The sequence below is a fragment of the Vombatus ursinus genome, unplaced genomic scaffold (assembly GCF_900497805.2).
Source record: "Vombatus ursinus unplaced genomic scaffold, bare-nosed wombat genome assembly UNPS02008961.1, whole genome shotgun sequence".
NCBI lineage: Eukaryota > Metazoa > Chordata > Mammalia > Diprotodontia > Vombatidae > Vombatus > Vombatus ursinus.
Genome location: NW_020948739.1, coordinates 9,554,104 through 9,626,192, shown reverse-complemented (window position 1 = coordinate 9,626,192; position 72,089 = coordinate 9,554,104). Strand labels below are relative to the sequence as shown.

Genomic DNA, 72,089 nt, shown 5'->3' with positions numbered 1-72,089 from the left:
TTAATGTAACAAAAAAGTTGATACTGTAATACAAGTACAATGGTCACAAACACCAAATCACTGTCCTGATAGCCACATATTTATTTGTTTGTTCAGCCACCTTTTTTTAGTGGGAAAAAAAGTCTCATAATCCAAAAGGAAGTGAACAAGATTCCAAGTGGATTTGTAGACTTTTCCTGTATATCTAACCCCATTATTTAAGGTTGATTTGAAATATTTTAGTGATGAAATATTTCAATATATAGAAAAGACATTACCCATCTCCATAAAGCATGTCAAACCGTCCCCAACTAGTCAAAAAATATGAACAGGCAGTTTTCAGATGAAGAAATCAAAGGTGTCTATAGTCATATGAAAAAATATACTAAATCATTATTGATGAGAGAAATGCAAATTAAAACAACCAGAGGTACCAACTCACACATATCAGATTGGTTAATATAACAAAAAAGAAAAATGATCAATGTTGGAGGGGATATGGGGAAATTGAGACACTAATGCACTGTTGGTGGAATTGTATATTAATTCAACCATTCTGGAGAACAATTTGGAACTACGTCCAAAGGGCTATCTATAAAACCGTGCTTACCCTTTGACCCAACAATACCACTATAGGTCTGAATCCCAAAGAGAGCAAATAAAAGGGAAAAGGACCTATATGTAGAAAAATATTTATAGCAGCTCTTTCTGTGGTGGCAAAGAATTGGAAACTGAGGGGACATCCATCAATTAGGGAATGACTGAACAAGTTGTGGTATATGATTGTGATGGAATACTATTGTACTATTGGGCAGTTAGATGGTAAAGTGGATAGAGTGTCAGGCCAGGAGTCAGGAAGATTCATCTTCCTGGGACCTAGGGCAAGTCACTTAACCTTGTTTGCTTCAGTTTCCTCATCTATAAAATGAGTTGGAGAAGGAAATGGCAAACCACTCTAGTACCTTTGCCAAGAAAACCTCAAATGAGGTCATGAAGAGCCAAACAGGACTGAAAAATGACTGAACAACACTATTGTGCTATAAGAAATGAAGAGCAGAATACTTTCAGAAAAAGCTGGAAAGACTTACATGAACTGATGCAGAGTGAGGTGAACAGAAGCAGGAGAACACTGTACACAGTAATAGTAATACTGTACAATGATCAACTGGGAATGACTTATCTGTTCTCAGCAATACAACAATCCAAGACAATTCGAAAGGACTCATGATGAAAAATGCTATCCACCTCCAGGAAAAGAACTGGTGTAATCTAAGTGAATATTGAAATATATTATTTATAATATTTAATATATTATATAATTATATAATATTTATAATAATATAAATATGAAATATATTTATAATATATTTATAATCACTTTCTTAATTTTTTTCTTGTTTTCTGCCCTTTGATCTGTGTTTTCTTTCACAACATAACCAAAATGGAAATATGGTTGCATAAGTATAACCTAGATCATTTACTAGTTGTGTGACCCTGGGCAAATCATTTAAACCCTGTTTACCTCAGTTTCTTCACCTGTAAATGAGCTGAAGAAGGAAATGGCAAACCACTCCATTATCTTTGCCTAAAACAAACAACCAAACACCCAAATGGGGTCACAAAGAATAGAATATGATTGAAAATGACTGAACAACCTATATAAAATTGCTTACTATCTCAGAGAAGGGGGAGGAAAAGGAGGGTGGGAGAGAATTTCGAACTCAAAATTTAAAAAAAAAGTTTGTTAAAATTGTTTTTACATGAAATTGGGGGAAAATAAAATATTGTTTTTTAAAATGTCAAACCCTAAAGCATGGTAAATGTGAAGAAACAGGAGAATCATAGGATTTTTCTCTTCTTTACTTCAAATATATCTTTGTGAATCATAATTGCAAGTAGAACAGATATTTTTACTCTCTTTTAAGTATTGAACAGCTGGCTATTGGTAGTGAACAGCTGGCTAAGAATTCTGATGGTATCAAAGAATAGGATTCACTTAGGATCATGGCTTAGGATGCTGTGGGCTCTTGGCCAAAAACAGAGTACATTTCACAAGAACTAACAAAAGCAAGTTTTCCCTGAATTGCAGATCTAATCCAAAGAACTAGATGGAAAAACGGAGATGGGAAAATCATAGGAACATGGGATCATAGACTTTAAAGATAGAAATTACTTTAAAAACCATCTGGTCTAACTCTTTCATTTTACACATGAGAAAACTGAAGTCTGCAATGTTTAAATGACTTGCTTAAAGTCACAGAGATAGTAAATAGCAAAACTGGAGTTTAAACACGAGTCTCCTGACTCCAAATCTGGTGTTCTTTCTACCATGCCATGCTGGGAGAAAAATGGCTAAATAAAACTATTAAATTAGATACTATGGAATGTGAACAGGTGTGGCAAATGATAGCAATAAAGGTAGCAGCCAATAATTTACAAAAGAAAAGGTAAGAAATAAATAGATAGCCTCAGATATATCTATATGATGTACAGAGTATGGCTAATGAATAATGTAAGCCTGATATTTCAATGCAAGGAGATAACTCTCTTTATAGACATCACCAAGACTTAAAAGAATAAGATACACAGCTAGAACTTCGCAATAGAAGGGTATAACTTGTTCAAAAGAAACACCTAATAGGAATTTCGGTAGAGTAACACTATTTGTCCAAAAAGATATTAAATGGATGGAAATCCATAAATATGATGGGAGAAGTGTATTGAAGAGCATTTTGTTGAGTGTAAATGGTCAGATAAACAGGAAAGACTTTAGTGTGGGAGTAGAATATAGAGAGTTGAGCCAGATGGAAGGGTGTAGAGATTCTGGTACTTAGATATGTGATTTTGTATGGCCATGGGCCATGGGTCACAATATCTCTGAGCCTCACAGAGTTTTTATAAGAAAAGTGGTTCTTTTTTGGTTTGGTTTTTTTTGGGGTTTTTTTTGGTTAGGCAATGGGGTTAAGTGACTTGCCCAGGGTCACACAGCTAGTAAGTGTTATGTGTCTAAGGTCGGATTTGAACTCAGGTCCTCCTGAATCCAGGGCCGGTGCTCTATCCACTACGCCACCTAGCTGCCCCCAAGAAAAGTGCTTCTTAACAGTAAAGTGGTGTATGTATAATGTGAGTTATTACTATTATAGTTTTGTTTATAAGTACTTAAAAAAGGGAAGTAGTAATTACCAGGAGCTAGCTCAAGTAAATGAATTAAGGAATTTAAAAGCATTCATAAAGTCTTTATTATATGCAAAGCACAGTGCAAAGAGCTGGGGAAACAAATAGAAAAGTGAGATAGTCTTTGGTCTCAAGGAACTCACACTCTAATGGAGGAGAACTCATAAAAAAAGGTTCACCTACAGGAGAGATGGAAAGAACAAATCATATCAGACTAAGCCTCATTTCCTTTACTAACTAGAAAGTGTACGAGACTGGCAGACCAGAGAAATGCTGTAGATACAACTCAGCAAAATTCAATTGAACATTTATTAAACACATTATTTGTGAGCTTATTTGGATTTCAGCAAGGTATATGACAAAGGCTCTTACTATGTATCCTTGTGGACAAGATAAAGAAAATAGAAATTAGCTAATAGTCTGGCTAGGTAGATTCATAAGTGATTGTACTACCATTGATTAGTGGATCAATTCCAACTTAGGGGAAGTCTCTAGTAGCATACCTCATTCTGGTTAACATTTTTGTCAATAATGTTGATACAGACACTGAAAGCATGTTTATCAAGTTTGTAGGTGACACAAAACTGAAAGGGATATCTGATAAGCCAGATAACAGAATCAGGATACAAACAAATCTTATCAGGGTCAAAGGACTGAAACTAATGACCTGAAATTTAATAAGATAAATGTGAAATCTTTCACTTAGGTTAAAAATGTTAATTGCATAAATACAGGATAGTGATGTGCTGGTAAATTTTTAATAACTGGTTCTCAAAAAAATGTTCAGCACACATTTTTAAGTTTCATCTGCATTATGAACATTTTCTCTATCACTTTCCTAGACAATCAACAAAACAATAAACCAAATTTCCAAGGTATAAATGCTCATGCTGAAAATGTAACAATTTGCTAGCTCTGGCTCACCCATGGGACTCCTGGTATAACAGCACATTATGTGAAAAAGAATTGAAGATTTCACCAACTAAAACATCAATGTGAGTCAATAGTGGGTTATGATTGCCAACATTTATATGTACACAATAATAGTTCAGATTTAAATAATGTTTTAAGGTTTGCAAAGTGCTTTACATATACAAATATGTAGAGATCTATCATCCATCCATCCATCTATCTATCTATCTATCTATTATCTTTCCATCTATTTTTCTATCTACTTATCTGAGTGTGTTGGCTGCCTGGTTAATTAGAGCAGGGTGTCTCTGAAGGTTGACTATTCCCTGGACTCAGCAGCTGTGGCTACCAGCAGACTCTGCTACCAACTGCACTGCTAGACCTCTAATGGTTCATCTGATCTTTTGAAGCTTACAAGGTTATCCACTCCATCTCCACATATTCATTCACTCGCTATGATCACAAAAGAAACAGAAGAGCCATGGGTTCACAGACACATGGTGGCCCAGTGGAGAGAGAAGACAACCACAGCTGCTGTTACTGCCACTGCTCCTAATTATCGCAACAAAGGCTCACAACAATATTGATTTGCTTGCTGCTAGGAAGGCAAAGCTCAAAAACGGGTCAAGAGAAGGGCATATCAATTATTCTGTATGAAAACACAGTTCTGTCTCTGTTATTAGGCTTCTGGCTCTGAAACCAATTAAGAAACTCCTTGTCATCACACAGCACTAATGAGTCAGTCATTCATGACTGGAGCTAGGCTCATCAAGCCTCGTTGAATTAGATTGAAACCAGCAGTGAATTTGATAAATGTTCTATATCATCTACCAGGAAGAGTGTATTAATACATACTCTAAGGACAAGGCCCCTTCTTGAACACATGCCTATTACACAGTCATAGAAATCTGATGAGTGTCTTGGTAGGTTTGTACCCAGATGGTTGATGCTTTTTTTTATAGTTATTTTGAATGGAATTTTTTATTTAATATTTCTTTCTGGTGTTCGTTAGCATTAGATAAAAATATTAATGATTTTTATGACTTTATTTTGTAGCTATGAGAGGAAATATGGTGGTACATAGAGAGCTGGTCTTGGAGCCAGGAAGATCTGGGATCAGTTGTGGCCTCTGATACTCATTGGCCATGTGACCCCAGGCAAACACTTAACCTTTCAGTGTCCTAGGCAACTCTCTAAGACTTTAGCTGCAGAGAGGGTTCCTACCTACATTGGTAGAAGGAATTTCCTCATCTGAAAGTTCCCTATGCCAATGAAATCACCAGTCCAATCCCTAACCTAGTTCTTATTTTGTATTCTAAAAATGGGCTGTACCTTTCACAGCTATGGCTGGGGAAAGAATTCTCAATCAAACAAGGGATGGTGGATAAAATAGATAATTTTGACTCCATAAAATTTAAAAGCTTTTACATAAGTAAAATCAATGAAGACAATTAGAAGAGTGGGAAAAAATATTTGCATGAAGTATCACAGATAATAGTGTGATATCCAAAATACAGAGAGAAGTGACACAAATATATAACACCATGAGTCATTTCCCAGTAGCTAACTAGTCAAAGGATGTAGATAGCTTTCAAAAGAGGAATTGTAAATAAGTGACCACACACAAACCTCATGTTATGCAAACTGGCAAAGATGACAAAAGAAAGAGGTAGTCTATGTTGGAGGGACCATGGGAAAACACACATGCTGATATGCTGTTGATAATGCTATAAAGTGATCCAATCATTCTGCAGTTCAATTTGGAATTAAGCAAGAAAAAGAATAAACTGGTCATACCCTTTGATGCAACTATTTCCACTACTAGGTAAATACCCCAAGGAAGGCAAAGATGGACCAAAGGCCCAATATACTCCAAAATATTTATAGCATTATGGTTTGTAGTAGCAAAGAGCTGGAAACAAAGGGGTTGCCCATTGATTAAGGAACAGCTGAAAAAAAACTATAGCATGTAAATGTAATGGAGTATTATTGTACAGTAAGAAGTGACTTAGAGGCAGGATCTGAACCCAGTTCTTCCTGACTCCATATCCATCTCTCTAGCCACCATGGCCAAGATGCTTCTACTCCATAGAGTTGTTTTGAGAATCAAATTAGATAATGTTTATAAAATGTATTTATACATTGTAGAACCTTATATAACCATAAAATGGGATTATAAATTGTTTTCACTATTTACCTCAGAGTTGTGAGGAGACAATCAATGTAAAAACACTTGATAAAGCACCACACCAAATATAGTTTTTGATCCTCATAGATGAAAAGCAGTGTAGAATAGCGGATAGAGCTTTGGCCTTGAAGTTAGAAAAACCTGAGTTCAAGTCTAGTCTGTGATTCTTATAGTCTATGTGACCCTAGGCCAATTGCATCCCTTTTCAATGCCCCCAGGCAACTCTTTAAAACTATGTTGCAGAACTAGAATTCCAATAAAATAAAAAGTTCAAGAAGAAAAAAAAAGAGGAAAAGTACTGAGCTCTTTATTTTAAATAACTGTTTATAGATCTACATAATATTAGCGCTAGAAGGAACCTTAGAGATCATCTGATCCAAATCCCTCCTTTCGTAGGTGTGAAAACCTAAGTCCAGAGAAATTTGTCTGAGGTCACTCAGTGACAGAACTGTGTCTTGAATCCAGATCTCCTGGCTTGCAGTCCAGTCCAGGGCTATTCCTACTACAGTGAAATGTTCATTTATTTATTTTTTTCTAGATGTGATGTTCCATTTACACCTCTCCATGTAGGATATTTCAAGCACAACAATGTAGGCCTACCTATTTTATCTTCAAAGAGTGAGAGCTTGCTGTTGACTATTTTTATGTCAAGAATTGTTTTTTTCCCCTAATTCAGTCATATGATTTCAAGTCTTTTAAGAACACCCCATGTGTAAACTTGCTCCACTGATACAAATCACTAACACTTCTGTAATTTATAGTTTTGATATTTCCCTTACCTAAAAATCTATGTTTATAAAAGCTTTTGTGTCTAAGGAAGACATTTTAAATCAAGTGATATATAGACACTGTTTGCTGGCTTGTGATTTACATAAGGGTTCTAAAAGAAGGAGCACATTGGGAAAAACAATAGAATATAATTCTCCTTCAAGACAGGAATTGTTTCATTTTTGTCTTTGTATCTCTAGCACCTACAACAGTGCCCTTACACCAGTGCAGAGAAGGAACTTAATACATTGTTGATTGTTTTATTATTTAATGAACCAGATCATCTAGGAACTTCCAACTCTATGATTCTTTGTGATGCTACTGTATGCAACTATCTCACAGGAGAAGGCTAACTGATGAGTATAGACTCAATTGTATTTGTAATTTTGCCAACTCAGGTTACTCATACCCAGATACACATACAGAATGCCAAAAAAGGCAATGTGTTTCAATAGGAGAGTACTAAGATAACATAATACTATACAGTTCAGGTTTAGGTCACTTCTTTCAATTCTGAATCAAAACACCTGTGGTTGGGAAATCCTGCATGAAACCACTTTACCTTTCTATAACAATCTACTACCTGTCATCTAATGAGATCTATCCTCTTCTTTTGACATTTATTGTTCATCTGGAGAGATGAACACTGTAGAAACATAAGACAATATCTTTGCTCCCAAGCATTTTTCATTGGTGTTGCTGAGTTCTGCCATGCAATCAATGTGTTAATACAAGTTTGTATCTGGAGACATTAAAGCCTCCTTGTTACTAGCTTCCTAACAAGCTACTTCGTAAATATAGAAGAAAGGTTAATAAGGTCTATCCTAACTGCTTTAATAGAAATACTATATAGATAGGGAAGCTAGGTGGCACAGTGGACAGAGCATGGACCCTGGTGTTAGGAGGACCTGAAATCCAACCTCAGACAGTAGCTGTGTGACCCTGGGCAAGTCATTTAACCCTGATTGCCTCCAAAAAGAAAAAAAACTATATTGGGAAGAAGATTAAACTGGTGGCTAAAATAAAGGGATTGCATTAATATGTTACGTCCCTGAGGAAAGGGGTAGAAGGCTGGCCTTGAAGTCAGGAAGATCTGGGCTCAATGCTGTCTCTGACAAGTATTGACTCTGTGACCCAGGGGCAAGTTGCTTAATTGCTCCCAGGGAAATAAATATGTAAATTACATATATATTAAATATAAATTACAGAGGAGTTGCTGATTTGTATCAGTGGAGAAAGTGTCCACATTGGGTGCTCTTAAAAGGCTTGAAATTATTTGACTGAACTAGGAAATAAAAAATCCTCAACATAAAAATAGTTAACAGCAAGCTTTCACTCCTCACTTCTTTCCTGTCCATAAAAATTTTAGCCAATCCCTCCCTTCATTCTTTACCCTGATCTTATCCTGTCAGAAGCTGAGTATGTTAACAAAAGAGGAATGGCTATCTGGTTAAGTTTAGGGTGGGGGTAATGGAGAGGGATCTGAGCCTCCCTCTCTCCCAATTTTGTTGGTTTATTCATTAGCATTTTAATTCTGGATTCTGTGAGAAAAGATTGCCAGAGGAGTGGGAGAGGAGACAAGGATCTAAACTGAAAAATAAGGAGAAAGAAATGGTTGATGTGGTCTAGAGGTTAGGGGTCCTGGAATCCCAAAATCACAACACCCGGGTCCTGCCTGAAAGAATTCGACCCAAGTCTTCTTGCAGCCAAAAACGAAGTTTATTGAAGATTTGCCATATTAGCTAGACTCTTAAGGAATCTGAGCATCTATGGGCTAGATTGTGAGAATCTGCGCCTCTTAATAGAGACAAGATGGACCTTATATACAGAAAGACTGTGGGAGGGATCTAGGAGTGGCCAAATAGTCCATGAGGTAATAGAATTCCCAAGGGTGGCAAATGGAGCCTAGGTGGGACCAAGGGTGGGAAATGGCCAGGGGCCATAGGAAGGCAAGACAATGGAGGGGAGATTGGGTGTCCATGAGGTAATAGAATTCCCAAGGGTGGGAAATGGAGCCTAGGTGGGACCAAGGGTGGGAAGTGGTCTGGGGCCATAGGGAGGCAAGACAATGGAGGGGAGATTGGGTGTAGCCACAGGGGAAAGTACAGGAGTCCATGAGGTTATAGAATTCCCAAGGGTGGGAAATGGAGTCTAGGTGGGACCAGGGGTGGGAAGTGGTCTGGGGCCATAGGGAAAGTCCAGGGTTTTTCCCTTCTGGGGCTCAGATTCCAACCCTATCATGGTGATGGTGATTTTGAGGGGTTTGAATTTGGGGGAAAAGCCAAAATGAATTGGGGGCAAGAGAGGTTTAGAAGGGAACATGAAATAAACTGAAAGAGAACAATTTTAATTTAAGAAGGAAATAAGCTCAATCTGAAGGAAGAAAAGAAATAAAGAATAGAGACCTTGGGGCAGCTAGGTGGCACAGTTGATAGAGCACTGGCCCTGGAGTAAGGAGGACTTGAGTTCATATCCAACCTCAAACACTTACAAGCTATGTGATCCTGGGTAAATCACTTAACCCCAGGTGCCTCAAAAAAGAAAAGAATAGATACCTTAAGGACTCAAAAGCAAGGAAAAGTAGAAAATAGTTGGCTAGGAATGGTAAGTTAGAAAAGGTGAGTGAATTAAATAGAGGCTAATGAGAAAGGGAAATAAAAAGAAAGAAGAGTTGTAAAGTTGTTGGTGAGACTAAGAAAAGGAAATTGGGTGTGGTTGTCAAGATGTCTGTAGATGAAGAAAGGCAATAAAGGTCTTAAGGATGAGATAGATATAAATGACTATAAGTAATTTTTAAAAAATGATGTTGAAAGTCTCAATCGGAATGGAGTTCAGAATAAATTTTTCAAGAATTTGAATCGTATGCAATATTCATATTTTTTCCACAGCCAAGTGATTGCTATTTATATTCCAAGTAGGCTAGTAGTAGAGAGAAAATGATAGGACATCAAGAATGTATGTCCACACCCAGGTTATCAAAGTCAATGACAGAAACAAAAACAAATAAGACAAGCAAAAACAATAAAAATAAAAATCAGTAGGGCTAAAAGGTGGGGCAGGATTTAATTGAAGTAGCAAAGAGGAAATGTGATCCTTGTCAAGAGGTTACAGATGGGAGAAATGTCACTCAGAAAAGGAAGGTAAGGGAAATAATGTCTATATTTCTTGGAACTAACACACACACACACACTTGAGCAGACTCCTAAAGAACAGAGTTCTGGATGCTCTGAGGGGGAGGCAGCAGCTTGCCCTACAAGGAATGATAAAGTAGGGCTTTGTCAGGTAAGAGACCATCCAGTAAGAGTCAGAGAACAAAGAGTAGTAGTGATTGATGATTCCCTGCATAGGGGTACAGAAGTAGCTATTTGTAGATTTGATAACAACAATAGAGAGGTCTGTAGTCTGACCAGGGCATATATCCAAGGTATAACATAGAGCCTCCTATGACTTGTCAAAACAGATGACTACTTCTTCTGGTGAGTCACATGAACACAAATGATAGTTCTGGAAGGTACCTAGAAAATGTTACCAAAAATTATGATGAATCTTGGGCAAAAAACTGAAGGCCATAGGAAATGAGGTTGTGCTTTCTTCACTGTGTCCTATTGAAAGCAAAGGATACAGAAAAGAATAACTGATTTGGAAAGTAAACAGCTAGCTGGACTTCAGGAAATGCGATTTGTATTTCTGCCCCAGGGTTTAAAATATAAGCAGTACAGACTCCTGGTCAAAGAAGGAGAATACCCTACAAAGGCTAGGAAGAATATATTCCCCTGCTGTCTTGCAAATCTAATCATAAGAGATTTAAAAGTAACAGGATTGGCAAGGGGAAAATGTTCCTTATGTATACCTACCAAGATAAATACCATAACTAGTAGTTTCAGCGTAGGGAGAATAGCAATGAGATACCCAGAAGTTCACAGGCATCAAATTCCAAGAAAGAAGCTAGTAGCAAAACTAATGACCTCAAATATCAACACATAAATGTCCAAAGTTTAGATAATAACCAAGAGGTATGTTTGTCTTTATATATATATGATTCAGATTTGGTAGGACTTAGGACTGGAATGTGACATTGAATTAGTTAATCCTTTTTAGAAAGAAACAGGTACTGAAAAGGAGATAAGTAACATCATAAATGAAGAAGGCGAACGTGAAGAAATTCAGAAAGTGGAAAGAGGGAGAGAGATTGATAAAGATTAACAAAAAGAAAAAGTAAAGCAGTTCTGGACAGAGAGGACACAGATGAGGAATTTGGGAGAGAGATCCCAAGTCTGGCACAGAGACATGATAAAGTAGTGAGTAGGAGTTTCAATTATCCATATATTAGTAGGAACTCTCTCTTCAAAAAGCAGAATAGCTATTAACTTCTTGACTTGCTCTAATGAATTTCATCCTTTAAAAGGCAGAAGAACCAAGAAGTGGACATTTTACTCTGTATATGATTATCAATAAAAGGGAGATACTGGCTTCTGGGGTAGAAAGGACTGGAACCTTAGGTCGGTGTGACTGCTCCCACCTAGAGTTTGTGATAGAGAATGAATGAATGAACATTTATTAAGCCCCTACTATGTGCCAAATACTATGTTACATACTGGGGATACAAATACAAAAAAAGATGTAGTCTCCACCTTCAAATGACTTACATTTTAATAGGGAAAGATAACACATTAAAAGGAGTCCTAGCCAGGGAATGAAGGAAGTCTTGGTCTGGTCCTGGATAATGGTGAGTAGAGGGTCAAGGCAATTAATTGGCAGGTTCTTTCTAGAAGTAATGGTACCATTGATTTGATTACCATGCCTAGAGAAAGAGGTAGAAAATGAGGTGGGAAGGTGATCTATGACAGCATGCAGAAGGCAAAATGGCCTGGGTCCACTGATGTATAGGAGGTGAAGATAAAATTGTGGTCTGGGTCCAGATAGATATAGTGAGTTAAAATGGCTTATTGAGGAAAGAAAATCATGGTTAGAGTGCACTCCAGATTTAGGGAAAGTTGATTTCAAAGTGTAGTTATCTACAAAAAGAACAAATATGATTCCATAACCCAAAATTCTTTAGGAGAAATCAGCCCAGGAGGGATGGAAAACTCTCAAAAACGAAATTCCAAAAACAGAGAGGGAAACATGGTAGCTGCTTAAAGAGACAAATAGGAATGCACATGAAATCACTCATTCGATTCAAATTTTTAAAAGATATTTTCAGTAGGTAAAAGCAAGGGCAGGTAACACAGGACAAGCACAAGAGTTGGTACAGTCAGAAATGCCAAAGCTCAGAATTAGTAAGAAAAACCTGGGGCAGCTAGGTGGAGCAGTGGATACAGCACCGGCCCTGAAGTCAGGAGGACCTGAGTTCAAATCCGACCTCAGACCAAACATTTGACACTAGCTGTGTGACCCTGGGCAAGTCACTTAACCCCAATTGCCTTAAAAAAAAAAACCCTAAGAAATCAAGGATAATAAATAGGTATGGGAGAGTGGCGTAGGGGCTGGTGCTGGGCAATTTTGGAGGAAAAATAAGGATCAAAGAAGCTGAAGGATTGTTGCTTGGAGTAGATGAGATGATGATTGACAACAAAGAAAAGATAGAGCTGCTCAATTCTTAACATCTAGGCAGGTAGCACAATGAAAAGAGCTCTGGACCTAGAATCAGGAAGACTGAGTTCAAATCCAGCCTCAGACACTTGTCAACTGTGTCACCCTGGGCAAGTCTCTTAATCTCCATCTCAGTTTTCTTATCTATAAAATGGAGGTGATGGCACCTACCTCCCAGGGTTGTTGTGAACATAAAATGATGTAATATTTGCAAAGCACTTGTAAACCTTAAATCATTAATATAAATACTAGCTAATGATCCTTCAGCTTCTGTTTTTGCTACCAAGATGAATGACCATTGTACTGGAAATGGCAGAACAAAAATGGCTAATAGAGAGTCAATACCCCATATAAGTGAAGAGAAGAGAGCACTTAGCTATCTTTAATAAATTCAAATCCGCAGTGGACAGAGCACCGGCCCTGAAGTCAGGAGGACCTGAGTTCAAATCCGGCCTCAGACCAAACACTTGGCACTTACTAGCTGTGTGACCCTGGGCAAGTCACTTAACCCCAATTGCCTAAAAAAATAAAATTCAAATCACTTGACCCAGATTAAGTATATCCTCTGGTTCTGAAAGAACTGGCAGGTATCATTGCTGTGCCACCATCAGTGATATTTGAAAGATTCTGGACAACAGGAGAGATACTGCAGGGCTGGAGAAGACCAAGTTTAGTCCCAATTTTTAAAAAATCAGAAGAAAGTAGGGTATAGGCCAGTGAGCTTGACTTCAGTTACTAAGAAAATCCTAGAATAGTTCATTAAAGGGATGTTTGGTGAACATCTAGAAAAGAAAGCAGTGATCACCAAGAGTCTACATGCCTTTATTAAGTCCTGGTTGTGCCAGACTAACCTTACTTCCTTTTCTGAAAGTTACTAAATTGGTAGAGGAGGGGAATGTTATAAAAATAGTTTACCTAGGTCTTAGCTAAGTATTTAATGAAAAAAAAAACCCATATTATATTGTGGAAAAGGTAAAGGAATGTGAACTAGATAATAATATATTTTGTATTTTTATAATTAAATTTTATTTTATTTTCAGTTGTGAATTATCTCCTTCCTTTCTCTCCCTCCCCGAATGAGAAGGCAAGAAAAAACAAAAGCCCATTACAAATATGTATAGCCAAAGAAGGCAAATTCCTATATCAGTCATGTTAAAAAGAAGAAAAAAAAAGAAGGAAAGAAGAAAAGGAAAAAAGGAAAGAAGGAAAGAAGGAAGGAAAGTAGGAAGGAAAGAAGGAAGAGCATACTTCAGTCTGAGTCTCTAAGCTCTTCATCTGGAGGTGAGTAGCATGTTTCTTCATGAGTTCTTTGGAATTGTGTTTGGTTGTGTGTTGATCTGAATTCCTAAACCTTTCAAAGTTATTTATCTTTACAATATTGTTGTTATTGTATAATTGTCCCCCTTCACTTAACTTTGTATCAGTTCCTATAAATCTTCTCAGATTTCATTCTGAAACCATCCCCTTCATCATTTCTAACAGCACAGTAGTATTCAATCACATTCATATACCATAACTTGTTCAGCAATTCCCCAATTGATTGGTATCTCTTTAGTTTCCAATTCTTTCTCACTATAAAAAGGAGCTGCTATGAATACTTTTGTACATATGGGTCCTTCTTCTCTTTCTTTGATCTCTTTAGGATATTGGTAGAGATTTAGTAGTAGTATCACAAGGTCAAGGTATATACAGTTCAGTAGCTTCTTGGGCATGGTTCAAAATTGCCTTGCATAATGACTGGACAAGTTCAAAGCTTTACCAACAGTGGATTAAAGTATCTATTTTTCCACAGCCCCTCTAACATTCATCATTTTCCTTTTTTGTCAACGTTGACAATCTAATGCGTGTGAGGTAATAACCAGAGTTTTAATTTGTGTTTCTATTATTATTGGGGATTTAGAATATTTTTTCGTGAGTATCAATAGCTTGGATTCTTCCACTGAAAACTGCCTACTCATATCCTTTGACCAGTTATCAATTGGGGAATGGCTCTTATTTTTATAAATATGATATAGTTCCCTATATACTTTAAAAATGAGTCCTTTAACAGAGAATTTGCTGTATTTTTCCCAATTTCCTGCTTCTCTTTCATTTTAGCTGCATTGTTTGTGCAAAAACTTTATGTAATCAAAATTGCCCATTTTACATCCTTTGAACCCTCTTTCTTTCTTGTTTAGTCATGAACTCTTTCACTATTCATTGATCTGACAGGTAATTTCTCTCATGCTCCTCTAATTTGCTTATGATGTCACCCTTTATGTCTATATCATGTGATAACATGAGGTATATGGGGTGTTCAGGGAGGACAAGCACTTCTGGTGAGAGGGTTTACCGAGCCCTTTTCAGGGCTGCTCATCCACCTTTGGTGACCACCTTCACCCAACTCTCACCTGTGGTTCCAAGAAACTGTAGCATGCATAGTAGCCACACCCCAGTAAATCATCTCAGCAGATGAACTCAACCAGGTTAGGGGTAACTTGCAGGCCTCAAGCCTGTTGGTAAGTTAGGGGAGTATCTCCCCAAAACATGGGAAGACTTTCCCCTGGCAGAATGGGCAGATGAGAACAATTTGTTGCAATGACCATGAAGGTGGCTGATGCAGCCATCAAAGATGCCACAGTCATTCACTGCATCCTGGGCCATTGCCAGTCATCTTGACTTTTGTCTTGCCACTGGACTTTGATGACTCAGGAAGAGAGAGTAAGGCTGAGAATTTAGTGCAGCTGTGTCTCACTTAAATCCAATTCACTCCTAAGTCAAGACATCATCCTATGACATCATTGGTCCTCTTCAAACAGGATGAACAACACAATATGTGATAATGTAGTTTTATGGATTCAGAACTGGTTGATTAGCCAGACTCAAAGTGGCTGTTAATGGCTTGATGTCAACCTGGCAGGTATCTAGCAGAGTGCCACAGGGATCTATGCTTTGCCTTGTATTGCTGAATATTTTTTATCTGTGAATTGGATAAAGGGATAGATGGCATGTTCATTAGATTTTTAGATTATACACTGGATCTTAACAGAGTCAGAATCCAAAAAGATATTGACAGGCTACAATGTTGGACTGAATCCAATATGATGAAATTCAGGAGGAATAATTATACATTCTTTCAGTTGGGTTCAAACAGTCAACTTCACAAGCAGAAATTGGGGGAGGCATGGTTTTTGTATTAAAAAAAGAGGTAGGGTTCTAGTGGCCAAGATGAGTCAGGAGTATGATGTGGCAACCATAAAAAAAAAAACACAACTAATTTAATCTTATGCTACATTAAGAGAGATAAAACTTCCAGGAAGAAGGAAGTGATCATCTCTCTATACTCTGTTCTCATAAAATCACAAGGGGAGTATTGTGTTGGGCTCTGGGAACTGTTGTTTAAGGTCATAGGAGTGCAGCTGGGATGGTGAATGGTTTTGAGCTCATGTCATATGAGGATGCTTGAAGGAGCTGGGGGTATTTACACTGGAGAAAGGAAAAAGAGAGATAATATATCTGTCTTCAGTTTTTGAAGGACTTTCATATGGAAAGAATATTAGACTTGGATTGTTTGACCTGAGAGGGCAGAAATAGGAGCAACTGGGTAGAAGTTATAAAAAGTGAAATTTAGACTTAATGATAAAAAAAAAAAACCCTTCCTAATCAGAACTAATGAGAATGGGAAACCTGGAGATGTGGAGGGTTTTCCCTGGCATGGAAGTATGTAACAAGGCCTTATTAGGCCTCCGGTGTGCTATAAATCAGTCAGTCTGTCAGTCAATAAACATTTATTAAGTGCCTAGTAAGTGATATCATCTCCCATATGACTGATCTCCTGGACCTCACCATTGTCTCCAGTAACTCATTTTCTAGCAAGATTGAATCAACTCTGAAACTCACTCTTCCTCAGTACCCCCTGACACTGGGGCCTCTCCCTCACCCTCATTGGAAAGTAAGGAGAATGGACATTGAAGAGCTCCTCCCACATCCTCCATTTAAGGATGGAAACCAGTGCTGCCACCTCATTATCTCCCACCCAGCTGCAGGTCTTTGTCATGTCCTTTTCACTCCCAACTCCTTTTCAGATTCTTTTTATGTCTTTCTTTATTGATTGTGAACTCCTTGTGGGCAGGAACTGTCTTTTACATAGCACACATTAAAAAATGTTTACTGACTGACTGACTGCCAAGCACTGTGATGAGTGCTGGGGATACAAAGAAAAGCAAAGGATTGTACTTGTTTCTCAAGGAACACACAGATTAATGCAAGCAATTATGTACAAAGAAGACTGACACAGGATAAATAGGAAATATTCACAGAGGTGAGGAACTAGAGATGTATCTCTCTTTGTTTAGCTTTGACCATAAAAATGGAGAAAGTAGTTTCTAGAAGATATTTATATTAGTACTATGTCAGTAAACCCTAAACCCCAAATTTAAATCATGTACCTTTTAATAAATTTTGTTGTGGAATTTTGTCTTTTGTTTCCTAATTACTATAGAATGTAAATAGAAATTGCTTGGGTCATAGAGAGTTCTGATTAGTAGGAAGCACTCTGCCTATTTGGACTTCTGTAAGCTGGAATGCTTACATATTAATAAATTATCTGGCTCTTTGACTTTGGCTAAAATGGAAGACAAAGTTGATGTTGTTGTCTTTTCCCCACACTCATTGGAGGTCTCCACGCAAAGGGGTAGATAATCACTTGTTAAGATGAGGATTCCTTTTCAGCTGCTAGGTGGCTGCTAAGTTCCCTTACAAGTCAAGTCAACAAGAATTTATTTAGTTCATTATGTGTCAGGAATTGTGCTAAGCATTAGGAATACAAATATGAGCAAAAAAAAGTCTCTGCCCTCAAAGAGCATACATTCTAATGGGGGAACACAACATATAAAAGGGAGCTGAAAAGGAGGAGTGGATTGGGGAGGAGACAGGAGATGAGTGAAGGAGTGAATATGGCAGACCTAGGCACTTCTTCTAAGTGAAGTTGGAGGAGGGTTGAAAATCTGGGATGAGAAAGCTGCAGGGGTGGAGGCATGTTCCAGGATAAGAAGACTGCTGGGAGGTGGCTATGATTAATATTTAAAGGAATTGGTAAATGGTTTGAGGGCTAGAATTGGAAGGAAAGGAAGGGAAGGAAGAAAAGAAAGAGGAAGGAAAGAAGGAAAAGAATGAGAAAGGAAGGAAGAAAGTAAAGAAGGAAGGAGGGGAGATTATAGAATAAATGTTAAGAGTTTGGGTGTCTGAAAGAGAGTTTGTCTCACATGTTTAGAAGTTCATGAGTAGGTGTAGAGTAGAAAGAGTGAGTCTGTGTACTGGAGAACAAGGGAGAAGGAGGGAGTTGAGACAGTGAATACTAAGACTAAAGGCTATAATCTGGGTCCTAGTGCCCCCTTCACAGTATATAAACTATCAACAACGAGAAATGGTTGCTCAGCTTTGGTCTCATACCACATATTTGAATTGAACTCTTTCTCCTCTGCCTACAAATATAATCATGCTTCTTTTATTTAAAATAATGCAACGTGAAAACTGAAAATGTATTATGGTACTTTATCCATCAAAATTAATTTAAATATATATCATTATTATGCAAGTATGATCATTTATTAATGTTCAATCTTGTTTCTAATAAAACATTTAATTAAAAATAATGACCTGATACATTTTCCCCCTAGTCCTACAAATCTTTTGACCTCTGTCAAAAGCATTTAACAGTGATCACCACCTCTTTAATACTCATTCCTCCCTTGGTTTCCATGATGCTGTACTTTCCTGGTTCTTGGTTCTTCTCTGATGTCTCTGACTGCTTCTTTTCTGATTTAGCTCCTCTTTCTCTTCTTATATCAAGATATTGCTCAAAGCTCTCCTCAGTTCACTTTTCTTTTCTGTCTTCTTAGATAGTGTCACCAATCCCCTCTCCTTCAAGTGTCAATTCTATTCTGATGAGCTGAATTTCTTTCTCAAAACCTCATGGGGTCTTTCCAGAACTCTAACAGACTTAGGGGCATGCAATATCCCATTCATATGTCTGCCACAATCTTGTTGCTTGGGGGTGGGAAGGGGATTTAGGGCTGGGGAGTAGTGATAGGATGTGAGAGGGGAAACACTTGCTACCAGGGGCATAGTCAAGGCTGGAGAAATAAGAACATCAGGGCAATTACAATATTAGTGATGGGCTTCTCTGTGGCAAAACTTGCTCTTCCATCTAGTCACTGAACTCCAAGACAGGCTAGCTGCAGCCAGAAGAGGTTCAAGGGCCCTGCTAACAACAAGATAGCCAGGACTGAGTTCCATATACAGAGCTGAGATGAGAATGTTGAATCCACCTGGATCCCAAGTCCATCTCACATGCTGTTGGTCATAGGTTGAGAGTTTCTACCTCAGATTCTCATGACTTCCTTTATAGGAAGCATGTATTGAGCATCACATGTCACTACTTTGCTTGCTCTTAGGGAAGCAGAAATAAGGAACTAAAGAAATTTAAACTGCATTTCTTAGAACTCCTAGATTAGATTAACCCTCTCGCTAGGAAATTCTAGAATCTAAGAGAGCACAGGCTTGCAAGCACTTGGTAAATGCCTTATTATATGAATTGTTTTTGTTACTGTGCATTGCCTATTGCTGTAATAATTCCTCTATTAGAAACATATGCTGTCTGTAACACTTAAGTATATTTGTCTATTTCTATGGAGTGTTGTCACCATTATGCCAAAGGCAGTGACTGGGCTAAATGAAATACTGCTAGTTCAGAAAGAAGATAGGGTTCACTAATGGGTGGGAGCTTGAGAAATTTGTTAGATAAAACAACAGATTCATGTACCCCTTAATAACAAAGTGATACTGCCCTACAGAGAGAGGCCAAGCGAGGGACAAAAAGTCTCTGACTTTGAAAACCATATAGAATGTGACATTTCAGTATTCTACACATTTATCCTAAGAGGTCAGTATAAACCACTATGGTAAGCATGGAACTCATTGGGACCCAGATTCTTTCATAGGGCAGAATCAGGTGAGTGACTATTAATGCCACCAAACAGTTAAAATCATCTATATCTAGATGTTCATTTAGTACTTCAAACTTACATATTCACAATTTAACTATTCCTTCTCCTAAAATGTCTTCTTTCTTATGACTTCTCTATTTCTGCTAAAAGCATTACCATTGGCTTAGCCATACCAGACCTTAAACTATATTTATAAAGTGGCAATCATCAAAACTGTCTGGTACTGGCTAAGAAATAGAGTGGTGGATCAGTGGAGTAGATTAGGTACACAAGACACAGTAGTAAATGACCGGAGTAATCTAGTGTTTGATAAACCCAAAGACTCCAGCTTCTGAGATAAGAACTCACTCTTTGGCAATAACTGCTGGGAGAACTGGAGAAAAGGACAGCAGAAACTAGGTATAGAGCAACATCTTATACTGTATACTAAGATAAGGTCAAAATGGGTATATGATTTAGATATAAAGGGTAATATCATAAGCAAATTAGGAAAGCAAGGAATAGTTTATCTGTCAGATCTATGGAAAAGGGAAGAATTTCTGACCAAACAAGAGACAGACAGTATTATAAGATATACAAAGGATAATTTTTATTATATTAAATTAAAAGGTTTTTACACAAACAAAATCAATGCAACCAAGATTAGAAGGAAAGCAGAAAGCTAGGAAACAATTTTTACAGCAAGTGTCTCTTAATAAGGCCTCATTTCTCTCTCTCTCTCTCTTTTTTTTTTTTTTTTTGCTTTTTGGTGAGGCATTTGGGGTTAAGTGACTTGCTCAGGGTCACACAGCTATTAAGTGTCAAGTATCTGAGGCCGCATTTGGACTCAGGTCCTCTTGACTCAAGCTGCAGCTCTATCCACTGTACCACCTAGCTTCCTCAAAATGCGTTTTCCTGACTACAGGCCCAGTTTTCTATCTACCTCAATTCTCAAATACATAGAGAACTGAATCAAATTTATAAGAATACAAGTCATTCCTCAACTGATAAATGGTTAAAGGATATGAAGAAATCAAAGCTACCTTTAGTCATATGAAAAAATGTTCTTTATCACTATTGATTAGAGAAATGCAAATTAAAATAACCTATCAGATTGGTTAATATGGCAGAAAAGGAAAATGATAAATGTTGGAGGAAATGTGGGAAAATTGAAACACTAATCCATCGTTGATGGAGCTGTGAACTGATCTAACTATTTTGGAGAGCAATTTAAAACTATGCCCAAAGGGCAATCAAACTGTGCCTACTCTTTGATCCAGCAATACCACTACTAGGTTTGTATCCCAAAGAGATCACAAAAAAAGGAAAAGGACCTGTTTGTACAAAAATATTTATAGTGGCTCTTTTTGTGGTGGCAAAAAATTAGAAATAGAGGGGATGCCTATCAACTGGGGAATGGCTGAACAAGTTGTGGTATACGAATGTAATAGAATACTATTGTGGTATACGAATGTAATAGAATACTATTGTGGTATAAGAAATGATGAACAGATGGATTTCAGAATTACCTGGAAGGACTTACATGAACTGATGCAAAATGAAGTGAGCAGAACCAGGAGAACACTACACAATAACAGCAACATTGTATAATGATCAACTATGACTGACTTAGCTCTTCTCAGCAATACAATGATCCAAGACATTCCAAAGGACCCATGATGGAAAATGCTATCAACATCTAGAGAAAGAACTGATGGAGTCTGAATGCAGATCAAAGCATACTCTTTTCACTTTTTTGTGTATGTTTTTCCCCTTTTGTTGTGTTTCTTCTTTCACAACATAAATAACACAGAAATATGTTTTTCATGATTGCACATATATAACTTATCAAATTGCTTACTGTTTCAGGTAGTGGGAAGGGGAATTTGGAAGTCAAAATTTAAAAAAAAAACTGAATGTTAAAAATTGTCTTTACATGTAATTGGAAAAAAATACCATTCAAAGTTTAAAAATAAAAAGATAAATAAAAAGCATCACCATTCTCTTACTAAGGATTCAGAATCATCTTTGATCTTCCTGCTTTGTCAACGCCCATATGTCACCAAGTCCTAATGGGTCTACCCAAGTGGTATCCTGGTAAATGTTAAACAACTGGCTCTCTAGAGAAAAAAGCGAGTACAACACATTTTTAAGTTTAATCTGCATTATTAACATTTTCTCCATCATTTTCCTAAATTTAGACAATCAACAAAACAATAAACCAAGCGCTGATCTGCAACACTTGCTTATTTCCAAGGTGTAAATGTTTACACTGAAGACTTAACAATTAGTTCTCACCCCTGGTTCTACTTCAGAAACCTGTTTTGAATTGTCCCTTTTTATTTCCAGAGTTACCAATTTAGGCCAGATTTTATTACTATTGTCATAATTTCCTGACTAATCTCCCTGAATCCTTGCAAACCATCTCACTATACATTGCTGCCAAATTAATCTTTCTAATGCACAGCATGGTGCAAATGGATAGAGAGCTGGCCTGGAGTAAGGATAAATTGGGTTCAAATCTTACCTCTTAACATAGTGACTGCTCCTGGGTAAATCACTTAACTTCTTAGTACTCTGCAGAAGGACTGCTAATCTGTCTTGGTAGGAGTTGCCTCTTACCGAACTCCCATCAGCAATGAAATCACAGGTCCAGACAAAAATAATGCTTAGCTCTAAACATATTATTTACGTTCCTGCTTCACAACACTTAGTGGTTCCCAATCACTTATCGAATAGGTCACAATTTCTTTCCTGTCATTCAAGTCCCTTCAAAGTATGGCCTCTAAATTACTTTTCCCAGCTTTATTATTTACTATTCACCGTCTTGCACTTTATACTTTAATCAGACTAGAATACATCCACCATTCACTAAACAGTGTTTGAGCTGGAAGTGACCTTAGAGATTGTTCCAATCGCCTCATTTTACGGAAGATTAACTTTTTATCTTGCCCAGAACCAGGCAGGCAAAACATTTGCCAGCTATTTCCAAACCATACATCTGAGCTCATACTCTTCCCCTCTTTCAGCTCCGTTTTAGGTGTGGTCTTCTCCCAATAAAATGTAAGCATTTTGAGGACAAGAATTGCTTTACTTGCTTATATTAGCACCAGGTGAGTCTTAACAAAAAAAAAAAACACATTCATTCATTCAAACTGGGACCAAGAAAAAAGAAGAGACTGGTCACGTGGCTAGTTACACGGCAGGACAAAATCTGATTTCAAGCCCACCTCACTTGCTCCTCTGATAGCCCCCACCCAAATTTGCCATTTTACTTCTACCATTCCTTCCCCCAATATGGTAAAATAGAGAGTATTTGAATTTGAAACCAGAGGACTGGGGATTTCAAATGTCGATTGCTGTCAGAGTGAGATTGAGACAGTCACAATCTGTCTAACCTTTAGTTTCTTCATCTGCAAAATAAGGGAGTTGTACTAGTTAACATCTAAGGTCCCTTCCAGCTCTAAATCTACCCTGCTTCTTACTATTGAAGTCTTTCCAGTCCCTCAAAGCTCAGTTAGGATGAAGATTCTTTATGATCAAACTCCCCATCTTTGCCCCCCCCAAGTTATAAGTAATTTCTTTTTCCTCTGAATGCTTTAACCATTACTACATTTTATCCTGTATAATAATCATTTGTGTATATGTCCTATCGTCCCTAACACTGTAAGTTTCTTGAGGTCGGGGACCTTACCTTATTTACTTATTTATTTGCTCCATAGCCAGCCGGCACAATGAATGGCAAAATTATACCAAAGAGGAAGTTCTGAATATATAAATGTTAGCTATTATTATTAAAAACACTTATGTTTTAATTCACATTGAATCACCCGGCAAACCCACGTAGCCTTTATATCCACTAATAGAGCTTTATTGTAAGCAGCAGAACTCTTTGGAGAGGATACCTCAGCCAACAGACGATCCGTATTAGTTAAGGAGTGGTGAGAAACAGGAAAGATTCATAATCAAGTTTAGGCGTAGCCTAGTAGCTTCCCCACAAAAGAAACAGTGTTGCACTGCACAAGCTATTGGCGACAGTCCTTAATTTACAGTGAGTCCTGAACACGACGTACACGTCAGAGCGCCGGGGTTCCTGCCCCCCCGGCGAGATCCAGGAAAAATTAGAGGGAGACCTCACAAACGCTACGTCGCCCGCCGGTAGACTCAGGCGCCCATCTCACAATGCGGCCGCGGCCCCACCGACGGGCGCCTGCGCGCGCAGAACCGGCCCTTTCTATCTGTTTCTCCTCCTCGGTCCCCTCCCCTCTTTCCTCCTCCACCACCGCCTGCCTCCCTCCCTCCCATGTCCTCACTGCAGTCCCTTCGCCAGCAGGGGAGCTGATCCCTGGCTTCCTGGTGGTGGGGAGGGGGAGGGAGGCTGGCAGGCGGCTAGCCCGCCGGAGGCTCCGAGACCATAGACACCTGCACCGCCTGGTCACGTCGCCCCCCTCCCCTTTCCCAGCCCTTTCCCTCACCCCACGCCACCTCCTCTGGCTCTTACTCCAGCACCCCTCCCCTTTCCTTTCCCCAGAGGCTTCTCCCCGCCCCACTCGAAGAGTGGTCCGGCCGGCTGTGACGTCGAGAAGCCCCGCCTCCTCCCGCCCCCCCTATAAATACGGGCGCTTCGGGCGCTGCCTTCCCACATTCGCTTGCTCTTCGTCCAGGCTAGCTTTCCTCCATCTTTTTGCGTCTTCGCCTTTTTTTTCTTCCTTCCCTCAGTCTCTCCTTTTCTCGCTCTGTTGCATTCTCTTTAAGGAAATTGCCTATCATCCTAAATCCCCACCCGCCCCCACCTCGTTTTGGGAGTTTTTCAAATTAGCGTTTATTTATTTTTTTCTCCTCGGCCGCCGTCGCCACTGCTGCATAGCTGGTGTCGGTGCCGCGCTTTTCCCCCCCACGTCCTTCCCGCAGCCTATGGCCCAGGCCGCCTCGGGTATTTCTGCTTTAGGTAACCACATCCCTCTTTAAAAATTCCGCCTAAAAAGAGAAGACGCTTTACCCGACTCTTTGGGCCGTTATCTCACGTGAGTACCGACCCCTGAGGGGGCGCGTGGCGGCGGCGCAGCGCGGCATGCGGGGCGGCGCGAGGTGGCCGGCGGGGGCGGCGGGCGGTGCCGGAGGAGAGTTGGGGGCGGGGGAAATGAGAGGCCGGCGGCGGGCAGCTCTGCCCCGGTTGCCTAGGCAGGGGGACCGCGCTCTGCTTACTACCGGCGCCCTGCTCCGCTGTCCCGGGAGCACCCCGCCGGGCTCGTCGCCTCTAACATGGCGGCCGCGGGTGCGCGGTGGCGGGGTGTCTGGGCCATCCGGCAGCTCCGCGCTGGCTGCGGCCAATGTGGACGGGACGCGGGCGAGACCGGAGCTCGAGTTTCTGCTTCGGACCTCCCTCAGGAATCGGCGTAATGCCTTCTCTGCACCGCGCCGGGCCCGGCTCTGCCCCGCCAGCCTTTGAGGGGGGGGAACTGTCTCGCCGCCGGGGGTCGTCGTCTCTCCTCCCTCCCTCCCCCCCCACCCCCGTCCCTCCCGTGGTGCATTGCTATTTCCGGGGAGGGGGCCTCCTGGTTGCTACAACCGAAGGGGGTCTGGGCTCATCTCTACCCGGCGCTGGGCGAAGAGGGAGGCATCCCTCACCCCCGGGAGGAAGGGCAGAGGTGGGGGAGAGCCGGGGGTGGACCAAGGGGTAGAGAGATGTACTGCCCTGCCCGGCTGGACCTCTGAGAGTTAGGTTGGCTCTCGGAGCCCGATGGATTGGAGCCGGCCTCCGCGGCGGTTGGCGTGGCTGCCTCAGCCGGGCGTTTCGGTTATGAATGGAGCGGGGGCGGATCCTCAAGCCAGGCCTCTGGTGACAGCTTCCCAGACTTCCCGGGGTGGATCCCAGCTGCGGAGTAGATGTGCCCTTTAGTTGGGAGAAGGTTGACCGAATTTGGGCCAGCGGCGGGTCCTGGCCCCAGGAAAGACCTAATGTCAGGTACCCCTTCTGGAAGACTCAAGGGCTGCCGCCCCGCCCCCTGCGGCGGTCAGATTGGGCGGAGGCGCTGTCACTCACTCGAGTCACCGCTTGGAAAGTAAGGATTGGTCACTTCTCTGCTCTTTTTCTTCTTTTTTGGTGGAGAGAGGGCAATAGAGATGAAGGGTGTAGATTTGGGTTGATTAATCCTCTCCACTCCGGAAAGTAGCATATACTCTTTCTGCAAATAAAATTTTTCTTTTGCTTCAAAAATACTTAAGCAGTTATAAAGCTTGTTGGTCAGGGCAGCTGGCTATGCCCGTTGCACACTGGTCGTGACCCAATGACAGTTGGATTCAGCTGAATCTGCAGGTGGACAATTGAAGGTATTTAAATCAGAATTCCCACTAGTGAGCTCTTCGAGTTAAATGGGAAAATTGAGAACTTTAAGAAAAGGTGGGTGAATGTAGTGGCAGTGAACACCAGGTTTGGTGGTGGTCTGCTTAGGTAACTGGTTAAAACTGCCGTGGGCACCAGCATCTGATATCCACCTCACCCCGAAGCGGCTTGTCCAGAAAAGAGAATTCCTGTCCAGGAGAAATGCCTTTACTTATTTAAGAGAGACAGCACCCTCTTTGTTGGAGGAGTTAAAGACGCTTTCCACCTTAAATACACAGCTCTTAATGTTCCTTTTCTGTAGACTGTTCCCCTGTATGTCTTGTGTTTATTCGTAACAGTTAAAATTGTAGGCCCTCCTTAGATTTATCAGCTTACTCCACTTCTATCTCTCCCCAACCAGGAAAAAAAAGTGTCCAAAATTTGTTTTTCCAGCTTTACACCCGACCTTTGGGGAAGAACCGGAGAGGAATTTCCTCTCGATACAGCATTGCTGCAGTATTTTAGCGGTTTTTTCTTTTCTTTTTTTTTTTTGTTTGAATCGACTGTGGGTGGTAATGGGGGAGAAGGAGGAGGGGTTTGTTCCGGTCTGGACCGCTCCAATCTAGTTCTCTTCTTCCTGTCACTATGTGAACAATGCTGCTGCCTTGGAGAGCTTGGTGCTGCTGCCTGTGTTGAGGTGGCCTCTACGCTATCCTTTTGCAATATAAATGACATCTAACCTCAGGACCTTAAAGTCATTTCCCTGGCAAACTGAGCTTCTCTCTTAAATAGGCATAAGTAAGAGGAGACCAAGCCTGTAGCTGATTTTGTGTCTTATTTAAAGGAAATTAAAATGCTGGTAAATGTTGCCTATAACATTCTTTTTCACTTGAGAAGAATAGCGACGTCTGTAAAATCTTAGTATGAAAAGCCTAGTTCTTTGGAAAACCTGTTTTCAGGCGATGGGGAGCAAATAACTCCAGAGTTACTGGAAGCAAACAAAGCTCAAGATATTGACAGCAGCATTGTTGCTAGTATGGAGAACTGTGCTTGTATATATTATACAGCCCTTTTCTCAGAGGTAGTAAAATCTGACTGCTTATGTAGCAAAAGCTTTGTATTTAGGGATGCTGACGGGGCAAGTATGTTGGAGATGAAAACGAGGTGGGTGCTTACACAAAGTAAAGGAGTAGGAGTGACTTGGGATTTTTATATTGATGAAGATAATTTGTTTCTTAAGATCAAACACCTCAGATTTTCTGCTAGGCTTAACATGTGATAATTGATTGGTTTATTTTCATTCAGATGCAATAAAATGAGTTAGCCTTATGCTGTTAGTTTTTCCTGAGCTAATGGATAAATAGGGACATGAGTAATTTAAAAGTCGTATGTGGGTTTGGACATTGTTCCTGATGAAATAGTGCTTTTGAAGTTTTTGGTATCTTGCTTTAAACAAAAAAGTATCAGCAAAGCATTAAAAATACAGTAAACAAAGTGTTCCAGTTCTGGTAGGGAAAAGAAATGGAAGCTCAGGTTACAGAGATTTAATTATTGATTTGAATATTTGTGCTTTGTGCATGCCCCATTAATTACGATATTCCCTATGAGCTTCTCAAAGGATTAAAAATGGAAGCAGGTAGAAACAATACTGTGAATCGAGTTTGAAGAGTTTACAGTTGTGTAACTGACTAGTGCCATTCTGATTAGAATATTTTCCCAGTTTTGACATGATGTAATGCAAAATATATTTTATTTCTTAAATTACTAAGGCAACTTAAAAACTAAATATCCCAAGCACTTAAACATTACAATGAAGTGCTTAATATTGAGGTTGAATGCCTTATAACACCTGTTTTATTGTCTAAAGAAATTCTGAAGTAAACAAACAGAAAAGGCTACTTATTTTGTAAAGGAATGCTACTGTATAACAGTGAGCAGGACTATACTCCCTTCTAGCAACACTACAGTGATTTCTGAGTTTTGTTTTTTAATGTTAGGTCTTCTGAAGAAGTCCAACAGGAAAGGCATATTGTAAGAAAGTGGGATAAAATTAAGTAGTGCCCTCTCAATGCTGTAGGTTATTCTCAAAAACAATATATTATAAAGATAGGTTAAAGAGAATACTTTACAACAGCTAAATAAGCAAGCCAGTGATTTACAAAAATTCTTATATTCTGTGGTGGGGTTACTTGATATTGTTACTCTTGGTTACTTTATATTATTACTGTTAAGAAAAATGGAATGGGATATGGTTTCAAAATATAGTGCCTTTGTGAGGCACTGTCCTTCTACCACCACATTAATGCTTGAGAGTGTGAACAATGCTTTAATGAAGTGATGAAATGAACCATTTCTAATCCACCTTAAATGTATCCCAGTTAGGTTGAGTGTCATTTGTTGCCCCATTTCCTGTCTTGACATATTACCCTAATTGTAAAATAACTAGAATATTAAAGCTCAGAGAGGTTAAGTGATTTTGCCCATGTCTAAATAGGTGGAGTACCCAGATCTCTTAATCGTCAGATCAATGCTTCCCTCTTCTTAAGATCCCATTCTGGGGAAGCCTCTCTAGGACCCTTTTCTTTTTTCTTGCCCTTTGGGGCATTCTTAGTTCTTGGATAGTATTTAAGAGGAGGTAGATGTGACATGGAGAGATCTGTGAGAGTGTAAATTTGAATAGTGCTGATCATTTTTCCTTTTTGCCCTTTCTGTATCTTAAGAGCAGTGGTGTCATACTCAGATAGGAAGGAGAGACACTAATTTGTACATAAGGATCCTGGTGGACTGCATATTGATTTTTAAAATGATAGTGTTTGTATTTGTTTTGTTGAATATTTCCCAATTGCATTTTAATCTGGTTTGAGCTACACTTAGAAGAATATTGGGCTGTGGTACAGGTTTTAGAGGACTGCTGCCTAACTCATTTTGTGACCTCTAGGCTGCTTTCTGGTGGTAGTAACATGCTTTTTGATTGTCTGGAATTTGATTTATGAATAACAAAGAACCTAACTCCCTCTTGCACTTAGAAGTCCTAGTTAACCCTGGGGATTATTATTGTAGGTAAATAGGTGGTTGTCCATTCTTTTCAAACTAAATTGGAGTCACTTGACCTCTCTAGAATATTCAAAGATTGGGGTGAAACTCTTCTGGTAAATTTAAACTATTTTAGAGTAATGGTTATTTATCTAACAGTCCTGAAAATTTCCCATCTGTTCGGGTTCTTTTATAACTATGAAACTATCAGTCATGAAATATACCACACCTTTTCACTATTATAATTTAACATCAGGCTTTTTTTAATTTTATTTTTTATTTTTTTTTTTTTACAAAGATGTACTTTGATCAGGTAAAGTAATAACTAATTTATATTAATAATTGCTTAGAACCTTCAGCAATAAAGAGATTGTCTTAAGACTCTTATCTAAGCTGTGTAACCATGGTCAAGTTTCAATTTCTTTATTTTAAAAATAGGGATAATAATAACTTCTACTGGACTCCTTATCTTACATTACAAATTATGGCATAGACTTCCTGCACTAGACAAGTCCTTCATTGATTATTGAGCCTTATCATAGGGTTGGGCAGCTAGGTGGTGAAGTGTGGATAGAGCACTGGGCTTGGGATCAGAAAGACAACTCGTCAGCTCAAATCTGGCCTCAGACAGTTAGCTGTGTGACCCTGGGAAAGTCACTTAACCCTGCTTCTTCATCTGTAAAATGAGTTGGAGAAGGAAATGGCAAACCACTCTAGTATCTTTGCCAAGAAAGCCCCAAATGGAGTATGAAGAATCAGATGACTGGAAAATGATTGAACAATAAAATTACAGAATTGTTATGAAGATCAAATAAAATATTTAAAATGGATGTGAATGTAATATAAAATTATGGGTACCTTAATCAAGCATTTATTAGCATCTAATGCCTACTAAGCCCTAGAGGGCTTTTACTCTGTAAAGCCTGTACTCCTGTACTCAAGGAGTTTGCTTTAATAGAGCAATAGAAGTTCCTTAAGGGCAGGAACTGTTTTCCTAAAAAAGAAAGTTTTTGTATCCATAGCCCCTGCCACAACACTAAACTCGTTAAAAATTTGAACTTTACCACAGGCCTACAAGGATTTTAATAAGTAAGTAAACATTAAGTGCCTGCTATTTGCCAGGCACTGGGCTAAGCACTGGACATGCAAAGAAAGGCAAAAGATAAGATAGTTCTTGTTTTCAGGGAGTTCAATCTAATGAAAACATCATACAAACAACTATGTACAAACAAGCTACGTAGATTAAGGGGAAATAGGAAAAGCTTCTTGTAGAAGGTGGGAGTTTAACTGGGACTGGAAGGAAGTCAGGAGATGAGAAGGGAAAGTATTCTAGGCATAAGGAAAAGCCAGTGAAAATGCCTGCAACTGAGAGATAGCATGTCTTGTTCCTGGGACAACAAGGAGACCAGCATCACTGGATCACAGCACATGGGGGAGGGAGTTTCAAGTAAGGTGTGACAAGGCTGGAAATGTGGGAAGTTTGGGGGGGGGTGAAGTTGTGAAGGGCTTTAAAGGCAAAACAGGATTTTTTATTTTATCCTAGAACTGGTGGGGAACCACGGAATTGGAGTAGGAGGGGTGATTTGTTCAGACCTGTGCTTTAAGGAAAATTATTTTGACATCTGAGTGGAGTATGGCCTGGAGTGGAGAGACACATAGGGCAGGCAGACCAACTAGCAGTCTATTACATAGTCCAGGTGTAAAGTGATGAGAGCTAGCTTGCTTGTGGGTGTTGTGGCAGTGTCAGAGGAGAGACAAGGGCATGTATGAGATGTTAAGAAGGTAAAATTAACAGGCCTTCAAAACATAATAGATATGGGGAAGAGGGGAGTGAGAATGAGGAGTCAAAGATCACCTTGCAAACCTAGGAGATTGGGAGGGTGGTGGTACCTCAAAAGTGATAGAGAAGTTCAGAAAAATAGAGGGTTTTGTGGAGGGAGAGGAGAAAATGAGTTTAGTTTGGGACATGCTGAGTTTAAGAAGTCCACAGGACGTCAGATTGAAATATACAGTAGCAATACATTGGAGATTCCCCAGAAAGATTAGGGTGAAATAAGTAGATTTGAGAATCATCAGCATGAAGATAATTGAATCTTGGGAGCTGATGAGATCACCAATGTGAAATAGCTTAGAGGGAGAAGAGAAGAGAGCCAGTCAGAGCCCTGGAGGACACAACCTAAAAGATCTAGCAAAGGAGGCTAAGGAGTGGTCAGAAGGTAGGAGAACAAGGTCACAATGGTGTCCTGGAAACCTAAAGAGAAGATGTCAAGAAGGATTGTATTACCACTTGTAGACTAATTGGCTCCTTTTTTTTTTTTTTTTTTTAATCAGAAAAAGGAAAACATGGTACAGGGGGGGTTGGAACACTTACTATGTAATTAATTTTATAGTAATAAACATATCGAAGTTTTTCTGAACATAGATATTAGATTTTTCTTTTTTGAACTAGTTTGTCACCGTAAGTCGCTTCCAGTTCTGAATTGTTATATCATTTATGGAAATCATGTGCAATGCCACTAACAGAATCTTGTACTAGTTTAGACTTCATTTCTTGATGTGTGTAGTTAAATTTTTTGTTTCAGAATGACTTGTTCTTCTTATGGTTGGGTCATTTCTGAATACTTTTGTTTTCCTTCTTAGGGCGAACTTTCTGACCAGGTATACAACTATCCAGAGGGCCTAGGAGAAGTGCTTTATAGAGAGCAGTTCGACTTCAACGCTGAGCCACCTTGGGAACCTAGCTGATGATAGGAGGGTTCCATCTCCTAACTTGTCCATGTAAGTGGTCCTAAATCTCACTTGGAAGCTCACTGTCATAAGGTAGTTGTTGTTTGTAATTTTTTGATGGGTAGAATTGCCCTGTTACTAACAACTCGTCTTAACTTGGGTTTGCTTAAAGATTTGAACTCTATAGAAATACTGCCTGTGATATTCTAAATATAAAAATAGTATGGTAAACTTAATATTAGTATTTAAGTGTGTAATCTGTAGGTTAATGTTCTCTTGTTATAATATTGTTATCCTAAATGTCTTAGGCACATTGCTGTTTAAAAAATTTGTTGGCTTACCAAGAATTACCAGCCCCTTCTGTAGTCTACGTAAAATCTTAAATATATCACTGAACTAAAGTTATGTTCTGTTTTCAGACAGATTATTTGGGAATGTGTAGATGTTTGTCTACATAAAATCTGTTCCGTGTCTCAAAGTTGATACATTACTGTATTTCAGTATGTGTTAGTTTTGAGGTGTAATATTTTATATAACATATATGTATATGTGAGAAATTACTTCATATTCTGGACTTCAGTATTGTAGTTTGGGCAAGAGGATTTGATCCCTTTGTATATGTGAATTTTAAAAGATTAGCTTGAGTTTTTCAAATTGGTGTGGCATTTTGCCTTTAAAGACCTGCATTTTAAGAAACAATGTGATTCTAATTACTTATTTACCTATGTTTTACTGACAGAATTTGCCTAGGTTGTAGAGGGGTGGGCTTAGGTGTGTTCTGAATTATTTTAAAATTGATTCTCAGACTGGAGGGAATGTTAGTCATTACAGGAAAGATTTTGGCAGAAAATTGGGTGGGTACTACTGGGTCTCTTGTGGCGATGGAGTTCTCAGACATCTTAGTTTTGTCTTTATTTGATAGGATCTGTTTAATTTACTATGTTTGCCTAAATCTATTAAATGCAAATGTGAGCATTTAATTAACTTGATTTTATGTTAACTCTAAAAGGGGGAGTTTTATCCTTGTTAAGATCAATAAGGAAGAAAAGTGGTATTGAACAGTTGTGTTGTGATTTGGAAATAGTATAGACAATCAGTTTTCCTTTGTGCCATGATATAGCAGAAAGAAAGAATATCAGGGTAGCTGTGTGAACATAAACATGTCATTTAACTTAAGAGCCTCGATTTTTTTATTTTATTTTTATAAAATGAGTGGCTTGTACTAGATTCTTTCTCCTAGGTCTGCCTTAACAACTTTAAATCAGTGGCCTTAAATATCTTCAAACAAATTGGATGAATTTAAAGAGTTTTAAGTTTTTATTAACATATGTGTGTATTTCCAAGTTTTTTTTCATCACTTAAGTATTTTACCAGTTTCAGTGACTTCAGGTAGGAAATAAGAGAAAGCATGCTTTATGTTTCAGGGAGTACCAGTATCAAATCTTGGCTTTCTTGGTTTCTTTTGTTTTAGTTTACTTTAGCAATCCTCTGTAGAGACACTCTTAAAGTGAAACCTTATCCTTTCCATATTGGAGTATAATGAATGATATTATGCCTAACGGTATATAGAAGTTTAGAGACAACAAAGTTTTGTCTTAAGAGAAGAATGCTCCCTTTAAATTTTTTTATAGCACAAAAGGAAGTGATAAGTTGTAAACAAACCAATATATACACCCTCTTTTGAATAAAATAATGCTGAGGAATAAGTTCCAATAAATCCTAAGTTTGTTGACTAGGGTGCATTATTTTCATCCATATCATGCTTAGGTATAATGTGTTGATTTAAACAATGTGTTAAATTAAGCTTCATTGCTCTTTTGCTAAAAAGCTATGAGAAGTGGGGTTGGTATCAGCATACTGAAAAACTTGACTGTTATTCATTGTTTTTTGTAAGCTACCACACCAAATGGCAGTACAAATTACAGAAATGTTACCACTGCATAGTGATATCAGTGTAATTTTGATGATGTAGATTATTGGTCTCTTATAATCCTGAAAATAATTTTCTGTGAGTACCATTGGAAATATAGAGACTTTGAATCTGAACTTGATTGGCATTAAATATCTTTCTTCAGTTACAGAGGTTGTAGTAAATGGCATGTAACATTTAACAGTTATTGGGCCTTATATGAAGCGTTTTCTTATGGTGCAATGATCACTTTGGAGTCAGAGAACCTGGATTCAAATTCTATTATCTGGCCCACTCCCTCTTTAACTTGGGATAAGTCATGTGGTCTCCTCTCATCTGTAAAAAGAGGGGTTGAAGTAGGTGCCTTCTAAGATACGTTAGAGCTCTAAATTTATGATCCTATGAGATTTGTTACTACAGATATTATCTTCATTTACAGATAGAACACTGAAGTTCAGTGATGTTTTGCTGACTTTTTCATGGCTTTTAAATGTCAGAACCCAAATTTGAACCCAGTTCCTTGTAGCTTTCAGGTCTAACTCTCTTCACTGTGCCCGTTTATCTCTTTAAAATAATAACCTAAAGCAGGGGTGTTACAGTTGGCAGAGCTTTAGGTGTGACATTTGTCAATGGTTTCAGGAATAGATTGCTTTCCCCTGATGAAATTCATGGTGGTGGGAGTGGCTGTCTTTATCCCACTGTCAAATAATAGGTTCATAAAAGTTTGGAATTGTTCCCATAATAACATTTTTGTCATGATGTTTCCTTTGAACACGCACACTTTGGGTTATCACTTGCAACATAGAAAATGTTAATATATAAAGATATCGAAAGGTTCCTGTAATGGGGGAAAGTCATCATAACTAATCATTATTTCCTTACTTTCATATATAGTGTTCAATGATAATACACATTTAGGACCAGAACTTAGGTTAATGACAAAAATTCAGTTTAAACCGTATCATAGCCTCTGTGTAATTATTTTTTTAAAAGCAATTTCAATAAAGTAAATTTCATGTGTTATCTTAGTTTTATGTGTCTTTTGTGAACTGAGAAAGTATTTTCATATGATATCAATAATGGAGGCTTCAAGTTCTTAAATTAACAAATGGTTCTCACCAGAAAAGCCTTTAAGAGTTCTGGTGGCATGTGCATGATTTTTCCAACTTTTTTTAAAACAAAAACCATTTTAGTTGTCACCACATACAAATTGTTGGTGTTACTGACTGTCTCTTAAAAAGCAAAGGACCATTTAAAATGTATACTAATTTGCCTGTTTTTATGTGGAATAAATTAGTTTTTGAATAGAGGAAAATAGTGGGAAAATTATCTTAGGTAGAGAAAACTAAAATAAGGGAATATACTTACTCTAAAGGTAGAAGGTTACACATTTCCAATGTGAACAGTCCTCTTCTGCTTTTTAAAGGCAGTGTGGGCTATTTAATAATGAATAGTGGTGGAGCTGCCAGTTTTTTTTTCCCAGCTGTGTTCCTTAGGACCATCGATTTACAGCTGAAAAGAACCTCTCCGTAGACAAGAGAAAATTTGGGCCCAGAGAGGTTAAGTGACAGGGTCACACTGCAGGTAATTGGTCTAAGGTGTAATTTATCTCCAGGTCATCCTGATTCCCAAGTCCAGAACCCACTACACCCCAAAAGCTGAACAGCCTCTCATAGTTTGATTTCTTAGTGTGTTGTAGTCCTCCAGACCTTTGTAGGAACAGAAATGGTGCAGTTAAATTGCCTTTAATCTTGGCACATTTTTGCTACCTTACTTTTAACAAGATGATTTATCTTTTTGATAATTTTGGGCAGTGGAAATGTGGCTAGGCTTATATCAGGAATTGTGTCCTCTTACTTGGGAAAGTTGCTTTATCCGTTTGGGCCTTAAGATTATCGAATGCTTGAAAAAAAATGACATCATCTTTATGGAGCTTTCATGTGGCACTAAACTTGCTCACAGTTAAAAGGGTAGGAGAACACTTTTTGGAACAGTTGGAAGGGCAAATGCCCTGAGCTTGCATAATTTTAATACTCGTTAGCACTCCTCCCTCCCTTTCCTCCATAATAATACTTTTTAAAAAGTGTATTTTTCCTAGCTTCAAAGATGTTTTTGAACTAAAACTCTAGAAGGGTCACCCTTCAATCAAGCGTAGGTGGGCCACTCAGAGCTTTCCGGTAGTGATAGTTTTCCCCTCCATCTACCACCATCCCAGAAATTCTTAGGGGTCCCAGACACTCTTGTCAATCAGTTCAAACCTTGAGGCAACAAATCCATGTATACAGAGGCCAGTTGTCACAAACTATTTATAAAGTCAAGGAGAGCAGAAGTTTGCCTATTTTTGTTTCTGATCTGGCTCCCCATTTTCTTTTTTACTCTCCTTTTTTTTTCTTCTCTGTTAATGTTAGCCACTACTTATTTTATCTAGACATAAGACTTTGATTACTTGATTTGCATTTATGCCATATAAACAATTGGCTTGTGTGAGTTTGGACAAGTTATTTAACTTAAAGATTTCAGTTTCCTCACCTGAAGGCAGAATTGGGATAGTTCTTCCAGATCCAAAATTCTTTGAGACCATCCTATAAATTATTCTTTTTGTGAACACGAACAGTAAGTCACACATCTGGGAATATAAATACCTACCCTAGTAGAATTATAGAGGCTGAATTGACTTAATTATTTCGGTATAGGCAGCATTGTGTAGAAGGCCTGGCCGTGGAGTTAGGAAGACTGAAGTTCAAGTCCCATATTTGATACATAGTGGCTGTGTGACCCTAGTCAAGTTATTTAACTTTTTAGTACCTCTGCAAATTGCCTGGCAGAATAGTTGCTGTTCTGCAGTGATAAGAGTGAGTAGTTTCTTCTTGTTGGGGGATATGAGGCATGGTTGCAGTGGAAGGAGTGCTGGATTGGAACCAGAAAACATGGATTTATGTCGCAATTCTGACACCTGATTACCTTTATCACCTTAGGCAAATCACTTGATCCTCTAGGCCTCAGTTTCCTTACCAGTAAGATTGAGGGAAAGGGGCCATAGACCCAAGATTATAGTTAAGGTTTCTTCCAGCTTCAAATTTCTTATCCGGTATGAGTTCTTGATAGTAATGAAATTTCACAAACCTGGTTTAAAATACTTTATCTGTTTGAGGATTTACTGTATTTTGTATGTATTGGTAAATCTTAAATCTCAACCTGAATTCTTCCCTTCATATAGCTGATTTTGGGGGATGCCTTCTGTACTGTTGTTGTGTGTATGGTGAGAGAATGGAAAACTAGTGTTTAATATTTAATTAAATTGACAGTATGGTATATGACAATATTAAGTCATTTTTAAACACCAAATGAAAAAATGGATATTTGCATGTACAAAGAAGAAAGATTGTACTTGAAACTGTATAGTGAAATCAGTCAACAAACATTATGCAGGGTACTCTTCCGGGTGCTGAGGATATAAAGATAAAAATGAAGCCAACCCTGTCCTTGAAACTCACATTTCTTTGGAGAACACAACAAGAATATATACACAATATATATAAAATCTGTTAGGTCTTGTGAATTAGTGCTTTTAACCCTGTGGCTCCTGGAATTTTACATTTAGTTGCCTGCTTTTTGTTCTTTCCTGCACAAATTGGATCCTCTCTGGGTGCATAACATGCAGAAATGTTAGATTTCCTCTTTGTACTCTAAGCAGAGTAATTATTCTCTAGAAACAGGTTAACATACCCACAATATCTATTTACCCTTTCAAACTTAACTTCTCTAGTACTTCTCTTTTTCTAGTGTCCTAAATTTGGTGCTACATTCTCCCTTCTGTCATCCCTAAAACTACCCCAACAGTTAGAAAAATGAGTTGACAAAGATGTGTCCAAAAACCAGATGGTTTATATATTTATCTATGAGATTGTTCCATTTCTTGGGAATGGGGTGGGTGCAAAGAGGTAATCATTTCCATATTTTGTATTGGAATTTCTTGTTCAGTCTATTCTATCTTGTAATTATGAACTTCAGCACTTTACATGTGCTTCACATGTGTCAAGATTTGAATTGAAGAGTAGTCCAGTCAGTCTTGCTTGTATAAAGACAGTGAGGCTATCCAAGACTTTGTTTTGCCCAGGTATCTGTCTTGCAAAAGAGGTGCAAACCATCACCAATTCTCTCCTTAGGTTCAGATGCTCTACCTGGGAAAAAAATAGGTATTTTATACCCCAAAATGGGAATTAGGAAAGGAGTTAACAGAAGGATTTATATTACGAACCATAGTTTAAATCAATCTAAAAAGTTGTTCAGCTTCACCTTGAAATCCCATGATACCAAATGATTAGTATTAATACTAATGCATATGAGAACTTGGCTTTCCTCTCGGCATACATGACATAATAGATCCAGTGCTAAAAACAAATAACATCATTTTTTTGAGTTTATGGAACTCATACTTCTTCAAGACTAAACATTAAACAAAAGAATTAGTTATTTTTCTCATTAAAGGAGAATTTCCCTAGTTAATTATGGATTGAAGGAGAAGAAAAGTACAGGTTTGTCCTTTATTTCAAATTTGCATAGCATTTTCATTGGAGTCTTTTAATATTATTATTATTAAAACAGTTTAAAATGTTTACCACATTTTACATAATTATAATTTCAAACAGTGCGCATCTAAATACATGTGACCACTTCAGGCAATTCTTATTTGCACCAATTGGGAAGACTTGGCTGTAAATTTATTAAACTTAAGATAGTATATTTATTTTCTTAAAGACTTAGATGTGGAATGAAAGGATAATTAATAGTTATCTTTCAGCATTAATACATACCTTTATTAATTAACTCCAAGGACTTGAATTTCTATGTTCCACTTGTTAAGTAGGTATCAGATAATTTAACTAGACACATTTGCCAGTGAGGACCTGACTTACCTCCTTCTATTTATTGTACTTACACCAGCTACTCCACTTTCATCTATTCTTCCTTTTTTACATTTTCCTTGACCTACATTTACACTATACTGGTGGCCTTCCTTCAGCTTCATAGAGAGATAGTGGGTCCGATTTTTACCCACTCTTCCAGAATTGAATAAATTAGGAAATACCACATCCTTTAGCATTAACTCTACCTTCCCTCCCTGATTAGGGAAGAGTTTTTGTTTGCTGTCACACTTTTGCTTTCTGTCCGTCCTCATCACCTCCACTCTTCTTCCCTCCCCCTTCCAAAAAAAATGCTGCTGGACGAGAAGATTAAGTAAAAAGATTTTACTTGGTATTGAATAGCAAGTTGTGCTCTAGGCATAGTGGGGATTCAATTTTCTGCGATCACCTCCTAGATCACTTGCATTTACCATTTGTATTGATGAAATTTTATAGGGATTTAACTTCCTCCACCCTGTTTGTGAACTGTGCAGTAGTTTTCTCAGTTATTAAGGTAAACTGAATGGTAAGTAATGTTCTCCATTTTATAAGTGAGGAGGAAGTTATAATATAGGTTTGACATTCACAGGATGGTGTCATAGAGGAAATGTTTCTGATTCAAATTTAGTGAGCTCTGGATAGAGTGGTAAGTTATAAAATGAGTATTGGAAAGAAGTCAAACCTGTCAAGGGTAGACTTGCCCTTAGACAGTTAACAAGGTAACACTGGTTGATCATGTTAAGGTTCGGTTTCCTGCTTAGGTATCTCTGGAACAGTACTCCCAACCTTTCAGCTCTCCCTGTTCTACTTCCAGGGAGGTCTCCACTTCAGAAATCCAAGACCCATATTCATCCAGCTTGGTGTCAAGTGGGCTGTTGCTGCCAGAATTATCTTGTGATTATTTGAGAGATGTATCAGTTTCTTCTGAAGTACAATCAACTGTAGAAGCCTTTGTAGCAGGTGTGTAACAAGGCAAGTGCTCAGCTGCTGCAGTCACTACTCTTGGAGCTGCCTTCTTGATTACATGAGGATTCAGCCTCATGAATGGTTCCACGGAGCAGTGCTTGGTTCTTTGGAGCCTTATGTTTCTTCGGCAGCTACTGATGGAAATCCTGCTCAGTAAAACCTGATATCCACAATCACCAATATGAAGGCACCAGGAAGTACTGAGAAAGGAAAGTTATAAACTGTTTCTTACAGCTGTGAAGCCCAAATGGAAGTTACTTTATTTAATATTACAGCTGTTATTATTGCACATGACTGGTACAAGCAAGCTGAGTGTTCATATTGCTAAGCAAACGTTTCCCTCTACATTTATTTGCACAAATTTTGAATTGTAGAGTGACAAAATGATCAGGTCTTTGTTCAAAATTAACTTGTCATGTTCTAAAGTATTTTAGTAAAGGGAACTTAAATGAAAGATCTACTGTTCCATGAGGCACAGTTGCTTAAAGCTTCTTCTGCCACTCTTGTCACATTCTGATGTCAGCTCGTGCCAGAATGTACCAGCATACAGCTAATTGTTTATGCTGGAGAGCCTGTGGAACATTATTGGTCCATCTCGGTCTTAATAGGCATAGTAACTATTATGGCACCTATGGAAAGGTGCTTTGGGCCCTTCTGCATTCTAAAACTGTTACTTGATGCTAGCCATGGGTAAATGGATAGAAGTAAAGGAAAAGAAAATGTCGAACTAATTCCTGAAGGAGCTCTTAAAATAGTTTTGGATTGTAGAGGCCAGGGCCCTTACCCAGTCAGTGTTGCTGGGTCCCTTGGAACATCCTACAAATCTACTAAGACTGGCTCTTTTGTTTAGCCTTTCTTCATAAAGTACTTTAAAATATGGTAAAATTTAGTTTGAACAAAGACTTGTTAAAGGTATAAAAACAAATTTCTATTAGATCTGTGATTCCAGTGTAATGCTTTTAGTTGTTTTCTAAAATTAGAATTTCAGGTCCTTTTTTTGTGTGTGTGACAAGAGAGAGGAACTAGGAAGTGTAGTTTTGCCAGGATACTCCGAGTAGTTTTAGGAAGAGTTGGGAAGGATTTAAAGGCTTTTTACTGTGATAGGTAACAGATTTATATTGCAAATAGGTCTAACAGATCATTTCCCTTAATAAAGAATCTAGGTATTATCAAGTTTTCGGAGTTAAATGGCTTTGCTTAGTAGTTAGCAACACAATAACAGATAGGCTTTTTAAGTATACTTTTAAAAGGGACAATAGTAAAATCAAGAAATTGACCCTAAGAAAATACTTGATGTCTGGAAGTGCTATGGGCCAAACTAGTATATATAGGCGTATGGCCATTTAAGGACATCTGAATTTACAGAACAAGTGTCAGCTCAGGTGAAAAATCCTTTTGTGGGATTTTAATGAAGTAAAGCATGTAAAAACACTTAAATACATTTTTCTTTTTTAGGTTCCTTTCCCCTAATGCTTTCTTTTTTTTAATTGATAGAAGTCATTTATTGTATGTCAGTTGGAGCTTCCTTATATATTGTATTTTATCTTCTATAGTATGAAAAGCCACTTTATAACAATTTCCAAAGGTACCTATAATTTCTATTAGAAGTTGGTTTTAAAAGTCAATGATTGGGTAACTGAGTATTATTAGGACTAATACGGTATAAGTGAATGCAAGCCCACTAAATAAAGTTTTGGGAAAAATAGTTTGATTACTATTCACTGTAATCATACTTTGAAAAAAAAAGTTTTCCAAAGAATGTAGGAATTGAGCATAGATTTGAAGGCTATTGATTAAATAGTCCCAGTAGGTTTTACTCAAAGTACCATGTTGGGGGAAAAATACTTCTCTTACAATATAGATAAATATAGAAAATGAACAGTCCTACTTTTACCTTTAAAAAGCCAGAACTGCTTTCTTACAGGAAAATTACCAGTAGTGGTCCAAATAGCCAATCTTAATTGGAATGAAAATAAGGCTCATATGCAGTTTGATCTCCAGGTAAACACTGCATAGCCTTTACTTGCATATTTATTAGCTTTATAATGCACCAGATAGTTTTGCTTCCAGTATTCCACAATATTAACTGAAGTGAACTTACAGTGAAGAATTTAAATGCTTTTCTGCTAATCTCTGTTTTGAACAAAGAGATTTGTTCCCTACACAAGTGCCCCAGCTTCAGAGATTTATATTGTTTTGACTTGATTATAATTGGAGATCTTGTTTGCTTTGCCCATTGGTTAATGGCATTTCTGCCAGCCTGAGGGATTATTTCAAAATCATAAATCAGCCTCTGGTTTAAGATCATTGTCTAAAGTAAGATTATAACTATAGGCACTTAAAAAATGCATGGTTTATGAGCTCTGTTCATAGAAAAGGGTAGTTTTTTTAATTTTAAGCAACTTTGTGTTGTCAGTGTCTTAGCATTCATATCTTTACAGACTTTGGAAATTAGTATTTCTATATTCCATGAAACTGGTGAGCTTTTAAAGAATTTTAGGTTATGAATGACTTTTGTGGAGTTTTAAGGTTTTAAAATTAATATTTCTCAGTGAAACCTAGGAGTTGTTGTATATAACGTAAACCTCTTTTCCTGGAAGCCATTACCTAATGCTATAAATATCTTACTAAACCCCATCATGTAGGTTAAGAGAGGAATTTTAGGGACACAATCATGGGGGGTAGGGTTAGGGTTATGTTAGACATGTTAGAGCACTGAGTTTAGTCAAAATTTCTATGCTCCTTAATTACCAGAGGCAAGTAAGTTAAGTTGTCTGGTCCCTCTTAACATGTTATAGTTATTTCTTGGCAGTGCTGTAGGGGAAAAAAAAACATTTCTCATCTTGTGTTTATATATCTATGCTAATGAAAAAGAACATGGTATTATTAATGATGACCTGAGCACTAATGCCCTGCTCAGCAATAATGTATAATGCTTCACCTCTGGGCCTGTTTCCTCATATATAAAATGAGGGGTTTGGACTTAATTTCTAAGATCTTTTCCAATGCAAATGCTCTGTAACCCTATCTGTGTAAAACTATAGTCTTGTGATACAAAGAAAACACGAACTACTAAAGTACGATCACTTTGTTCCGTATTACAACATCAATATTTGTTAACTGTCATAGCCCTAACCATTAAATTTCAGTAAAGAGGAAAGAACTGTGTTACGCTGTTATAAGGAAGAATGGGTCTTCCCAGGGATAGGACTCAAAATCAAGGTAGCCAAAAGCAAACTTAAAATCTTGGGAACTACCTAGGTGGTAAACACAGGCTACTGATAGCCCAAGCATGATGCACTGTTGTGGTTCTGGCTCTTGGGAACTTGTCCTTATGCCTTTGTCTTGAACTTTTCCTTAGTTCTGACTTTAACTTCATTTTTTCTGAAATTTGTTCTTTTTTTCCTTTAAGATTTTGTTCAGCAAAGTTGTACCAAAGGTCTTGAGTGACCAGTGCTAGGTTGCCAGGTTCATTTAAGGGGATTGAGCTTTTTTTTTTCCCCCCCTTAAATTGGAGATACTTAATCTCTGCCTAGAAAAGTAAAGCTTTTAAATAGTACAAAAGCTATAGATTGAATGCCAGTACTACCACCGTGGTTTCAGAAGGCTTTTGCACTATACCCCCACCTTATACCCCCATGGTATCAAAAAACTTTGTGTAATGCTTTGTACGAAATAGTGTGTTCAGAGATAAGTCATTGTCTGCTGACCAGGGATTAGATAGTTGAGATGTAAGTGAAGTGAACTGCTAAAAATTTTAAACCTTTAAAGCCCTTTAAAGAAATTGATTTGATCTGGATTTGTCTCAAAAATGAGACTTGCAATTAAAATGTGTGTATCTAGTGGAGGGAGTCAGGGGAGAAGCACGGATAATTCAGACAGGGTAAGTTCTCTGAATAGTCTAGGATTGACTAAAAGTAACGTAAGTGGTAGAAGGAGTCATAAATAAGTGGTAGTTCTTCATAATCGTGTGCCTGAATATTGGTGAGGCTATATTTAAAGAAATGACCAGGCACATTTCTAGGCAAACAGTTTAATTCAGGTTTATGTTTTCCTTTGAAATAGGCTTGTTGTTAAAATGCCAATATATATGTAGTATATGTAAAATCTTAGTGGACCCTGCCAAATGAACCACTTAACAGTCTTAATGCATAGAATGTTGTCCAGATTTTAACGTGTACTGTAACTGTGAATTAATGTAATCTTTGAAAAATGATTTCAATTGTTAACAAAGAGTATATGATTTTTTATTTTGACAGTTTGTTGCATATTCTAAGGACCCAAACGTAAGGCTTGGTGGCCGATCTCCTTGTTTTTCCTGGTTTATGACTTTCGGCTTTGTGGAATACGGCTGAGATGAAAGGATTTATTGAAGATGCAAACTACTCTGTTGGCTTGTTGGATGAAGGAACACATCTTGGAAATGTTATTGATAACTATGTCTATGAACATACCCTAGTAAGTAAATATCTTAGGGTCTGCTGATACGTTATTTAGGGTTATATCACCTTCATGTTGAGTCTTTCTTGTCCTGAAGGGATTCAGAGTGGTCACCATGATAACCTTTCTCTAGATCATTCCCATTATCTGTAATGTTCCCTAATCATAGTCCTCCCGTACACCTCACCAGTATTTCTTCTACTCCACCCAACCCAAGTATTGATCCTCTACCTTGAATTTTTTTTTTGTCTGTGCACGTGTCTTAAACGAAAAATCATATACCTTTTCTTCTTATGAATACTAGCAACAAACTTCATTTCATCCTGAACTTTTCAGTCATTCATGCTACTTTTTTGTATTCATCTTCAATTAACTAACCTTTCAAGCTTCTGTTTCTTGTTTTCTTGTCTTTTGAAAAAGATACAAGTTATTAGTTTACTTTGCACTTTGATCTTTTTAAACTGCTTTCTTTTTTCTTCATCATAATCAGTTTTTGTTTGGGATTGGAATTTGATTGTTCAGAACGTCTAATTTTTTTTCCTTAGGTTTCATCTGTAGACAGTAGACTCTTAGATCATGGGCAGATTGTGTCTGTGCATTTTTCCATTTCCAAAATTTCTTCTCCCAAAGCCTAAAATATATTCAGGTGATGCCAGACATTCCCCTCTAGTAAATGTAATTATTACTGACTTTATTGTTAGAGGCTCTTCTAAGAGGAGCTGTGAAAACCTCTGTGAAGATGCGTCATAGAAGAGTCTGGAGTTGCTGTTTCCTTCTATAACTTTAAGATATTTGAAACGTCTTTATTTTAAAATTTGCTTTGGGAAAGAATTTCTTGAAACATGCAGAAATACATGACAAGGATTTTTTTTAAAATCAAACTGTTGTTAAGACAGACATGTTTTGGGAGTGACAGTTCATCTAGAAATAAAGAAGTTCAGGGGTTTGAACACAATTTTTTTGGAAGTGGATTACTTTTTCCAGTTTCTCAATGTTTAATTCTTTCATAGACAGGAAAAAATGCATTTTTTGTTGGAGATCTTGGAAAAATTGTGAAGAAACACAGTCAGTGGCAGAATGTTGTGGCTCAGATAAAGCCATTCTACACAGTAAAATGCAATTCGGCTCCTGCTGTTCTAGAGATTCTAGCAGCTCTTGGAACTGGATTTGCATGTTCCAGCAAAGTAAGTGAATTTTTAGTTTTTAGGTTTTGGGGTTTTTTTTGGTTTGTTTTTTTTTAACACTTTTTCATTAGACCAAAGCAATCTGCTTTTATCACTGAGGGGGTGTGTGTGTGTGTGTGTGTGTGTAGATAATTGAAATTTCAAGATGTATTATGAAATTAATGTTTTTTTTTAATCAGTCTTAAGTAAGAATTACAAGTTACTTTTTTAAAAAAACTAGCTTTTGGAAGTTAAATTTAAATGAGTTAGTCTCATTCTGGAATTTGTAATTGCTTCAAAAGAAATAGTAAGCCTTCACTATAAAAATCTGATGCAGGTATTAGATGAGTTTTTCAGATTCTCTGTAGAACTGAGTTGTAGAATTCTTCTTATCCTTTTCTGTTACCTTGATCTTGCTCAGAAATTTTTTCTCTCATTTCTATGCCAGTCAGTTCAAATTAATTTCTTGGGCTGATTAAACAAAAAATAAAAATTGTATTGTGCATATTGTCTTAGTGCTTTGACAAAACATCTTGTAACGGGCTTTACTATATGCAGAGTAATAAAGTTTTTAAATCTAGGATTATGGCATTTGGACACATTTTGTTTGCTTAAATTACTTGAAAATGATTTGCCATCAGCAGTCTAAAATTTCAGCTACTCTGCCTCTATGTAATTTAAAATTTTACCATAATCCTTTAAAATTAACCAGAAGAGTGAGTGTGTGTATGTGTGTACGCGTGTACATACACACACATGCTTGGACTAATGTTTCAATTAATCCACCTTCCATGTGTTTTTCCTTTTTTTTCTCTCAGAACGAAATGGCATTGGTGCAAGAGTTGGGTGTTTCTCCAGAAAACATCATTGATATAAGTCCGTGTAAGCAATCTTCTCAGATAAAGTATGCAGCGAAAACTGGGGTTAACATCATGTCGTGTGACAATGAAATTGAATTGAAGAAAATTGCACGTAATCATCCAAATGCTAAGTAAGTGCAAAATTATACATTCTTGGGTTTTTCTAATTACTGTAGGGCTCTTTATTTTTAGCTGAGTGGCCTACTAGCTTGGAAGAAGGAAAATAAAGTAGGACACCCAGCCTGTGGGTTAAAACTTCATTTAAAATTCCAATAATGGACAGTGCTAATAAGCATTTTCATTATATTTTCCCATATTAATTCACTTACAGTTTCTGTGATAATACTGTGCTCTTCATTTGAGAAAGAATTGGTTCGTTTCAAGGAAATTTTGTAAAGTGACCCTTTTATTTTTTAACCCCTATTCTCCTCTCCTTTGGCCTTGTGAACAAGATTAGTAGATCCATTTATGCTTGTAAATTACAGAGCTGGTAGTTTACTGTTTTTGGAGTCCAAAAGATTGAATCATTTTAAGTTTCCCTGTTCCAGACTAGAAATAGGAAAACTTTAGATAAAAATGAGTAAAACACTGATCTTACTAGGATCTCTACCTTTATAGCCTCAAAGAAGGAATTTTAGCCTCTGTCGGTTGGTAGTAGTGTTTTGTTTGCTTTTTTTATCTCCCTTTTTCTAAATGGGATAGTTGTGTGCTACCCAAATGAAATAGTAAGCTAAACTGATAACAAAGTTCTTTTGAAGCAATTTACTTTTGTCTGAAGACTGGGTGGATAGATTTTTAGGGACATGATAGGGTGTATAAGAGTAGTACACAGTTTAGAATAAACGTTGCTGGAATAAAAACTCTAGCTTTGGTATTTCATCCTGAAAGAAAAGTTTATAAAAGCCTAGCTACATTAAGATTTCATTTCAATTTTTGAAAGAACTTGGTTTTTTAAAGACTTAATTTTTAAAGATATAGTATATATGTACCTTATTTTACATAATAGCCTTATGCCAAAAAAAGAAAACAAAACCAAGTTGTATGACTTAGATTGGGGGAAGACAAGGGGGTGGCAAGTGGGTTTTTTTAGTTCACTAGTTTAAAAGCATTTTATATTGAAAATAATCTTTGTTAAGTAAGATCAATCAAAGCAAGTTTAATGAGTCAGGGCAAATTACACACACATATCAGTAGTATAATGTTGTTGCACTCTGTAAATATTGAGTTGAGCACAGAGTAAGGGACTTTGTGCCTGTCTTCTCTCAGGTGATAAGCCTGATGGAATATAGGTAAGTTGCTTCTCCTTGTTGGCAAATTATAGTAGAGTGGCTTTTTCACATTTTCCTTGACTTGTGTTTACTTTGATTTCCTATTATTTATGTATATCTCCTCATATTCTCAGGCCCAAACTAAATGGTGCATTTTAAGATAGGTAGGGTGGTTTGTTTTGTTTTGTTTTAATGCAACTAGAATGACTGGCTTCCTATCCTACATGCTTTCTGAGCACCTAGTATTACTAATCTTCCTGAAATTTCTCGTCTGGGAAAGCTTTTTCCCCTCTTTAGTCATATTTAAAATTTTTATAGCTTGTTATTTGTTTGCTACTGTTTCAAGTGTAATTTTTCACATTTTTTTAATACAAAAATCAATGGAATATTAACTGGTTTTTAAAATTCTTACCTTTTTATTGAGGTTGTGATCAAGTTTAGAAGCAAATAAACTACACATTAGATGTTTACAATTTTAAGTAATAATTTAAAGGTTAGGCCTACATAGGCCAAAATACTAAGGTAAAAGGTCCTAAACTATCTTAGTATTATTTTTTTCGTGTTTGAAGGGATGTTTTTTGAAGGCCTGATGTTTTTATTGAAAAATGCAATTTCTGTCATTACCCAGTCTTTTAAAAATAGGCAGTTGAATTTATGGACTGACGCACTTCATTTGAAAGTAACGTCGTCTTTCATTACAGAACCCAACTGACTCTTGGTGCTACAACAGAGTCTTAAACTTGCTGAATTTCCATATTCCCATCCTTGTTAGCTCCATGTTTTAGGCCCTAATTGCTAGTTTTTTCTCTATACAGGATTGTTTTTCATTAGGTTCACTTGACTCACCGACGATGGATTGGGAGAGAGCACTGGAAACATAATCAACACACTTCTGACAATCTTCAGGCTTCACATGTGCTGATGATGATGTAAACCAACTGTGCCCCAATCATCTTCCCCTTCTCTTAGGCTCTTACTACACATTGCAACAGAAGATATTAGTGGAGATGAAGAGAGTAACATGAAGTTTGGCACCACACTGAAGAATTGTAGGCACCTCTTGAAATGTGCTAAGGAACTTGACGTCCAAATTGTTGGTGTTAAGTAAGTCTTGTAAAAATTATGTTGTTATTAATCAGCATAACTTTGCTGATTCTAAGGAGTTTCCAAATTATAATTAGTATAAAATATAAGCGTATCTTTAACATCTCTTTGAGATTTTATACCTGTTTTTCTGAATTCGGGATAAATCTTTGTTGCCTCTGAAAATTTACAGTATTTCCTTGAAGAAATTTACAGTATTTTCTTTGAAGATAAACAAATCTTTGTTTATCTGTAGGGATCATGTCGGTAGGAGCAACACTAAGAAAGATTGGGCACTGATCTTATTTGTTAAACAAAGTAATTATAGTTTGTAGTATTTAGTGAATAACTAGAAACTATTATTTTTTGGAATTTTTGGAATAGGTCTATTGTTGAGGTTTTTTGGTTTGAGAGTACTTCTTCTATTGCCCCTATTTCACTAGTAGCATTGAAAACAACGAATTGGTTTCCCCAAGCTTGGAAGCTGGGCAAAGATTATGAATGAATAAAAAGAATAAATGCACTCTTGATTTTTCTAGGCCATAAAATTACCCCATTTGAGAAACACTGTGTAGTGAATAATCCTGAAATGGGTTTAAAATGTATTTTGTCACTAAAAATATATAGAAAAGTGCAATGCCGATCTGGGGGGGTGTCATATAAGGTATCCCAAGTTTTTTTTTTTTTTAGATTGATATTAAACCTATATTTGGAAACATTCTTAAAATATTTCTTGGTTAAACTGGGAAATTACTTCATCATACCTCATTTACTTACATACAGTTACACATGGCTCAGAAAGCATAATATTGTCATGTCTTTTCATTATGAGTGAATTTCTAAGAAAAACAGGAATGGAAATTTCATGTTCTTTTCTTACCTGATGAATACTCCTAAGAAAGTAACTCAATGTGATGAAGGAAGTTGTTAGATTGAATACGATACCATCCAGATCTTATGATGGAACGATTTTTTTTTTTTAATTCTAGCATAATTTTTTTTCCACTTCTCATTACCCATCCAAATTTTTCCTTTTGTTTGCTGTGGCCTTTTAGAGTTCTGTAAGGGAACGTCATAGAACTGACGTGTCTAGCACATGATCTAACTCGTCAAATAAGGAAGCTAAGGCCTGGAAAAGTTAAGTGCTGTATGAAATGGCTCACATAACTATACTGACAGGGACTAGAACAGAGACTTGATTTTGTACTCTTACCAGTATTTAATAGGCAAGACAATGTGATGACTCAGGGGAAAGCAAACTGGATTTGAGTTCAGATTCAGGGTCAACCAGGCCCATCCATATGTAGCTTCATAATTCAGCTCTACTGTATTACTATCTGTGTGACCTTGGGTCAGTCACAAGCTTTTTTGAGTATGTATTTCTTTATCTGATGATTTCTAAGGTCTCTTTCAACTTTAGATCCATTATCCTATAACTACATTCATGTTCAAAACTTGTTTATTTTAAAAGGACAATCCAAAGATAATCTTTTAAAATTATCTTTTTAAGACTTGGACGTGTTGAGAGTTACTGAATTAGCACATTATAGAAGTACTCCACATAGCCTTGTCTTGAACTTTTTTTTGATATAACTTCTATGAAATATTGAAACTATGACATTCATACTGTACCTTGAACCATCATTATATCATTAGTCAGTGGCCTATCTCAGTTAACATTTGAAGCCTAGCATCATTAATGCCAGAGTCGATCTCTTTATACTCTTACCATATTGATGTACATGAACTTTTTTCTCCTGTGGTATTAAACATCCCACATAGCTTTGTTTTGCTTAGTATGTTCTTTGTTGAATTACTTGTGTTTGGATGAATATGTGTGTGCATACTCAGATGCTTAACTTGTCTGGGGGTAATAACCTACAAATGAACAATTGTGTGTCTTTCTGTTAAATTTTGTTTGTAGTAGGGTAGTTGATTCACAGATGTTTTATAAACACTTGATTGTTGCTTATAACAATTGGTTTCAATACCCTTGATTGCAATTTATTGCTTGGGTCAAATTTAAAGTATACTGTCATGGATAGACTTATGTATTAGGGAGAATTATACTGTTGAGTAGTGAGATGAATTTGGGGGTTATAAGAAACCTTTTAAAGACAGTTACTTTTTTAAAAAAATTTACCCTGTTTTTAATCTTTCAGGTTTCATGTTTCAAGCTCTTGCAAAGAACCTCAAGTGTATATTCATGCTTTATCTGATGCTCGATGTGTGTTTGACATGGCTGTAAGTTCTTATAGTTTTACTATACTTGAAGCTTTATCAAAAGTATTTTTGGACTGAAGTTCAAAATGTTAGTCTCCTTGTGTTGCTCTTATTTAGCTCTTAAAATGACACACACTTTATATTTTTCATAAGGTAAATATTCTGTGTATCTGGGTTTGTTTTTCTTTTAAGGGTTATAAAAATCAGTTATGTATTAATAGAGGGGAGCAGTGGGTTATCTGCTATCAAATATTATTTTGCTTATAGGATTATGAAGATACCAAGCACACCATTGTGCTTGTTTACATATACGATGAAAGACAATGTCCAGGATGATAGGTATATAACAGAGCCTCTTAAACTTTTTCCAATCATGACCCTTTCAGCGCTTCTTAAACTGGGGGATTGAAACCCCCCTTCCCCCAGTTTAAGAAGCACTGGTTTATAAAGAATTTATTCAGAATTAGGATATAAAACTTGTTGCTTTAGCTTTCTCTATTAGTGGAAATAATTAAAAAGTTGATGGTATTCTATAAATAAAAGGATAATTATTATTAAAGATTATAGTTCATAGGGTTTAGAATCAAATGGGATCTTAAGGGTCTAAAGTGTCATCTTGCAGATGGAGGAACTGAACCCTAGAGAGGTTAAAAGTCACATAGGTAAGTAGCAGAGGGTATGAACCAGGTCCTTTGATTTAAAATACAGTGTTCTTTCCATGGTGCCATATTGCTTATCTTGTTATATTTAGGCAGAATTCCAAATTGGAATTTTTCTTAAGATGGATTTAAGTCTGCATTTTGTAAAACTTTGTAAATGTATTCATTGTCCTTTAGGGAGAATTTGGCTTTAAGATGACCATATTGGACATTGGTGGAGGCTTCACGGGTAGTGAATTTCAGTTGCAACAGGTAAAGTTGCAGTGATTCATAAGTTTCATTTAGTATGTGTAGCGATCATTTGCTCCTGTCAAACATTTTAAGAACATGCACAGAGCTGATTTTTATATCTTAGATCTGTCTTTGTTCTTTTCCACTCTGCAGTTCACCTTGTCTCGAACCAGTTACTGTTTCCAAAATGGATAGAAATTCTTTTAACTGTTAACCACCATGTAAAAGATTTGATGGCATTTTAACAAATTGACTACAAAACCTTGACAACTTCTTGTTCCTATTAAATGTCTGAACTCCATATTGGATACAATTTAGCCATATTCCCAATCATTCTCAATTCCTTGATCTCTCTTAAGCCACATGCAGTCAGTTGTCTGATCTTGTCTACATCCACAATATCATCTATTTATCCCCCTCCCTCTTTTCATAAAGCAGTGACTCCCCCTTTTGGGTCCCTTGTTGCCTCTCTCTCTTTGATTATTGCAATATTCTTTTGATTAGTCTCCCTGACTTAAATCTCTCCAGTCTATCTTCATATAGCTGCCAAAGTGATTTGCCCTTCATAGTCTGTCCCTGTTCTTTCTTTTTAGCTTTTGTTGTCGTTTAGTCATTTCAGTCAGTTGGGCTCTTCATGATCCCATTTGGAGTTTTCTTTGTACAGATACTGGAGTGGTTTGCCATTTCCTTCTTCAGCTCATTTACAGATAAGGAACTGAGACAAACAGGGTATAGGGTTAAATTAACTTGCACAGTCTAACACAGCTAGAATTCAGGAAGATGAATCTTCTTGACTTAAGGAGGCGTGGCACTATCCACTGTGCCACCTAGCTGTCCCTTTGTAGCTTTATTATACATTGTTCCCATTGTACTCTGCAGTTCAGATAGGCTGGCCTTCTTTCTAGTCATTAGACTCACAACCTTCTTTCCTGTGCCTTTGTGTTGGCTGTTCTCTGTACCTTAAATGCATTCCCTTTTCACCTCTGCCTCTTAATCTCTTAGTTTTTTTAAAACTTCCCTCAAGCACTGTCTCTGAAATCTTTGCTGATTATCTCTCCACCACTGCCCCCCAAAATTATTTTGTATGTTTTGGGTATATACTTAACATTTACATGTTGTGTCTCCTGATGGAAACACCTCAAGGACAAAGACTAAACTTTATTTTTGTCTTGCTATCTGTATCAACTAGCACAGTGCCCTTTGATACGCGATCTCTGCTTTAATACTATTGATAGTAGGTTACATCAGAAGTGGATTTTGAATGCAGCCCTTCTGACTAAACCTTAGCACTCTTTCTTCTCAGGCATAAATGTTCATTGATTGGCTAACAAAAATGAGCCTGTAAAATTGAATATACTTAGGAAAAAAAGCAAAATAGCAACTGACTTCTAACCCCTCCTACAGATTATTTTGTCTTCTACATTCTTTCCTTGGTGATCTCACCAGCTCCCATGGTTTTAATAAATCTACCCCTTAATCTCATACCTGAGTCTTATCTTACCAACTGTGGTTATTTGCTAGTGGATTTCTGACAGTAGTTAATGGTTCTTCCAGGTTATAATCTGCAATCACTGGTAGATGGATGTAGGAAAACTTTCAACTCTAATTTGTTGTCACTGTAAGCTGAATAGAAAATTTTGTCTTTAAAAAGATTCTCTGTTTCCCTTATTTAAAATTTTGATTGCCATTATGTGTCAAAGGAGGCATAACTATGCTAAAAACTATAGATTGTGATTCTTAAATTTTGGAGCAATCATTATGGTGCCTTTCTTCAATAATAGTGCATGCATATTAATTCCTAAAAAAAAATTATTATTTCTTACAATGTTTGTATGACTTGGAAATGTGGATAGGTTCCTAAAAAAAAAAATAAATTATGATTGGCTAAGCAATCCATTTTGCTGAAGATGAGAACCAAATGGGTTTTTAAACTGTAACAATTTGGGGGACTGATTTAGGCTAAACTAAGTGATAAAGGAATTGTTTATTTATACTTAACTGTTGAGGACTTTATAATTCCATAGGTTAATCATGTCATCAGCCCATTGTTGGATGTCTACTTTCCTGAAGGATCTGGCATTAAGGTCATTTCAGAACCTGGAAGCTACTATGTGTCTTCTGCATTCACTTTAGCAGTTAATATCATTGCAAAGAAAGTTGTTGAAAATGTTTCCTCTGGAGGTAATAATTTTGAAAAATTTGAAGTAAAACATAAATTTGTTTTCTTTCTTTAGGGGAAATAATCTCAGTTCATTGCCTGGGGTTAACTTCCCCCTGTACATTGATCCAATGTTATATTAAAGAGAGTCAACAAATAATAGTACCTTATTGTCCTAATATTACACCATTCAATATGCCAAAAAGCACTTGGCAGTTAGTCTGATATGTTGAGCATACTTATCTGTCACCTTTACAGATTTAAAAACAACAAAAAATTAGTGCTATAAATGCTTTATTTCCTTACTATAAAATACTTATGTGTTCCATAGATAAGCTTCTTTGTCTTTGCTTCTCATTTCAGTTCAAAGAGAGCCCCTTGAAAATGTTCTGCTGCACTAAAAAGCTAGTTTCAATGTTTATCTCACTTTCTTAAAAAAAAAAAATTGCATTGTATGATTGTGAGGACCGAAAAGCTATTTTTAGCAGTTTGTGATCAGTTCGATGCTGTCAACAATTTTGATAGACATTATGAGTTGTTAGAGCTCTTTTTTTTTTTCTTTCCACCCTTTTTGATAAAGTGAGATAAAACTTTCTGGTTCCTCTAATTGTGTTCTCTATATTTTTAGTATAGCTTAGACTTTTAGTCATTGTACTAAAATTCAAATCATCTTAACCTTTTCTTTCAGTAGGAAAAACCGGGAGTAATGAGCCAGCCTTTATGTATTATATGAATGATGGTGTTTATGGTTCTTTTGCAAGTAAATTGTCTGAGAACTTGAATACTATCCCAGAAGTTCACAAGGTAAGAGTAATTCACTTAACAAATACCCATTATTAGATGCACATAAAAACATTGGTTGGTGTTTTACACTTGAAGGATAAAGAGAGGAGGAGGATACCAAGAAGAAAGAGATGTCTCTGCTGTTATAAAACTTTGTCTAGCTATGTCTTGGGGATTGGAGGGAGAGGAGAATAGTGGGAGATTGGCAGAAATTTTAAGTACCTCTGATGAGGTACTTAAAACATAAAACTTTTTTCTTTTCTTTCTTCATGTAGAAATACAAGAAAGATGCGCCTCTGTTTACAAGCAGCCTTTGGGGTCCATCCTGTGATGAGCTTGATCAAATTATGGAAAACTGTCTTCTTCCTGAGCTGAATGTGGGAGATTGGCTGATTTTTGATAATATGGGAGCAGACACTCTTCATGAGCCATCTGCTTTTAATGATTTTCAGAGGCCAACTATTTATTACATGATGTCATTTAGTGACTGGTAAGATGTGTTGTTATTTTATTTATTAAAATTTTTATAAGCTGGGTGGGAGATTTGGAGTTTCATTTAGTGACAATTTTAATTATGTATTTATCTGTCCCTGTATCTCCTGCCTTTTGTGGCTAAATTCTTTTAGAGGGCTGTCTATGAGAGGATGCCTCCATTTCCTTCCCTTTCATTCTTAACTCTTCACAATCTGGTTTCCAACTTCAACATCTGACTAAAACTGCCATCTCCAGAGTTACGATTTCTTTATCCTTGACCTCTCTGCAGCCTTTGACAGGGTCAGTCACCCTCTTCTCCTTGATACTCTCCTCTCTAAGTTTTCATGTCATTCCTCTCCTGGATCTCTTATGTATCTGCTCAGTTGCCCTTGCTGGATCCAGATCAAATCCACTAACCAGGAGTGCCCAGTAGGATTCTGTCCTGGGTCCTCTTCTATATTCCTTCACTTGGTGATTGCATCAGCTCCCATGGATTTAATTAACTCTGTTCTAATAATTCTCACCTATCCAGCTCCAGACTCTTTGGTGACCTCCAATTTCACATATCCAGCTGCCTTTCAGACATCTTGAACTAGACATCCAATAGATATCTCAAACTCAGCATGTCCAAAATTGAACTCACTGTCTTTTCCCCTAGACCCTCCACCATTTCAAACTTTCCTGTTACCTACTTCATATTATCGTGAGTACCGTCATTGCTTTGCAGCCTAGGTGCTGTCATTCCTCATTCAACCTCTTGTCAAGACCTGTCAGTTTTACCTTCATGGTATCTATTGCATATGTTCCTTTGTCTCCACTACCAGACACCCCTCATCACCTCATGCCTGGACTAGCTGGTTGGTCTGCTTGCGATGTCCCCCATTCCAGTCCATCCTCCAGCCACCAGCCACCTTTTCCCCTTCTTCTTAAAACATAGATCTGACTGTCTCTGTGTCACACGCACACACGCGTGCCCCGCTCTGCCCTTACCCCCTCCAGTGGATCCCTTTCACTTGCTGCCCAGGATCAAATACAGAATGCTCTGTTCAGTTTTCAAAGCTCTTCATAACCTCTTCTTCCTTTTCTTTTTCAGTCTTCTTATGCCATCTTCCTCTCCCTCCCTTTCTTTTCCACATATTCTTCAGTCTGGTGACAGGCTTCCTTTCTGTTCTTTGAACAAGACGCTTCATCTGTCAGCTCTGGGCCTTTTTCATTGGCTATCTACCATGTCTGGAATGCTCTGCCTTCTGACTTCCCTGGCTTCTTACAAGTCCCAGCTAACATCCCACCTTCTACAGAAAGCTTTTCTCAATCCTTCTTAATTGTAGTACCTTCCCTCTGTTAATTATTTCCTATTTATCTTGTAATAGCATAGTCGTATATAGTTGTTTCCTTGTCTCTCCCATGAGATTTGTGACCTCCTTGGGAGCAAGTACTCTTTTGCCTTTATTTTTTTTCCTTAGTGCTTAGCCCAGTGCCTGACACTTCATAAATGTTTTTTTTGACTAACTAGTTACTTGTAACATGAAGAACAAAAGTTTTTATGTAGATTCAGAGTAATAACAGTGTTTTCTTCATACCAGCATTGAGGTTAAGTGGTATAAGAGACAGCATCAGAGTCAGGAAGACCTAAGTTCAAGTTACCTGCTGGGCAAATGGGACCTTGGGCAAACCATTTAGTATCTTTCCAGTAAACTATATATAGTCATTTCATAGTTGTTGGGGTGGTGGTTTTTGTTTGTTTTTTCAGTTAAACATTTATTAAACACTGATATACATAGCTACCATAATATCACCTTTAAATAATTTGTGCCAAGTGAAAATTTCAGCAAAAGTTAATTTCAGCTGTTTTCTTTTCAATAATATAGGTATGAGATGCAAGATGCTGGATTTACTTCAGACACAATGATGAAGAACTTCTTCTTTGTGCCTTCTTGCATTCAGCTGAGCCAAGACGACAGCAGCTTTTCCACTGAAGCTTAATACAGGCATTAACGCTTCCTTTTAGACCTGAAGTTGCAAGTTAAGCTTGTCTGGTCAACATTCCAGTGTGGAAGAAAAATTGAACAATCTTAACTATTCACTCTCCAAAACTTGAAAGAAATTAGTAATAATAGCTAATTGGGACCAGGCAAAACCAGCTTACAACTACAATTCTTTGGGGTGAGGTGGGAATTAGATAATGTGTCCAGATTTAAACTTACCAGTTGTCCAACCCCTAGGCGTTTAAAATAAAATATGCAACAAAATGGATGACTTAGTGGAGATGGAAGCCCATCACTTGGGTTCCCCATTATAAACCGTTTACATACAAGTACACCGTTTTTATACTAAGGATTCCTGTTAGAAAGTCTTGTAAAGTTATCGTCTTTCGCCCAGATATATTAAATGTCAAGTGGAAGACCAGTGTGACTTCATTTAGATATGTTTAGTGTATTTAGAATGTGTAAATTTGTGCTTTGAACTGTAGTTTAATAAATGTAAAATTGCATCATAGTATTTGTTGTATTTGACCTGACGTAACCCTTGTATGATTGCAATAAAATTTTGTGTAGATTTTACTGTTTTTTCAGGCTAAAACTTTGGGAAAGGGGCTAGTTAGCAAAGGTAGTTTTGAAATAGATGTGTATATGACTGTTTTGAAAGTTATTTTTCTTTAGCCCATTATTTCAAGTTTAGTTTGGCAGTACTTATAATTTTTTTTCCAATTATTTAAGTTTTCAATAATTTAAGTAAAATAAGTTTGATAAATCATTGTGAATTTCAGATTCTTTACTGGAAAGTTGACATGTAGTTTGTAATGTTTATTAAACATAGTATGTTTCTTTAACAATTCTAACACCAAAAATGTTAAACCTGCAAGCCCAACAGTAATAAATATACATCTGTATATAGATACAATGCATGTAGTACCTTAGACATACAATTACAAGTTTATTGGCTGAAATGGTAATTTATACTAAATAACAGAGTGGGGGGGGGATAAATTGCAAATAGTTATGCATATCAGTAAAAAGAAGGGCTATATCCATCTTCAAAAATCTTGATGCTTTTTTGCACTGGATATTTAAAATTTTAATTGCAGGAAAGCACACTATTAAGTTTTTCAGTTGCAGTAATAATTAGAAAAAAATTTAAGCTGTTCCCTTAATTCTTTGTTACTTTGAGTTCAATTAGCATTATTTTAATTCTTGTACTAATTTGGTTGGGAATTTTTGTTTGTTTATCCTTGGCCTGACAGTGTTTAGTCAGGATTTGCAATGTTCACTGCTAATGTTATTAATAATTTTATCTTTTAGGATTGAAGTAGTAATGAAACAAGGATCATTGTTCCTGACTTAGCTTTTGCTCAGGTGTGGAATTTCTGCCTCCCAAGTGGAAATATAACTTCACATTGGTGCCAATTGACAGAAAATCCTAACCTGTACTTATGAGTTAGGAATATAATACAAAGCTGGTTTTTACACATGTGCTTCAAAGCAGAAAGAAATTGATCATGATTCTCTTGAAATTTAAACCTTTGAAACCAATAGGGTGCGCTCATTGCTTGATACTTTGTGGTTTAATGAACACCTATTTGAACTTAATATTGGGGCTACTAAAATTTAGGATCCTAGCATGCTGGTGTGTCATCTTAATTGTATTTGTGGGGGTGGCCAAGGCTAAATGTAGAGTTTTATGCAAAATTCAAAATTCTAAACTTACCATGCAATATCCTTGGAACTCAGAGATGGAGGAATTGCTTCCCTACCTCCTTTACATGTCATGCTTGTTTGTGGCCCAGGAATGCCAAACTTTTGCAGCTTTGAGCTTATTGATCACTTACGATAGCTTCTAAGTTTCACAGCATATCAGTTTTGCTGTGAAGTCTGTAGAAGATTTGTTTTATGTGAAAATGAAAACAGCACAGAGCTGTATTCCTTTGTAAATGATATGGTAGTAACTTCAGGAGATATCTGTATTGTATTTGAAGACTGTTTGCCATAAAAATTGAAGTTTTGAACCTATGTATTTCAATTTGATATGCTAAAAATACTGAATTAATGTTACTATCCTTTCTGTTTACGATATTGTAATCTCAATCCAAAATTTAACTGAATATAAAGACATGATTTCTATATAGTAAATTGAACTGTAAAGGTAACCTGTGTGATTCTAAATACACACTCTAAAGTTTTTTCAGTCACCTTTTAATCCTAATGACTTTTAATGTGAAGTTGAAGTTTTAATTAGTATGTTAACTTCTAAGCATTCTTCCAGAATGTTTTCTTATGGTACAATTAACATTTGCATTGGATTGTTATTTAAAGAGCTATGACAAGTTTAAGCTGACAAAGTACTTAAGATCAGAAAAAAATGAATGTTTTGAAAATATCAAATAAAATCCTACGTGCAATAATGTAAAGATTTTTTAGGGCCACATAAGTTGTCAACACATGCATATTAAGGGAGAAATATTAGCATTTTCTTACTGACTCCAACACTGGCTATATGCTAGTGTTGCGATACAGGATTAATAGTCGATTTATATAGTGTTTTCATACCTATAAAACTGAAAATCCAAGAATAAAAACTGACACTTGTTGAGTGTACATGTGTTAAAAGCATTAAATAATATTCTTTTGGTAAAATTTAATATGATTTCCCCCTGAAGTTATTAGAAGCATACAGAAGTCTGCAGCCAAAAAACAGTATTTCGAGACTTCAAAAGTGAATCATAGTATACTTATTGTTGCTGCAAATTGATTGGAAAAGTTTCATTTTCGTAATTTGGGGAAGGTATTTTTTTCTCTATATCGTCGAACTCTAAGGCCTTCACATGAGCATTTGAGATACTCGTTTAAAGCATGCTTAATAGTTTGGTCAGTAAGGACACTGCAAAGAATCTCAGGCCCTTTCTAGTCCAGGCCAAGAGTCCCTTCTACAACATGCTGATAGAGGAGTTGCCCAGCTTCTGATCTTTTTTCAGTCTAAATTCCTTTACGTTTAATACCATTTCTGTCATTCTTTCCTTGACTCCTAATAGCAGTGTTCTTTGTTTTTTTGCTTCTGACCACTCATCTACCTTTGGTCCTTAAATATGGCTTGTTTTTTGAGGTTCTATCCCTAAGCCCTTTTATCTTTTCCACTCATGGATTCAATTGTCACTGGTTCCAAATTTGAATATTCAGTCCTATTTGATCTTCAGTCCTGAATTTCCAACTGCCTCCTGACCATTTCCACTTGGAATATTGTGCTAGAATATATCCAAAATTAACTCCATGCAAACCATTATGCAAAACTATCGTTCCATTGCTTCTGGGGTAAAATACAAACTGCCTTTCCTGGCATTTAAGGGCTGCTACAATATGGCTCCAACCATATGTAATAAATAATAACTTACAGAGAAATTTCTCTCATCCCCAAAATGTGTGCCCTTTTCATCTTGGCTTTTCAGAATCACTATCTTATTTTCAGATGCCTTTCATTCACACTTTTCTGATTGATCTCTGCTCCTGACTCCCAAGTTAATTCCTTAACTAGTCCTCGGGCCTTGGATTTTTCATTTGTCGTATTACTCTTTACCATATCTGTGCGTCTGTTTTCCCTATCCCGACTTCAGTAGTACGTTCCTTGAAGTCAAGAGAAATGGGTCTTTTTTTTTTTTTTGTCTGCCGGGTAAATATTTTGGGAGATGTCTTAGGGTAACTAAGGGGGTGTGGAGTCGATAGATAACCTATAAGCTATGCAACCTTCATTTAGGGGTATCACTAATGGTAGTTTTGCTCTTAGCTGTAGATTGTTAGTTCCACAATATAAAATGTCCTATAATTCACTACTGGACACAGGAAGCATTTGTCACAGTCTTTTGAGGATTTAGCTTTGAGTTTTAGGGTCTTTTTTTTTTTTTTTTAAACGAGTGAGTAAGAAGAGCTCAACTGAGTTTCTAATGGTGGTTTGAAAAAGTTTCTTCTCCCTTTGGGGTGCTTTATAGCACTTGGCAGCAGTAAGAAGTTTGTATTTTTTAGATCCTGTTTGGCTTTCCCATTTTAATCTCAAGCCTTAAAAAATGGAGATCTACCCTTGCTTGGTAGTATTTTGGGTTTGAAAGAGATGTGAAAAGTTGTGATTTTAGAATTTGCTGTAGAGATGTTAAAGGGGAGGTAGTTTGCCATAGTGGGTAGGTCTGGGTCTAAGTTTCACTTGCGATGTGCCAGCTGGTAACCAAGGGCAACTAGTAGTAGCCCAAGCAACTCAAATTGGAGGTTTACCTAGGAGGAGGCAATTTACGCTATTCCTCCAACATTGAAGGCAATGTCACAAATGAGAATTGAGGGGAAGGTTATTTTTTTAATGGGGGAGAAGTTGAACCAAGAGCATTGGTGCAATAGAAAGTTCACTGAGCTTGAAGTTGTCATAGGAACTGAGTTTGGATCCTGATTCTGTACATTACCATCAAGTCACTTAGGTGGGCCTCAGTTTCTTTATTTACGAGGATTCTCCCTTTTAGCTCTAGCTTTGGAATTCTGAGTTTGCAAAAGATTTTTGAGTTATCTTAGAAAAAGACTTTAAGTAGTCTAAAATGAGGAGTAAGCTTCATACATAAAAGTTTCACAAAGTACCTGACTACCAAAAAAGCTATGTGAAAACGCAGTAAGTAATTCTTACATATGAGAAACTTTAAAATACTTGAATGCTATTGATGTTCCATCTTCTGTAGGCTAAATGGCCATATTCTTTTTCATTTTATTATGGTTGGTCCTCATGACATTTTGGGAAATTCAATGTATGGTGGGAAGAACACTGCATTTTTGTTTTGTTTTAACCATTTTTTCTCCCTTACCCCACTCCCCAAATGAAGAAGAATTTCAAACAATGTAACAAATTTGCATACATAACCACGCAAAATAAACTCCCATGTTCAAGTCCAAAAATGTGTTATTTTGCATTTGAATCCATTTCCAGTCTAGCAGGAGGTGATGGTATAGATCTCAGTCCTGGATTCATGATTGGTCATTATACTGGGTCTTTCAAAGTTGTTTGTCTTTGTAGTATTACTGGATACATTGTTTGGTTCTTCTCGCTTCACATTAGTTCATACACATATTTCCCGGCTTCTTTTGAAGCTTTTTATTTTTATATGGCACAATAACATGGCTGGTTTATTTAGCCATTCTCCAGTTGGTGGATAGCCCCTTAGTTTCCAGTTGTTTGCCACATGAGAAGAACTTCTGTACATACGTTAGTATTAGTGCATTAGTATTCCTCTTCTTGCTGTCCTAACATTTGCCATTTTTTCTTATTTGTCATCTTTACCCATCTGTTGGGTACAGGATGGAACCTTGGAGTTGTTTTGGTTTGCATTTGTCAGTGATACAGAGCATTTTTTAAAATATAGTTGATAGTTTGACTAGTTTTCTTTAAGAGCTACTAATTCTTAGTCTTTGACTATTTAGCAATTGGGCAATGGTTCATAAATCTGGATCATCGTAAGTAGTTTAGAGAAACTTGAGGGTGTGTTTTTTTGATTTTATGAAATTAAAGTTGTCCGTCCTGTCGTCTGTGCACTTTCTGTCCGTTGTTGGTCATAAACTCTTCCTGTATCCAAAGATTTGGAAGGAAGTATCTTACTCTCTTAAGGTGTGACTGACCTTTCAGAGCTAGATCACCTGACTATTTAGAGTTTATTGTGGTTTGTTGTGAGAACTTAGTTTTGGGGGGTTTTTTTGAGATCAATATATTTTGCTTGTATAGAGATCATATTTTCTTGTAACTTTTGCATTTTGCTTCTCTTCAAACTAGTCAGAAGTATTCTCCTGTTTCCATGTTCCCTTAGGAATCCAAAAGGTCCCGTGCCCTTCAGGTGTTGGTTCAGTTTCCTTTGTCTTGGCGATATTTATTCATAGATGCTTGGTTTCATTTAACTTAGTTGAAGTCCATGTTCTTTTCTGTTACTATCTTCCTTGTTAGTTTTATCTATCTGTTCAAGGTCTTTAATTGAATTTTCTTTTTAAGGTATTTAGTGATTTCAGTCCTTTTCCCCTATCACTCTGACGCTTTCCTCTTGATGGTGGTTTTCCCAGACCTTAGAGCTGTCTCATCTTTCACCCTCCTTACCCTCACCCCAAATGGAAAATTCACACTTCCCCAGCCTCAGTTTCTGCTCCAAGTGATTTCTGGGGAAACAGAACTGGCCACAGCTAGATGCCAGTCCTCTTAAGTCATCTAGGTGGTACATTGGACGATGGCTCTGGTTCTATAATCAGCAAGATCTGAGTTCAAATATAGTCTAAAACAATTAATAGATACATGGCCCTGGCCAAGTCATATAACCTATTTGCCTCAGTTTTCTCAGCTGTAAAATGGTAATGCTAATAGCACTACCTCCCAGAGTAGTTGTAAGGATCAAATGAGATAATAGTAAAGGGCTTACAGTCAAGTCACTTATGTGGGCCTCAGTTTCTTTATTTGCAAGGATTCTCCCTTTTAGCTCTAGCTTTAGGATTCTGAGTTTGCAAAAGATTTTTGAGTTATCTTAGGAAAAACACTTAAGTAGTCATCTAAAATGAGGAGTAAGCTTCATACATAAGTTTCACAAAGTACCTAACTACCAGAAAATGGTCCCTCCCACATCATAGGTTCTTAATTCATGTTTCCTTACTTGAGGCCTAGTGGAATGCTACGTATATACTGTTGGACTCAATTCTCTGAGCATTATAGCACAGAAATTTCTTACACAGAATTTTGAAATGGTTTTAGGCTTCTATCTTGCTAATCCTATGCCCCAGGTAAAGCAATTTTTGTCACAGTCCTTAGCTTAGTTGCTGGGGTCTTTGGGTTTATCAAACATTGGGCTACTAGGTTCATTTACATCTTTGTTATGGACTTAATTTTTTCCATTGATCAATATTTTTAGACAAGTACCAAATCTCAACTTGGCTTTTAATCCCAATTTAAGGATTTGACCTTGGGCGAATAAATCACTTAACCTCATATCTGCAAAAGAATGAGATTGGACCAAATGATCTCTTAAGGCCTAGACGAGACTCAATTTTATTACCCTTCTGTTCAACTTCTCCAAGAAGGATGAATTACTAATCTGGGGTTCATGGATTTGCAAGCAGTCCATGGATTCTATGAGCTTGAATGAGGAAAATGCATTTTTTTCCATATAATTGATTTCCTTTGTAATACTATGCATTTTTTTTTTTGTTGTTGTTGTTTTTTTGTTTTTGGTGAGGCAGTCGGCGTTAAGTGACTTGCCCAGGGTCACAGAGCTAGTAATTGTCAAGTGTCTGAGGCCGAATTTGAACTCAGGTCCTCCTGACTACAAGGCTGCAGTTCTATCCACTGCGCCACCTAGCTGCCCCTGATACTATGCATTTTACATATTTACAAACATTTTGAGTAGGGATCCACAGGAAGAAAGGAAATAAGACTTATAATAGTGCTTACTATGTGCCAGGCATTGTGCTAATGATTTAACAAATGACTCATTTAACAACTCTAGGGAGGTATAACCTATTATCCATCCCCATTTTGTAGTTTTAAGCTGAAACAAAGGTTAAGTCACTTGCCCAGGGTCACACAGTATGAGTTCAGATTTGAGTTCAGTTCATATGCTTCACTAAATTGCTAAATCGATTGGTGTCATGACATAAGCAAGGTTAAGAATTGCCCAGGTTTCAGCTTGTCCATGTTATTTCTGACTAAAGCATACTATAGGATAGTTAACTTTATTCTGGACCATCTATTTCTGTTAATAATTTAGTTTGCAGTCTCCAAGTCACTTTTTAAATATAAATTATTGCCTTAGCTTCACTATCCAATCAATACTTAAAGCAGTTTTTCTTTTAGTTACAAGACTAATACTTTTGCATTTATACTCCAATGGACCTGAGATCTTATAAAAACAGGTATTTCAGCAGATCACAGCTGGTTTTTTTTTTTTTTAATTTTATCTTTTTTACAAAACAAGGGTACCAGTGGAACATGTGGGTTATCGATTTCTCGTTATGGGACCAGACCATGTTTTTCAATCAGATGTTATATTTTTTTTACTCCAGTTCTTCATATTTTTTTTTATGCTCACGTCTTCCATGTGCCTCTTGCCCTTCAAGTGATCCTCAGCTTTCATTTTTTGGATACAGTATTGTTGCAGAATTCAGAATTCAATCAAGCATTTATGTGATAGGCCCTGAATTAAGCTGCCCTAGCATTTCAAAGAAAACACAAAAATAGTCTCTGCCCTCAGGGAGCATATGTTCTAAAGCTGTGACATGTACATAGACATACACAAGATATATACTAAATACAAGGTAACTTTAGAGGGCAAAGCACTAGCAACTTGGGCAACCTAGAAAAAAATGTTCTACAAAAGGTGGCCATTTGGACAAAGTATTGAAGTAACCCAGAGTTTCTCAGGAGGAACATTCCAGGGAGCTGGACAGTCAGTGCAAAGAGGATAAGTTAGTCTGGACTATAGAATACTTGAAGAGAAATTGTGTAAGAGGTCTGAAAAGATAGAAAGGGGCTGGGTTATGAAGAGCTTTAAATACAAAAGTTTATCAGTTTATATTTAATCCTAGAGGTAATAGCTGCTGAAGTTTATGGTGTTCAAGGGTCACATGGTCCAATGTGTTCTTTAGGAAAATCATTTTGGAAGAGATTGGTGTGGGGACAAAAGTAAAGGAGATCAAATAAGAAGAGGTGATGGCCTGAATTAGGATGATGAGTGGGAAGAAGATGGATCTGAGAGATGGGAGGAGGGGTAAGGGGGAGGGGAATGAATTTGCAACTGATACAGAGTGAGAGGAGTTGGCAACAACTGAGGTTTTGAACCTGAATACCTGATACTGGTAGTGCCCACAACTGTAATAGGGAATTTTGAAAGATGGGTGGCACATAGTAGGTGATTAATACATATTTACTGACTGACTAGCTATCTGAAGATCCAGCACTGACTGGATCCAGATTTTGATTGACAAGTGGGTACCTAATGGTAGCCATCTCTAGGGTGGGGGGAAGGGAGGGAAGAAAAAAAAAAGGAAATTTATGCAATGACTTTATTATGTATTTAAAAGGAATAGCAAGTTGTACATAATAGATTTTGCAGTTTCATGTGCAATCATCTTTTATTATACAATGTTATGGAAATGCTTGTTCCATAAATTTAAAAATGTTTAAATAGATACAAAATTTTTTTTAAAATAATGAGTGGGCACCCAAGTAGGAGAGCCAAGAAAGTAATGTCAGAAAAACCCAATAAGAAGAGAGTATGGGGGGGGGGGGTTAATAGTTTTAAATTTGGTAGGGAAGCCATGAAGGATGAGTACTAAGAAAATGCCATTGGATTTATCAACTAAGATCATATTGGAAAGAATTTAGAAGAGGAAGGGGAGGCATTGAATGTAGATAACTTTTTCCAGTTTAGCTGAGAAGGGAGGAAGAGCTAGTGGGGATGGTAGGATTTAATGAGAGTGCCTTCAGAATGAAGGCAGTTAATCTTAACTTAGGCATATTTATAGGCAGTAAGGAAGGAACCTCTAGAAGGAGATGGGGATTGAAGGCTAGAGAGAAGAGGATATATGACAATGGGAATAATCTATTCAAGATGAGAGGGGATGAGATCAAAGATCAGCCTTGGCAAGAAGGGCCATCTCTTCACAGTGACTGAAAAGATCTGTAAACATTTTTATAATACATTTAATCATCAAAGAAAGTAGCTTTGATCTTAATGTCTCAGTCCTGAATGTACTTCAGGACCTCAAAGTATGAGTTGTCTTCACCTGAGAGTTTTGTTTGGGGGAATAAGGGTGCTGTGGAAGCTTGAGGAGAGAAGTGGAAAAGCCCCTTAGGTGGGTGGGATAGAGAACTGATTAGGGAGCAGGATTACTTTGCTTCAGTGAGGGCCCAGTTGAGATTAGACGATATAAATTTGTAGTGTACATAATCACAGCATGGTTTTGTGACTTCCTCTATTTTGGTGGGAGAAAAGGAGGCAGATGATAAAAATTATGCTGTGTTGGTGTTTGGAAAGGAGTGAGTGATGAGGAAGCAAGGGTTCAAGAATAGATGTTGTGGTCATGTTGAAATGGTTTACCAAGGCATCCTGATTGAAAAGGGTTGAGAGTGCAGCCAGAGGTGATGGCAAGAAGCTTGGAGTCATTAAAAGAACTTTATAATTCTCCCAAAATTAGCTAGTCCATTCTCTTTTTCTTGCCCAGCTCATTGTCCAATATGTAGTACCCATCCAGGATACATCCATGTCACACACGCACACACACCCACACCCACATGCATGCGCATACTTATTCCTGGTCTCCTTAATATTAAGAATTAGAATAATCAAATAAGATGATGTCTTTTATATCTTTCAAGCAATCATAATTTTAATATATGTATATAAGGCATCTCATATGAGATTTTTTATAAAATAAAGTCCTTTTTCATACCCAAGAAAGAGGGTCAAGCTGGAAGGAAAATAACAAGCAGAAAAGATCTATAAAAAAATTGTATAGCAAACTTTTCATCATTGAGCACAGAAGAACTACCCCATTTGGAATAACATCACAGTCTGGGATATGCTTCTTGAGGAAGTAAAAGTAGGATGGAAAAAACAAAGATGGGGAAAAGCAACTAAGCAATACAGTAGGCATTAAGGGATTGAGACTCAAGGTATCTATCTGAAGGAGGGGAAGATAGCAGAGTCATGAAAATGAACCTTATTAACTAAAGGCAACAACCATCAACTCATGTGTCTACTTTTTCAATTATTTCAAATCTTATGTGAATAATCTATACACATCAAGAGTATCCTTGATGAAGTTATTAGAAGGAAACAGTAAGACTTGTTTTTGTTTTTGTTTGGTTTGGTGAGGCAATTGAGGTTAAGTGACTTGCCCTGGATCACACAGCTAGTATCAAGTATCTGAGGCTGGATTTGAACTCAGGTCCTCTTGACTCCAGGGCCAGCGCTTAACAGTAAGACTTTTGCATGTAGCATTTCCTAGTAGATCATATCTTTGATATCACAAAACTGACTGACATATTTAGATACCACTTTGCTCATTCTTTGATTTTTTTTTTATCAGACTGGTGATTTCAATAGTGTAGGGGCATTCCTCCTTCTAACATAGGCTAGCACCTTCTCTGTAATTTACTGTCTTAGAAAGTTGCTTGAGGCACTGAAAAAAGTTGTGACTTGCTCGTGTGCTGCAATGTTAACATTTGTCACAGGGAAGACTTGAACCTAGATCTTTCTGACTGTGAACCTAGCTGTCTATCCACTATGCTACACTGCCTATGTTAAACTTTATCGTATTAGATTTAATCCGTTATACCAGGCTGTCAAAGTTTTTTTTTAAATTTTGTTATTCATTTGGTTATTCAATCCATTCTGAATTTACCTACTTTCATCCAGTCCAAATTTCTCCAACCAAGAATAGCATGAGAGGCCTTTAGTCCTTGCTGAAATGCAAGTATGTCTATGGCTTTCTCCTTATCTACTGATCATGTCACCATCAAATGATAGGAAGTTAGTCTGGGATTACTTATTTATGATTTTAGCTTATTTTTATTCGTATCTTTTATTTTTGTATTTTCATTTCTGGATATGTTCTGTTCCCTCCCTTACCCATTGAACTACCTCTCATAAAAAAGATTTTTAAAAGAGAGGAAAAGCATTCAAAAATCCAATCAGCATACCATATAAAGACATATTTATATATATATACACACACATACATATAAACACATGTACAAAGAAATGAGGGAGCTACTTTTTCTCCATTTTTCTCTTGGGCCAAGTTTGATGATTATAATTACACTGTTCAGTTTGGGGTTTTGTTTTTGTTGTTGTTGTTGTTGTTGTTGTACTCGTTGAGTGCATTTTCCTTGTTCTATGTATTTATCAGTTCCTCTTCTTTTCCTCTTCTCTCCTCCAGCTCCCACAGCACACCATTCCCCCAAAGTCATCCCATGTTTCTCTGAATTCTTCACATTTCTTACAATAGGAATATTCTTTTATATTCACGTACCACAATTTGTTTGCTATCATGACTTTTTAATTATGCTGGCTGTTAGAATAGCTGATGCCATTCCCTTTCTAAGTCCCCCCAAATCACCTTTTTAATGACCTTTAATTTTGCTGGGTAAAGAGCTCACTCTTCTATAGTTAAAGGTTCCACCTTGCCCTTTCTGAAAGTTGACACAATGTTTGTCTTCCTCTAGTCCTAGCATCTCTTTCACTCTCCAAGATTCCTCAAAAATTACTGATTAATTTTGCATTGATATGCACAAGTAATTTTTAAAAAATATGCTGGGGTGTAATTCATTAGTTAGGTGACTTGTGTTCATCAAAGTAACCTATTAATTTCTCACCATTTCTTTGCTTATCTTGAATTTCAGTTCCCTTCCCTATTTTTGTTCTATCCTTCCCATTCTTGAGCTCCTCCCATTCTTCTTTAAGTTACACTCCTTTTAGAGTTCTAGACTATGGGGAATCATACCCATAAATTCCATGAAACCTTCCCTCCTAAAGCTTTGGGCCCACATTGTTGTTGTTCAGTCGTTTTAGTAGTATCTGACTCTTTAAGACCCCGTTTGGGGTTTTCTTGGCAAAATACAAAAGTGGTTTGCCATTTCCTTCTCTAGCTTATTTTACAGATGAGAAAACTGAGGCAAACAGGGTTAAGTGATTTGCCCAGGGCAGAGCTAGTAAATATCCTAGGCCAGATTTGAACTCTGGTCTTCTTGACACCAGGCGTGGTGGGCTACTGTCTACTGGGCTTCACCACCTCGCTGCCCTTGAGGCCACATTATTCTCAGCCTAAGACTGGTGTGCCTCTTCTTAAGTGGGAGTTTTCTTCCCTACACTAATAAGATCAGAGGCCTAACCAACTTTCCCTCCTGGATCCCAAGCCCATTTACATAGTGCCTTAGGGTTTACAAAGAACTTTCCCCCCACCAACATTGCAAATGAAACAAAAAATTTTCATATTTTAGGATGAAATTATCAGGAAGATAAGTAAAGAGTTTCTCAGTTGCTTTCCTTGCCACCAGGAGAGACCTGCCATAGGAGTTCAAAGAGTTAAAATCCCCCCTCAACTTTATCTTTGTGCTAATATCATGATTTGCATGAAAAACTTATCCTACAAGTACTCTTTCAGTCAGGCAGTCTGTAGTATAATCTCCCTGTCTCCCAGGCCTTGGAGGACAATCTCCTTTTTGTCTCTCCCTCTTCATATCCTCACCCACATACTGAGCTATGTATCTTAACTCAGGTTCATGGATTTCCACATAGTACTGTACCTTTTTCATATATACTATCTCTCCATTATCCTTTTTATCTAATTTGTTCCTTTTGAACAAAGTATATCTCACACAAGGTTATGTACATCTTCTTGCAAACTTTAAAGCCTTATGAATGACAGCTTTATTGCCATATTCCAGTAAAAAGTTCCATGTCACCATGTCTCAGGACTCCTCTGAGGTCATATTTAATTTCTTGCATTAAGATTGCTAGCTCACTTTATTTGTCCCACAGGCATATAGACATCAGCATACTTAGAAAATAAAACTTCGTAACAAGTTGGGCAATGTTTAATACTTTTCTTTAAAGATTAATAAGATATTTTTCAATTCCACAGCATTTTATTAAGCACCTCTTTTGTGCTGGGCACTTAGAAAAAGAAAGACAAAAACAAAGCAATTTTTGCCCTCAAGGAACTTACGTTCTTCTGGCAAACATTGTTACATATTTTTATCATTCTTCTTCCTTTTCCCCCTTTTGTCTCTTTTCCTTAATAGTATTTATATAGAAATGTATTATTTATTATTACATTTATTAATGACTGTGATTCCTTGTTCTTAATTTTAATATTTAAAAAGTTATTTTAATTTGTGACCCTGAATAAAAAATATTCCCTGTCCCTTAACTCAATCTATTTCAAATAAAATATTCTTAAACATTCTCAGAGAAAATGATTGTGATACTTGTAGCCTGTCATAAAAATTCATGAGTATTTTATTATTTTCTTTTTAATCTCTGATTTAACACCCTTCTCTATTGCAATCTGTGTATTCCTCGATTAAATTTTTGAAAGAAATAGAGCAAACGAGAGCAGTTTCAACAATCTGGGAAAGAAGGAAACCAAACATCACAATAGCCATCATACTGCTCTAAGGGAATTAGCAAATGTAAATAGCATGTGTATTGATAGAGGAGAGAGCTCTAGACAGGCTCATGAAGAAAGCAAGATTTTATATCTCAAGCATAGATTTGATGTTATGTAGGCAGTTCAAGATTGTACAAATTGATTAAGAGGGTAGCCTCTGTATAATCCAAGATAATTTAAAAATCTTTGTAATTTCATTTTGATACATTGTATTCTTTCTCCATTAGATTTGCCTTCCTTGTTTTACACTAGGTTTACCATTAGAATTATTGTAATTTCGAGGTCCTTGACCTCCAAATCCAGAGACCGTTCCTCAGCCTTTCTAGTAATCAAGAGGCAGGAAGGATACCAAAGGCAGAGGGTCTTAAAATGTCATAGATAAACCCAAGATGGTGCCAATAGAATGTGGCAGAGATGAGATGCACACCCAGGTCCTCTGCCTATTAGCCCCCAGGTCAGGGAAAAACCAAAGAACATTGGCTATTAACCCTTTGTATAGATGGGAATTCCCAGGCCCAGAAGGAGAGATGTTTGATTAAGTAATTCTTGGTCAAGCCTGTCAAGACACCAAGTTCTCCTGACTCCTCCTCTCCTTTCAGTTCAGCAGACCCAGTCATTCAAGTCCTTCAGTAAACACCACTGCTGCTATTGCATCCATGGGCTCAAGCTTAGGTCAGAACTGGAGTGGAGATGAGTAATTCTCTATTTTGTTCTCTTGGTTTCATCTAGAATAAGGGAATTCAAGTAAGCAATCTGTATCCCCAGAAGAAACCAATCCTGAGAGGACAGTTACTTTGTTGCTTGGCTCTGTAGAGCCACATACGAAGGAAAAGAAGATCCTTCCCATCAAAGGCTTACATTCGACGTATATTACACATATTCACTTTAAGCAATACTTAGAGACTTAAAGGATGACTGAGACAATATAATGTCAAAGCTAAAAGCATCCTCAGGGAAGATTTAGAAGAATCCTCTAGATTGTGAGCTCCTTGAGGACAAGTACTGTCTTTTCATTCATTGTATCCCCAGTTTTTAACACAGTGCTTGGCAAATAGTAGGCACCTAATAAATGCTTATTAGATTGGGTCTGAAAAAAAAAGAATTATTGTAATTTGCATTCTCTTAGGCCTTTACTACTTATGAGAAGAAGA

The 72,089-nt window shown here is 37.2% G+C and overlaps 1 protein-coding gene across 3 annotated transcripts; it reads left to right on the top strand.

Moving 5' to 3' along the window:
- Positions 1–24,231: 24,231 nt before the first annotated feature.
- On the top strand, positions 24,232–59,518 carry AZIN1 (antizyme inhibitor 1). 3 transcript variants are annotated; one of them, XM_027849932.1, is made up of 13 exons: positions 24,232–24,602; positions 31,574–31,711; positions 39,288–39,433; positions 43,699–43,897; positions 44,890–45,063; positions 45,861–46,033; positions 48,140–48,274; positions 50,416–50,497; positions 51,313–51,387; positions 53,391–53,547; positions 54,213–54,328; positions 54,583–54,797; positions 56,650–59,518. In XM_027849932.1, the coding sequence occupies exons 4-13, from the start codon at positions 43,796–43,798 to the stop codon at positions 56,762–56,764; spliced, it is 1,344 nt and encodes a 447-aa protein (XP_027705733.1). In that variant the 5' UTR covers positions 24,232–24,602; positions 31,574–31,711; positions 39,288–39,433; positions 43,699–43,795; the 3' UTR covers positions 56,765–59,518. The 3 variants fall into 3 exon arrangements, with proteins under 3 accessions (XP_027705733.1, XP_027705734.1, XP_027705732.1); XM_027849933.1 differs by lacking the exon at positions 39,288–39,433 and having other exon boundaries at positions 54,216–54,328; XM_027849931.1 differs by lacking the exon at positions 39,288–39,433.
- The last annotated feature ends 12,571 nt before the right edge of the window (positions 59,519–72,089 follow it).

Bases quoted from the DNA above. Each gene is read 5' to 3' on its own strand.
- AZIN1 (XM_027849931.1), top strand. From the start codon at position 43,796: ATGAAAGGATTTATTGAAGATGCAAACTACTCTGTTGGCTTGTTGGAT. The intron at 43,898-44,889 runs GTAAGTAAATAT...ATTCTTTCATAG, and splicing joins ATGTCTATGAACATACCCTA to ACAGGAAAAAATGCATTTTT. The intron at 48,275-50,415 runs GTAAGTCTTGTA...TTAATCTTTCAG, and splicing joins GTCCAAATTGTTGGTGTTAA to GTTTCATGTTTCAAGCTCTT.